The 72,089-nt window shown below is 44.6% G+C and overlaps 2 protein-coding genes and 1 long non-coding RNA gene across 6 annotated transcripts in view; 1 reads left to right on the forward strand and 2 right to left on the reverse strand.

The window, feature by feature from the left end:
* Positions 1-8,568: 8,568 nt before the first annotated feature.
* Positions 8,569-45,204, reverse strand: CD151 (CD151 molecule (Raph blood group)). 3 transcript variants are annotated; one of them, XM_085880824.1, is made up of 8 exons: positions 45,182-45,204; positions 35,353-35,453; positions 30,221-30,412; positions 22,285-22,359; positions 18,960-19,064; positions 18,606-18,761; positions 11,037-11,123; positions 8,569-10,357 (listed from the first exon to the last, which is right to left on the reverse strand). In XM_085880824.1, the coding sequence occupies exons 2-8, from the start codon at positions 35,443-35,445 to the stop codon at positions 10,298-10,300; spliced, it is 768 nt and encodes a 255-aa protein (XP_085736950.1). In that variant the 5' UTR covers positions 35,446-35,453; positions 45,182-45,204; the 3' UTR covers positions 8,569-10,297. The 3 variants fall into 3 exon arrangements, with proteins under 3 accessions (XP_085736950.1, XP_085736948.1, XP_085736949.1); XM_085880822.1 differs by lacking the exon at positions 45,182-45,204 and adding an exon at positions 38,515-38,665; XM_085880823.1 differs by lacking the exon at positions 45,182-45,204 and adding an exon at positions 37,023-37,101.
* A 9,857-nt stretch (positions 45,205-55,061) lies between these two features.
* On the reverse strand, positions 55,062-63,531 carry LOC147025918 (uncharacterized). The gene is made up of 3 exons (XR_015058055.1): positions 63,503-63,531; positions 56,411-56,498; positions 55,062-55,541 (listed from the first exon to the last, which is right to left on the reverse strand). It is a non-coding gene; the product is annotated as an uncharacterized LOC147025918 (long non-coding RNA).
* Positions 63,532-64,559: 1,028 nt separating this feature from the next.
* LOC147025919 (protein arginine N-methyltransferase 1-like) overlaps positions 64,560-72,089 on the forward strand; it is a 20,537-nt gene continuing 13,007 nt past the window's right edge. The window contains exons 1-3 of one of the 2 annotated variants that reach the window (XM_085880821.1): positions 64,560-64,830; positions 70,966-71,091; positions 71,809-71,964. In XM_085880821.1, coding sequence (XP_085736947.1) covers positions 64,816-64,830; positions 70,966-71,091; positions 71,809-71,964 — 297 coding nt within the window. In that variant the 5' untranslated portion in view covers positions 64,560-64,815. Of the gene's footprint in view, positions 64,831-70,959; positions 71,092-71,808; positions 71,965-72,089 lie in introns of both variants that reach the window. The other variant, XM_085880820.1, reaches the window with a different exon arrangement.

Here is a 72,089-nt window from a genome sequence, read left to right on the forward strand (position 1 = left end):
TTTTGGGTCATCTGGGTCTTTAAGGGTCTTCAAAGGTCGGAGGACTCTCAGCAGTCTAAAGGGTCAAAAGATACATCTTAAGAGTGCGTAATTAATTAATTAACAGATGTACGTAATTAACAGACACAAAAAGCATGCCTCATGCACACGTCATCCGTTTCTCGTGGAAGGGAACCTCGGGAGGTATACCGAATGTCACAATGATTGGGTGGATGAAGACTGAAGGACATCTCAACTCACAGAAGGCATTTCGTAAGGTACCATGCATAGGAGGTTGTGAGCCAAGGTGAGGGCTTGTGGAGTGTCTGGTCATTCAACTAACTGGATTGGTGATCGGAAGCAAAGAGTGGGTGTGAGTGGGAGGATGTCGAGCTGGCAGGATGTTAGTAGGACTAGGACCTCAAGTATCAATAAATCAGAGCATCATTATTCATAATCGACATCAATGATTTTCATTGTGGGTTTAAGAGTCAGCTTTCAAAATTTGTAGATAACACAAATCTTGGAGGTAAGGTACATAGCAGAGGAGGGTGGTGATCACACTTAGGAAGGTCGAGATACTTTTACAGATTGGGCAAAAGATTGGCTGATGTAGTTTAACATAAGCAGGTGTAAGATGCTGGGGATGGAGTAGAATAATGAAAATAGAGATTACAGGATACAAGGGGAAATTTTGGAGGGTGTCACACAGGAGAAGGATCTGGAGGTGGTAATAAATATGGGATGTAAGCAGGCAACACAATGTCAGGCAACTCTAGGAAAAGCAAATAGGGTTTTAGGCTGGATTCAGAGGGGGATCAATTATAAATCGAAAGAGGTGGTGTTAAAATTGTATAGGAATTTAGTGAGGGCCACATCTAGAATATCGCGTGCAGTTTTAGTCACCACAACTCAGAAAGACCATAGATGCCATGGAGAGGTTTCAGTGTCGAGGAAAGGAACCTGATTGATTCCAGGACGAGTTAGACGAAGCTATGAGGAACGTTTGAGGGAGACAGGAAAGGAGGTGATTACGTGGGGGTTCTAATTGAGATGTTTAAGACAATGAAGGATGTAGAACAAGATCGGTGAATGGAGTTTTTCAGCAGAATGGACAGTGTTCGGACCAGGTGCCATAGCTTGAGGGTAAAGAGGATGAGAGTTCTGACAGTATTAAGGTGGCGCGTTTCAGGAGGAGAGTGGTTAATACATGGAATTGTCTTCCCGGAAAGGGAGTGTCAGCGAAGAGGGCCGGTGGACAAGTTTAAATGGGAATTAGACAGGTACCTTGATGCATTTGGCCTCCTCCTGTGCCAAATTTCCTTTGTGTCTTGTTGAGACAAAACCCACAAATTTCTGGCTGCAGTCACACCCTGGAACAGTCACTGACATAACACACTCCATCATTACTCAACAGGATAAGGGAAGAATCAAACTTTATGTAAATAAATAGATAAATAAAGGTGCAAAATCTTTTTGTTTCTTCGTCAACCATTGCACACTGAACTCAGATGTCGTCTCCAGGTTTTGCACAAACTCAACAACCATGTGTCTCATCATCAATTGTTTTGGGGGGCATTGGCTTCCTGATCCAATGAATTATCGTGTGAAGCAATTGTGTCGACAGTGGAGCACTTTCCTTGATATGTTGTGTTTCAGTATTAAAAAACATGTTTATGAAGCACGTCCTGTCTAAAAGAAGAAAATCACACTAGACATGGACAAAATAATGTTCTTGTGATGGTGCCATCTTGTGCAGGGTTTGTCCAAGCAGCTATCGGATCGTCACGTACCGCAGACTTGGTGTGCCTGGAGTGTATTAGAAAGCAACAATAGATTAAAAGTTTGACACACACCGTCATACTGCCAGTTCCTTTTGAGAGCACAGTACCAGAGATAGACAACTACAATAAGTTATACCATGGAATATGTTTTGGCTCGCTTGTGGACCACTCTCCCATAAACTATAAAATTCCGCTTGTGCAAGAGGCTCTCCGATGGAAATAATCAGGTAAAGAGCACTTACAGGTATCTTCTTGGTTACTGAACTGATGACCACAGACCTCAAGGCAACAAATTCAAATCCTCATCAAAATCCTGCTTTCCTCCAAAGGTCGATGGCATGACACCTGTGGGATGCAGAATAGGCCGTCCAGTGTTTTCCTTTCTTTTTTGGTGCATATCGTCGAGGCTCATTGAAGAGATAGTACACTGAACGGACGTCACGGAGAAAACCAGGACGCAGAACACGCATGCATGGATTGGACAAGATGGATACAGAAGGAAGCTCCTAGGAGAGAAAACTGGAAAAAGGGAGGATTTGGGTGGGGTTAATGAGGGCAGAAAAGGTCATGGTTTTGAATCGGGGACGATGTGAGATCGTGGTGAACAGCTGCCTTGACGACCTGGAGGGAAAAATGAGATTGAAGAGAATGTGGTAGTTGATTCCACAGGTGGGGGGTGGGAGGAACAAATGAGTGGAGGGGAGCAGTGATCCTGGATTTAAGTAGTTGCACCAGAACGAGATTGATGGTGGGCCATGTGTGTCCTGCTGAAACCAATGGGGGGACACAGCATGGAAAGAGCAGAGGGTGCAAGACCAGAAATGAGGCAGTAGAAGACAGACCACTGACCTGTCTGCTATGGCGAAGTGATAGGCCCACAGACTCAGCTTCATCGCGAGAGATTGCAAGGGTATTGAAAGCCTTGTTTTCCACAGCATCGTTCTGAGCAGGATGGGAGGCAGGAGAGAGCAGTACTCCATCAAGCTGTGGATGAAGGCCTTGTAGGTGGATACAAGTTCAGATGTGCCAAGGACGGACTCAGCACGACGGAGGATTCCCAGTCGGCGACTGGCTTTGGAGGCCAACTTTCAAGTGTGGTTTGCCCAAGAAAGATCATGGCTGACAAGTGAGATCCAGGAGTTTGAATGACTGAACTTCCTCACGAGGATTGCTAAGAAAGTAAAAAGAAGGGTTTGCCAGACGGTCCTTTCGGACAGAGATAGTGAGAGTGTGAGATTTGTTTGGATTAAAAGACATATTCCAGGTGTTTGACCAGCTCGTGATTTTTTTTCTTTCAAGGTCTGAAGAAAGGACAGAGGCTGCAGCCTGCCTGTCTGAAGGATGAGGGATGTCAAGGCAGAGGGTGGAGTCATCAGGAAATAGGTAAAGGGGATTTACCAGAGAGTCAGAGACCATTTATGAAGATCAGGAATAAGACTGGGCCCAGAACACTGCCTTGGGGTACTCCAGCCTTGACAGGGAGAGAGGATGAAATGATACCATTGAGAGCCATACATTGGCTATGAGGGTCGAGGAAGTCAATAAGCCATGTGTGGAATTGGCCTTGACATAGGCAGAGAGCTTGGAGAGTAAAGCAGGATGCCAGACTGTATCAAAAGTATGAGATATGTCCAGAGAGATGGCCCTGATCCCATGTCCAACAATGAGGGCTTCCATGCATTGTTGGGTGAGTACAAGCAACATGTCCAAGGTGGAGTGACCTGGTCTGAAACCGAATTGGTGATCTGAGAAGAGGTTGTTGGAGAAAAGGAAGGATTTCATATCAAGTGCGATGATGGATTCCATGACCTTGCTGATGATTCAAAGTAAGCTGATAAGTCTGGAGTTGAGGGGATCCATTTTTTCACCTTCTTTAGGTCATGCCATGATGTTGGCAGATTTCCAAGCAGATGGAAGGACAGGGTGAAAAGGGTAGAGAGAGGATGTGCAATAACAGAAGAGCGAGTTTTTAGGACACGTAAACCGATGACGTCCAGTTGAGTCGCAGAGTCAGAGTCTAGGGTTGAAAGAACCTTCTTAAGTGCAAAATACAGAGTTCAGGAGCAGTTGGGAAGGATGGGTACCGAGAGTCAGGGATTGGGGAAACAAGATTTTGAAGGAAACACAGAATTGAGGCATTCAGCCCTCTCACGACCAGTCAACTGTGGTGCCATATGAAAAGAGGGAAGGAATGGAAGGGCAGCATACACCAGACATACTTAAGGTGCCACCAGGTTTTAGAGGAGGGAGACATGTTTGAATGTTCATTCTTGAGGTTGGATTTATGTCGTTTTTTTTGGCTCTCCCGAGAGTGGACACACACACACCACACTTGGGGACTTTTTGGAATGTACTGACATAACATTGCCTTTGGTTGGATTTGCTTTCCAGGAAGAGAAGGAAAGTTGTTTCAAAGCAACTAAATACCCGGTTGAAACATCTCCTTTTACCTGTTCCTATCCATTGCATAAAGGTGGGGTAGATGGCAGTAGCATGCAAAATAGAAAGGGGGCAACAAGGTTTGCAGTGGAAATTGAGAATTATTAAGCTACAGAAGAGTGGAAAGGGTATATAAAGGAAGGAAGTGATGACATAATTGTGATTGGTAAGGCCAGGCAGGAAAATAGAATTTCAGGAAGGGAAAAGTTAAACCTATTTTATACCAATGCCAGAAGTATTTAATAATAAGATGGAAGAGCCTGAAGCCAAAGTAGATAGTGAGGAGTACGATATAGTTGCAGTGAGTGAGACAAGATTTAAGGATGAGAGTAACTGGAGGACAGGATTAGAAGGCTACAAGGTGTATCGGTGTGATAGGAAGGAGAGAATAGGAGGAGGAACAGCAATCTGGGTAAAGGACAGCATTGCATCAAGAGAAAGGGGTGATATTAAGGAGGGAATTAATGTTAAGGATTCTGTTTGGGTAGAGATTAGAGATTGTAAAAACAGTAAGATACTGGTGGGATGCTTTTATGTGGCTCTGGGTGTGAAGGAAGAGGAGGAAGGAGGAGTACATGAAGAATCCAAAAGGGCATGTGGTAAGGGCAGAGTGTTTATTATGGAGGAGTTTAACTTGCCAGGGATAGATTGGGTCCAGGAACAGGGAAAGGGAAGAGCAGATGAGGATTTCCTGGATTTAGTCCAGAATTGCTTTTTAACTCAGTTTGTAAAGAAGCCCACTAGGGGGAGTGTAGTGTTAGACCTCCTTTTCAGTAATGATCCCGATATGGTGGAAGAGGTGGAAGTCGAGGAGCATTTCAGATCACGTGACCATAACATCGTGCGTGCAAAGACTTTGTTAAAGGTTAGAGTTCAGGACAGTGGAGTAAGGATATTAGATTTCAGGAAGGCAAACCTTGAGGGTATGAGGAGAGAGTTGGGTGATGTAGATTGGGAGAAGCTAACAACAGGACAATCAGCATCAGAAAAATGGGAAACCTTCAAGAACCAAATGTTTAGAGTGCAGAATAAGTCCATTCCAATGAGATGTAAAACTAGAGGTCATAAAAGGTCAGGGTGGTTGAGCAGTGAGATAAGGAATGCTATTATATTAAGGAGAAGCAGAAGACATTTATTTGGTATCAAATAACAGGACACAACTTCGAGTCATATCTGTTTACTCCTACTTGGCTAGTTAAAAAAGGCTAGTTAAAATGAATAGTCCCAAGTGGGACAGATGTTTGTCTCCTGATGGAGGGCAGTCATAGTTGGGCTGCATTTGGTGATAAGAGGGGGTTTTAGAGTTCTAAAGGGTCTTAAGGCTGCAATACCCTCTCCTCTGATGAGGGTAATTAAGGGGTTTAAAAGAGACACCGAAACATCTTGTGAGATGACGGAATCACATGATATATGGACGTACAAAAACATGGATTACATTTTGAGTTAATTGGCTAATTATCTCACCACCGAGATGGAAATAAAAAGGGCTCCATTCGTTTTTGCTCATCGACATCATGAATCATCATGCCGAGTTCCAAAACGATCCGTTGAGCCACCTCGGAGGAGTAGGGAAAATAAATAAATGTTAGTGGACCCACTTGGTTGACTGATGGGAGGAAAAAAAAGGATGGACTGAAGGACATTGTTATGGCTTTAACAGCTCTTCTCAACTCCATCGTAAAGGACATGGCATTCTTTAATTATATAAGGGGTAAAAAACAGGTGAGGACCAGTGTGGGTCCATTAAGGAAGAGCATCGGGAGTGTGGTTCGTGATGAAAGTGAGATGGCAGGCTTATTAAACAGGTATTTTTCTTCAAGTTTTACACAAGAACAGTCAGGAGAATTACCAAAAGCTGATAGTATCTATCAAGGAGGTAAGGAAGGGCTTTTTACAAAGGATCCAGGTTGGAGTGGAGGAGGTAAAGGAACAGCTTGGAAATCTAAGAGAAGATGAGGCTCCGGGTCCAGATAATATGCACCCGAGAGTATTGATGGAGGTGGCTGAGCAGGTAAGCGAGATGTTAACGGACACTTTCAATCACTCACTGGAGTGAGGACAGGTACCAGAGGATTGGAAAGTAGCAAACATAACACCATTATTTATGAAAAGGATCCAGAGAAGAATTGGGAAACTATAGACTTGTTAGTTTGACTTCAGTTGTGGATAAGGTGTTGGAGACATTAATTAGGGACCAGATGAGGAGCTATTTAAACAAATACAAACTAATTAAAGGTAGTCAGCATGGGTTTACCAAAGGGAGTTCCTGTCTAACAAATGTTTTAGAGTTCTATGAAGCACTATCTGATGGGGTGGAGGAGGGAATGGCAGTGGATATACTATATCAAGACTTTAAGAAAGCATTTGATAAGGCACCACATCGGAGGTTGTTAGCTAAAGTGGTGGCTTGTGGAGTGTCCCGTCAGGAAACTAACTGGTTTCCTGGTAGGAAGTAAAGAGTGGCTGTTAGTGGGAGGATGTCTTGCTGGGAGGATGTAAGTAGTGGGGTACCTTTGAGATCAGGACTCAGACCACGACTATTCATTATTCACATCAACGATTTGGATAGTGGGGTAAAGAGTAAGCTTTCCAAATTTGCAGATGACACAAAGCTCGGAGGTAAGGTGGATATCAGAGGGGTTGGTGATCAGATACAGGAAAGTATTGATACTTGCATAGATTGGGCAAAAGATTGGCAGATGGAATTTAACCTGAGCAAGTGTAAGGTGTTGGGGATGGGAAAGAATAATGAGAGATTACAGGATGCAAGGGGTAGTCTTGGAACATGTCACACAGGAGAAGGATCTGGGAGTGGTAATGGATGGGGAAGGAGGTAAGCAGACAGGACAGTGCCAGACAGTTATAGGTAAAGCTTACTCAATGGCATTTTAGGTTGTATTCGGAGGGGGATAAATTATAAATGAAAAGAGGTCGTGTTAACATTGTACAGGAATTTAGTGAGAGCCACATCTAGAATATTGTGTGCAATTTTGGTCACCACAACTCAGGAAGGACATAGCTGCCATAGAGAGGGTTCAGCGCAGGCGGACTAGATTGATTCTGGGTCGAGATAGACTCAGCTATGAGGAGCGGCTGAGGGAGACGGGGCTTTATACACGAGAAAGGAGGTGGGTACGAAGAGATATGATTGAGATGCTTAAGATAATGAAGGGTACAGACATAAGTACAAAAGAATTATTCAGCAAAATAGACAGTGATAGGACCAGGGGGCCATAGCCTGAGAGTAAAGAAGAGGAGAGTTAAGACGGTGGTAAGGTAGAGGTCTTTAAAAAAAAAAAAAAAAAAAAAAGAGTTAATGCATGTCCTCCCATTTTCATTTTACTTTGCCCCATTCTGCTCGCTCATCACACCTTATATTACTCATCCACAGAGAATCTGGCAGCACCTGCGGTTTAGCGGATCCTCAAGAGGGAAAGCTGGTTGCAGCCGTTATGTGCAGAGTCCTCAGTGGACCAAGAACCTGGATGTTGACCTCACAGCCATTTTTCCTTGGGAAATAAATCAAGGTGCTGTGCAGCAGCACACCTGCTACCTGTCTTGAGGATTTGGATTAAACAGTACACCCATAGGTTGAAGTCTTTAAGACAAATTTGTATCACAGCAAATCTACAACAGTAATGTTATTATATGCGATGGATACGATGTGCAAATTACATGATAGATGCCATCCATGCTGCATTTCTGGGTGTGAGGGCATTTATCTTCCCCATGGGCTCTTCGTGCAAATGCGGGATGACATTCCAGAGAGTTGCATTTTAAACCATGAGTAACCTGCCATTAGGGTGCATAATGGCCTCGAGGTATGCATACTCACCTCCAAGTTGTCCAGCCTGGGTTAAAATCTCAACTCAGCAAAAAACTCACAGGCAGGGTAATTCATCAGTGTGTGTGCCGTCCCTCAGGTGGACGTCAAATTAGTGTCCTGTCTTCCGGCATTAGTTGGTGGATGATAAAGATCCCACGGTGTCCTTTATTAAGATGAGACAAGCTATCGCCTGCACCCTGAATAAGTTACAAATTCCTGCTCCAACTGCTTCGTCGAACGTCAGACCACACCAGCCGGTTTGTGAAAGATTTGGGTCAAGCTTCCCTCGGCCAATTTCACAAGTGTGAATATTAGTGGCTGTTGAAGAAGAAGGATCATAAATGAGTGTGCCATCCTTCAGATGGACGTAAAACTGGGCGTCCCGGCCAGAAGAGTGGCACTTACAGACTGCACAATGCTACCTCTTTTGGTTAATCTCTAGTTACCCTTCACCATCATGAAATGACAAAATTATTTAGTTATTGTACAGCAGTTGTTACACTTCTGTAGTTTAATAAAAATTCACTTGGTTATGGTAAATAAAAAAAAAAACGTTTATTTTACGTGGAAAGTACAGTAGTAGTCATTCAGAACAACTTCCTGCAAAAGGCAAGGGAATAAGAGTCAACCACAATGAACAGATTAGCATCATGTGTAGAGCAGACCAAGTGGGGTAGAGCAGAAAGATGATCCCCAGTCCTGAAGGTCGTTAATGAGGCAGCTGGGCTTTTCAGACAATCCTCTCCTGAAACTTAATTCACTTCCTGAAGATTATAATCCAACTCCTTCAAACTGCTGCCATCAACTGGTTGTGAACCCACAACCTCAATGATCCCAGCAGTGTCCTAACCATTAGGCCACTGCTGTCCTCCGAAACATGCCCATCTGCACAATACACTTTGTAAAACCAGAGTGCACAGCAACAAGGCTGGAGCAGGCACGGAAACAATGAGGTTAACAGGGCAGTGCATTTGACACACACACACACACACACACACACACACACACACACACACACACACACACACACACACACACACACACACACACACACACACACACACACACACACACACACACACACACACACACACACACACAGCAAACCATGGCATCAGCATCAATCAAAAATGATTGGATCAATGACCACTGATGAGAATGGCTGGTATTTACTCATCTCATGAGTAGAGGAATACTTAAACCATAAAGTATAGGCCGAGCCAGGTGGTTCATGCGCCCTTAGAGAGAGATAACAAAGCAAGTGATGGGAGAAAAATTTGACAGACGATGGCTTCACATGCAGTTACATCACAACACGGATAAAGTACCTTGATGATGTGAAATGCACAGATCACGGGTGTACTCATGATCAAATTCGTGAAAGTACTAAAGCCATACTCGACTCATGTATCACGAAATACCAAGGACATATTTCGTGGAATAACAAAATCGCTTTATCCGGCCATCGACGCTACTCTTGGGTATGCGGAGTCTCTCCGCTTCACAAACGTGGTGTACACACCAATCCAGTAAAGATAACACAAAAAGTTTACAAATAATGGTGTTAAATACTCGCTGGAAGCAACTGTGCTGAGCTGTTCCAGGTGCGCATTTCAAAGCCAGAATGCAAGAGGTGTTGGCAAACATTGCAATGAACTTTGAACTGGTCAAAGTAATAAAAGAAATAGAATATTAATTAAAGCGCAGTTGTTGTTTTTTTTAAATCAGAATGACTGGATTCCAGTAACAGCTCCGACTGCCCAAAATAGAGTTGACCTTAACTTTGGGTTTAAAAGAGGAATCCCAAAAGCAGAAACAGCCACCAAATGAAAAACACGAAAAGGAAAAGGTGAAGCAATTGTACGGCAGTTTGATGCGAACGGGGAATTAACCGTAGCAGTGCAACTGTGGATGATAAATTTTGTTATGGCAGAAACACTGTTGTGAGAGCAGGAATAAAATGATAAATTGTAGTGACAGCAACAATAATGACCTATTTTGATGAATACATCAGACCAACTAATATATGCAAAGGAAATATAATGCATCTGAGATAATAATATACAGTATTGTAAGCTGTGCAGGGTCATGTGTTGTAACTTTGATCCAGTGTACACAAATGATGTTGCTCCCTCCAAAAAACAATCAAAGAAAACGTGGATCTCGTTCAAACAGGGTGCACCGACTTTGTCCTCTAGTCCGCATGAAGACCAACAGACAGACCCGCCAGGGCATGACGAATGAGGCAAAGACCGGGCACATAGCCGAATCAGTACGGATCGGACTTGATGCTGCGGTACAAGCAGCAGGTAAATATCATACCCATAACCTGGGGAAACAAAGGAAATTAAGCAAGAAGAAAGGATGGGAGGAAGACATCACAATCAGTCATCTGGAAGTTTTTTTTTATGTTGTTTAATACACTTTTGTGAAAAGACAAAAGTTCAAGGGTTCATCAATTATTAAAAGTGAAACTAACTCGGCCTTGGTTGAGGCCATTTATTCCTGATACGGGAAACACTTTGCAACCCATGCCGACAGAAAACACTTTGGAATGCCAGCCGCATTTTCCATCCAATCATCATGTAGTTTTGTTTTAAAACAAACAAAAAATTATCCATGGGTCGGTGCTCTTATGTTGAAAGTTTCTTCTCATTCACTCAAGTCGTTGCGAGAAAACAAATTTAAAAGTGAATAAAAGGTGAAAAAGTGAGGGCGGAAGAAAAAACAAAAAGTGAGTGCCTCGGCCGACGTTCCACAACATGGTCAAGGATGGTTGTGGACGCCAATTCGAATTTTTAACAACATTAAAAAAAAAAGTTTAATTTAAAGAAAATAGAGATGGGATGAAGATATACAACACTTCAATATTTATGCCTTCTTGTTAATTTTAGCATCTCACGTAAACCTGTTCAAAATCTTCTAACTGACAGCGTCTTACTTTTTTGTCCTTGCACAAAATGGGGGAGGGGGAGGGGAATTGTTTAATGCAACAAAAAGTGAAATACCTGCAGCAATGCCACCCCGATACCAATGACGCCAATGATGAACAGGTGTTCTGACAAGAAGTGTTCCAACTTAGTAATGCAGCCACCCTGAGCAGGCAGAGGAGCATAAGCATGATACAGGGAAATAAAAGAACCTTGAACACAGGAGGAGGCCATTTGACCCTTCATCAAGACCACATGAGAATGCGAGGATGAGTAACCATCTCGCTCACCCTGGCACATCAAACTGTCTCGGAGCACAAGCCTTACAAATATATATATATATATATATATATATATATATATATATATATATATATATATATATATATATATATATATATATATATATATATATATATATATATATATATATATATATATTTTTTGTAGATTTTCACCCGCCCGGTGTGCGGGCGACCGCCTTTAGATAAATTGCAGCCGCGTGAGCCCACCGAACGAGCGATCAAGTCGCAGCTTTCGGATCAACGCTGAAACCCAGCTGCAGATGTTTTTAGCACACCATAAACCAGCCAACTATTCTGTCCACGCGCTGCAGGGTCGATCACCGAATTATCGATGTACCTAATTATTCGCGCAGACAGAAATGCCGGGAGTTTATACCTCGACGGAGCCTGCACGAAAACGAGCCGCTTTAAGCAGCTCGTTCCGTTTGCGATTGCCGAGCGGTTTAATATTGCCAAGCCCCGTCGGACCAGATGTACGTTTTATCGGCTATTACTCAGCCAGCTAATTATTCCAAACACAATTATGCCAATCAATGGAGGAAGGGATGCAACGAGCAGGTGACATTCACAAATGGGGACATTTATTTCCACACAGGCATGCAAGCAATGCAATGAATGGGGGGGGGGGGGCGGAAATGAGGGAAAAAGACGCGAGCAAAAACCTACAGCCGATGTCTATTTATTATGTACATGCACTTAATCAGTTCTACTTGGTAGACAAGGCGCCACAGACTTTCATGCAAACCCCAAGAAAGAAAGGAAGAACCGGGCTCGTAAGCCTTTATAATTGCTCAGAGCCGGGATGACCGAGGGACTCCGAGAGACCGAGCGGGCTACCTGTCACCCTCTTGGTGACTCGCTGGGCGACCCTCGATGTCTCTGCCCGCACTCCAACCTCCGAACTCTCCAAGCTCTCTTCCCGACTCCACCACACCAGCGCAGCACGAACTTGAACGCTCTCTCCCAGCACTCTTCTCAAACCCGTTCGTGCCTTGTCGACGACCCGACGCCTCCTCAACCGCGCAAATGGACTCCAGGCTCCACTCTCTGGACTCCAACACTCAACTGGACTCACCAACTCGACAACGCTCTCGGCATTGAAACGCGCCTTTTCATAGCCCCAAGAGGAGGGGTCGCTCTGGGCTTACCACCCGAAATCAGCACCCTCCTTCCTTTCACCTTTGAACCTTCACCCCCGGCTGGCTCCGCCCCTTTTGCCCTTCTGATCCGATTCTGCCGTCAAACGCGGCTGTGGTTGAGATCACTTTCACAACGTGGCCGTGTTTGAGATCACTTTGCTGCTGTGGGAGAATGCCATAGTGTTTGTTTGTGGAGATGTTGTTTGTTGGGATGTTGTTGTTGGTGAAAAGATGGCGGTGTTGTGGAGATGCTGGTGAGGAGAAGTTAGTTTGTTTGTTGAGATGTTGTTGTTTGTGGAGATGATGGTGAGGAGAAGTTCGTTTGTTTGTGGAGATTGGTGTTGTTAAAATAAAGATAGAAAAGAATAACACTACCTCAAGAGTCACAGCCCGGCACACGAATAATTCCCGTTATACATTGGTGGGGAAATCTAACCTGGAACACACACTTATCGACATAACTGATCTTCAGGGAACCTGAATGGTGATCTGTGAATTTCCACAACCGTAACTATATATATATATATATATATATATATATATATATATATATATATATATATATATATATATATATATATATATATATATATATATATATATATATAACCGGTCAAAAGTTTTAGAACACCCCCATTTTTCAGTTTTTACTGAAATTTAAGAAGTTCAAGTCCAGTAAACAACCTGAAATGGTACAAAGCTAAGCGGTAAACTGCCAGAGGTTAAAAAAAAAGGTTTAGGTTACCAAAAATTGAACACCCCCATTTTTCAGTTTTTACTGAAATTTAAGCAGTTCAAGTCCAGTGAATAACCTGAAATGGTACAAAGCTAAGCAGTAAACTGCCAGAGGTAAAAAAAGAAGTTTAGGTTACCAAATACTGAAAAATAATGTAAATTTCAGAGTTGTTAAAAAGGCCCTTTTCAGGTAACAAGTTATGGGTAAGCAACTGCAGTTGTTCTGCAGCAATGGAAGTAAATTAAGCCTTGAACGTTGATGCAAACAATTCCTACAGGTGTCCCAACTTTTGCTGATTAGTTACAAACCCTCTGTCTGTGTAAAAGCAGTGTTGGAACAGACTGTGTTGCTCCACCCTCTGAAGATTTATTTGGACAATATTGCACTGCAGGAAGTCGTATATTGCTATCATAATGGTGAGAAAGACAATGAACAAAGGAAGATAGACAGACCATTATCTTTATCTTAATAAAAAACTCTCATCTTGTATAAATGTATGTATGTATGTATGTATGTTCCAGAAATACAGCCAAAACGGCACAGGATAGCACAAAAATTTTCGGCCCACCTTACTCACCATTCTCCTGCGTTGTGCAGTGTGAAGTTTTGTTAAAATCAGGCAATGAAAAAATTATTTCAAAAATCAATTCCCGATTCAGTGAAGTATTCTTCGGGAGAATTTGATCCGTGCAAACAACCTCCGCGGTATAGTTCACTGGGGCCATCTTGTTTGCATGCCTCCGCACCAAGGGTGCCGGAGGCATTACGTTTCCGGGTTGTCCGTCCGTCTGGATTTTCGTTTACGCGACAACTCAAGAAGCAGATTGTAAAATTTCATCAAACTTGGTAAAAAGATAAAGTAAGACAGGGCAATTAACTGATTAGATTTTGGGCCAGATGTGATAAAGGTCAAGGTCAAGCTCTGAAATTTTACTGTTTATGCCCTAACTCAAGAAATATTGGACAGAATTTCATCAAACTTGGTACAAAGGTAAAGTTAGACAGGGCAATTAACTGATTAGATTTTGGGCCAGATATGATAAAGGTCAAGGGTCAACTATGTCAATACTCAAGTGTTTGTGTGGGAGAGCGGAGGCATACCCGTCGACTGCGCGCAATCGAATTACTCTGAAATTTTAAAATAAATCATTTCAAGAAAAACTGAACATTTAGTATAGACAAAGAACGACTTATTTTTAAGCATAAAATAAACATCACCATTTTGATCTAATACTTCCGTGTTCATAAATAAATCAAATTGTGTTTAGAAGACTAGACACAATAATTTCTTCGACATTCTTTTCTCTGTTGTTTTTTTTTTTTTCCACATCGACACGCAATATCAAGTTTCGTTAAAATCGGGCAACAAAAAAAATTATTAAAAAATCAATTCCCGATTCAGTCAAGTACTCTTCGGGATTATTTGATCCGCGTGATTATTTGATCTCAATATATATATATATATATATATATATATATATATATATATATATATATATATATATATATATATATATATATATATATATGCAAACAATCTCAGCGGTATCGTTCGCTGGAGCTATCTTATTTTTTCTTTTGAAATGATTTTTTTTTTTCATCAACCGCTGTCACAACGGGAACCCAACGGGTTCACAGGTCGTCTAGTAACCCTTAATAGTGTAGGTCTTTCCTTTAGAGAAATTTCAAAGGAAGCCAACGTGTCAGTGAGTACAGTTTCCTCCAACATCAAAAGGCACTTGTCAACTGGAGGAAACTCTGACAGGAAGAGGTCTGGCAGACCAAAAGCCACAACACAATCAGAAGACAAGTTTCTGAGAGTCAACAGCTTGCATGATAAGCGGCTCACAGGAGAGCAGCTTCAAGCACAGCTTAACACTGGTCGAAGTAAGGAAGTTTCAGTTTCAACTGTGAAGAGAAAACTTCGAGCTGCAGGTTTGACAGGTTGAGTGGCAGTAAGAAAGCCATTGCTAAGATGGCAAAATAAGAAAAAGAGGCTTTCCTGGGCCATGAAGCACCGCCAGTGGGTGACTCAAAATTGGAAGAAGGTCTTATGGACCGATGAATCAAAATTTGATCTTCGGTTCATCACACAGGGTTTTCGTATGCCGTCGAGTCGGCGAAAGGATGGTTCCTCAGTGTGTGACACCAACTGTCAAACATGGAGGAGGAAGCGTGATGATCTGAGGCTCTTTTGCTGGATCCAGAGTCTGCGATTGGCACAGGGTGACCGAGACCCGGCCACCGTTTTGCACAGAGTGATCCAGTCGCCACCAAGACCCGGCCCCACAACAATATTACCTCTGTCACCGAAGGTGAATGAGGTAATGTTTTCACCCCTGTCTGTCTGTCTGTCTGTCTGTCTGTGTGCAGTATATCTCAAAAAATTGTTGAAGGATCCGGATGAAATTTTGTGGGACAGGATGAGTGTGTAATAAGGATGAACAGATTCGATTTTGGTGAACATCTGGATCTGGATCCGGCTACTAGAATTTTTAAAGTGATTATTCACCATTGAGAGATAGGGCCAAAAATGAAATATAGCATGATCTCAAAAAGTTGTGGATGGATTTGGATGAAACTTGGACACGTTGGGTGTAAGACTAGGAAGAATTGATTCAATTTTGGTGAAGATCTGAATCCAGATCAGGATTCAATAATTTTTGAAATTGGGCTAAACCGATATATATATTTTTAAGTGATTCTTCGCCATTGAGAGATAGGGCCAAAAACAATATTATATTGCATGATATTTCAAAAATGTAATGGGCCCGACATGTTCTTGTGGATCAGGCATTGCAGGGCAGATATATATATATATATATATATATATACATATACATATATATATACATATATATATATATATATATATATACATATATACATATACACATACATACAGGGGGCTGCAAAAGTAGGTATACAGTAAGGGTGTCCACACTCGACTGGTGGAGTGTGTGAATGCCAGGGGCAAACAGTTTGAACATTTGAGGGATTTGTATGTTTCTTATTGGTATGTTTATTATTGATATGTTTATTATTGGTATGTTATTATTGATATGCTTGTATAAGCAATAAAATATGTTTTGTGCGTATGTTTTGTTTTTCATTACTGTATACCTACTTTGGCAGCCCCCTGTGTGTATATATATATATATATATATATATATATATATATATATATATATATATATATATATATATATATATATATATATATATATATATATATATATATATATATATATATCAGGTCAGGTCAGGTCAGGTATTGGAACATGCACTTGATAAGCATGTCACTGCATCCACTTTCCACTGGTACTCCAGGAGCCTCCATATGGCCATCCCCCAGGCAGATGCCTAGCCCATCCGCATCTCTTTGAGATGCTGATGAAATTCGATATCACAATTTCTCAAAAAGTTGTGGATGGATTACAATGGTGGACAGGTTGGGTGTGACAAGGATGAATTTATTCAATTTTGGTGAAGATCTGCGAGATACAACAATTATTTAATTTTAAGTGATTCTTCGCCATTGAGAGATAGGGCCAAAAACAATATTATATTGCATGATATTTCAAAAATGTAATGGGCCCGACATGTTCTTGTGGATCAGGCATTGCAGGGCAGAGGTATGCACTCTGCCGAGTGCCCCTCGAGTGAAGTCTGTCTCTGGTGTATGCTTCTCTTCAATCCCCTCACTCTTTTCAAATAGCACCACAGCCCACTCCGCTCATGAGAAGGCTGAATGCCTCAATTTTGCGTTTGTTTCCAAATATCGTGTCCCCCAACCCCTAACTCTTGGTACCCATCCTTCCCTGTCACACCCAAACTGCTCCTGGACATGGTGTTTTGCACCTGAGAAGGTGGAAAAGGCTCTTTCAACCCTCGACTCTGACTCTGCCACTGGACCAGACGGCATCAGCTCACATGACCGAAAAACCTGCTTTTGCACATAACCTCTCTCTGCCCTCTTCACCCTGTCATTTACCATTGGTCACCTTCCATCTGCTTGGAAATCCACCAACATCACTGCACAACATATAAAAGGTGCAAAAACTCGCAGGAGATATGAAATCTTTCCTTTTCTCCAACAACCTCATATCACCAATTTGGTTTCAGACCAAGTCATTAAACCTGGGACATACTCTTGCAACAATGGATGGAGGCCCTCAATGTCAGAAGTGAGTTCAGGACCTTCTCTGTACATAGCTCATGCTTTCAATAGTCTGGTATCCTGCTTTACTCTCTACCTAAGGCATCCAAGGCTAACTTCACACATGGACTTACTCAACCCTCGTAGCCAATGTTTGGCACTCAACGGAATGCTTTAGTCTCAGCCTATCAAGGCTGGAGTGCCCAAGAGTATTCTGGGCTCAGTCCTGTAAATAAATAAAAATCAGAAGCAAGTCAAACACCTAGAATACATCTTTCAATCCTGAAAAATCTCACATTCTCACCATCTCTCTCTGAAACGACCATCTGGCAAACCTTCATATATACTTTCTTAACAATCCTCTTGAAGAAATTCAGTCATTCAAACTCCTGGATCTCACTATTAGTTATGATCTTTCTTGGGCAAACCACATTTCAAAGTTGGCGTCCAAAGCCAGCCACCGACTGTGTATCCTCCGTCATACAAGGTCCTTCCTTGGCACACCTGAACTCTTTACTAGAGCTTGGAGTACTGCTCTCCTCTCTGGGCAAGCTAGCTCCTTTGCCTCACATCTTGCTCAGCTTGACACCATGGAAATCAAGGCCTTCAAGATCATTGGAATCTCGCACAATGAAGCTGAGTCTATCGGTCTATCGCTTCGCCATCGGAGACAGGTTTGTGGTCTATGTTCTTAATAACTCTTTTATACCGTGTATGCGCTCTAATAGCACTAGGTAGCACACATGACTACGCCATTTGCAAAAACCCATGTGAGAAGCTTCAGATACAGTATAGCATGTGGAGCAGCCTTTTCAAGATTGCAATTCATGTTGAGGTGTGATGAAAGGACAACCGGAGCAACAAAGAAAAAAAAAAGACAGACATGAGGGTAAGGATGACAGAAGCTATGCAGACATCCAATTGTAGGTGATACTATTTGGGGTTTAAGAGCACTTCCCTAACACTCATTCAGGCATAACTGCTGAATAATGAACCCTTTAAGCCCAAGTCATTTTTGTAACATACATGGGTTCACGGTACAGGTGGCACACAACACTTTTCTACATGGATAATTCAAAACTCAAATACTCTCTCACTTCGGTCGTACTTAAGCAATAAAAAAGAGCATCATTAACAACTCTACATTTTGGCATCGTTTAAGACCTATGTGAACCTCATCAAGTGACTATCCCAATATGTTTACGCTGGCGTGTACTCGTATAGGCAGTATGAGAAATAGGAAAGAGGCAAAGAATGAATGGCAGGAATTTATCCATCAGGTCTCAAATTGTATCCATTTACTGATACCTCTCTGTAGATGTTTGAGGGATGTGTACGAATCCCACAGCGTTCCGTTTTGGTTTTGCAACAGCTATCAGGGACCTTACGTCCTTCTGCGCTGCTCGATTGTACATACAGACTTCTCTCCCAGTCCGTAGAGTTGACACTGCCACAGCAATGGAACTGGAAAAGGTGCAAATCAAATCAATGAACATTCCACATTGTCCAAAACTTAACCTTTGCCGTATTTATCATCCCCTCTTCCCCATCAGTGCACAGCCACTCTACAGCCTCTCCGTTCCCCCCACCATTTCCTCACCCCCAATTCCCTCCCCCTATCTGAATAAAGACCCAATGACCCAAGTCCTATACCAGAATTACCTCCTGCTGGAGTTTGTCCACAGACTGCGTGACGCTCTCCTGGCCTGGCTGATTGTAATTTTCCACCATGATATTATTGAGATGCCATTTCAGCTCATCACTCAACTGCACAAGAAGAGCAAAAATAAATGAATAAACAAGAATGGCACTCTTTGACATCACCAGATATCCCTCCGCCCACATTATTACATCATTACACATGCTTGTACCAAGTTTGATTTAAATCCCTTCAGCTGTTCTCAAATATCACATTTTTACCCGACATGACCTCTGACCTCTCAACCTAATCAGTTTCTGTATAAATCATGATGCATACTTGTACCAAGTTTGACTTCGATCCCTTCAGCAGTTCTTAGGTTATCGCGGCAATGAAAACCTATGACGGACGGACAGCCAACCTGAAAACATAATGTCTCCGGTGACTTCATCGGCAGCGGCATAAAAATTACAACAGGTTTGATTTCAGAGTTTAAACAAACTTCATTTTTCAGGTTAATCTATCAACATTCTTTCCTGTTTGTTTCTCCTCACCTGTGGAACCAACTTCAACATTCTCTTCAATGTCAACTTCCAGGTCAAGACATCGGTTCACCACCATCACAGATCATCCCCCCATCCAAAACCATGACCTTTTCTACCCTAGTTAACCCCCACCCCATCTCCACACACACCCCAATCCCTCCTTCCAAATTTTCAGTTTTCCCTCCTGAGAGTTTCCTTAATTTTGTATCCATCTTGTCCACCCGATGCATCCTCTCCTGCCCCCAATTCCTCCCCACACCCATTGTTTGTTTGCCTCCCTCTGTCTTGGCGTTTGGCTCTGCAGCAGACATTTTGTGGTGATACATCTAAACTGCAGCAGTAGCTTTATCACACGGGTTATTAGGAATTATTCAAAATATGGGCTGTTTCACAATGAGGGTACCAAGTTTGTCTCACAACCACTAAAAATTCAAACTCAATATTTTTATATTTTTATTTCTCCAAATCCAACATTGTTAATTACTATACTTGAATCCAAATTTTTGGAGCATCTGAATGAATATTTCTTATTAAAAATAATACCCCAACGATGTTAGGAGAGTATTTTTAAACTACAACAGTCATTAATACAATTCAACTATAACCACAAAATAACAACACTATCAAACTTCAGTGGTTTCCATATGTTCCACAAGTATTATTCCATTACTGGAATTATGATTCAGTATAGAAATGAAGTACATTTGTAGAAATATCAATAATAAAAGACTGAACTAAGTTTCAAATATCCAGAAAAAGATATGTTTTAATTACCACTGTCACAAATAGCACTGCATATGATGGAATTTAGCACAAAATTTTAAAACTATATGTACTTTTCTACATATTCTGAAAAAATTACTAATTTATCTCTGAAAATAAATGGTAAATGCTGCTTGGAGTTGCATCTTTAGCACTCGCACGAGAACGTGTACGACATGTCCAATTAAAATTGACTGTCAGAGTTTGTGACATTGTTTGTGCACAGCTGTTGTGATTACTTATTACTTGATCTGGATCTGTATCTGTAATAACAAGAGTTAGTTACGGTTTACTGCCATAATGATTCTTTACCAGTATTATAATCAAGCTATATCCTTACCACTATAGTTTGGGTATAATACTAAAGCAGTAACCACTATAGCAGTAAAATGCTACAACTACAGGAGAGTGAAGGGTTATTCTAACTGCCACCACTGTTTTCCACCACCAGCTGTTGATTACTCTGCAAGCAGAAAAGTAGAAAATCTACATAAAGCAATAGGCATACATACGTCAAATATTTTTGTCCTCTCTGGAAAGTAATATTAGGGGCTCTTTTATGGCTTGTATTGTACCAAATATCTGTATATTATTATTTGGGTGTAACTATATGTGATGACAGATGTAACTACATATTTATTTTTGCAAAAAGTGATCATACGGTGGGAATTATGTCATATTTCTTTCTCAGACAACTAAGCATGTTCCAGGAAGCCCAGGTTTAGCCTTCAAAAACTAGAGTAAATGTGTTAAAAGTAAATCAAATTCAGCATACTTTATAAACAATAGTCAATATTGTGCTGGATGAAGCAATAATTGTACAAAATTCAATGTCATTTCATGCGATTAATCTCCTGTTGAATGCCATTGAATAACTTTCCGGAGAGGACATTTTTGACATGGACATTCAATCAGTGTTGTAACAAGATAAATTACATAAATGTAAATACCTTTTACTGATAATGGATATTCATGACGATGTCAACCTTACAAAACATCAAAATTTATAGCCAGCAAGTAGTTTCCTTATAACTCGTGGCAGTTTAGGTGTTTCCGGAGAGGACACATTTTTGACGGACACATGTAAGGCAATCAGTGCAGGCCATGCAAATAGAAGGTTATTGGTTACACTCAAACTTTGTAGCATAATATCAGTGCAGGTATATACACACTTGGTAAAACACACAATAAACTTTTAAAAAGACCCTTTATTTATATAAAAAAAATTATTCTACAATATGCATTTCCGAAGAGGACATTTTTTGACGGACAAACGGTGGAACATATTTATTGAGGGTGAAATAAATATTCATAGTCTGAAATGAATAATATGTTGTGAACAAAGTACAGAAGAGGTATTAAATTGATGCAGCAATAAATAAAAGTCCTAATTTCTGCTTGTATTTGTTTATACACTGTGAATGCAGTGCACCTGGAGAAAATGAGACAGCTATTTGTCAAAAAAAAAAAGGCAATTTTTATGCCATTCTGCCAAAAATTGACATTTTTTGTCAAATAAAAAGTGGTCCAAGTTGTGCCATCACTAGTACCAACTACTGGCCCTAATGACAGAGATACTACAGCCTCTCATTTAGCTATTTAGCATGCAAGGGTACAAAATACCAGAAATGACCATGACTGTGAAACAGCCCATATTCAAAAATACATGACATTTTTTTCCAAAGACAAATAGTGAAGAGAACTGCCCTTTCAATTATCAAATCACAATGTCAGTTGCAAAGTAAGTGGCAAAAACACATGACTTATTATAGCAATGCATCATCCCCTGCCAGTGCCCAAACGAAAGGTGTTCACGTCAACGGTACCTGACACCGTACCCAAGGTCGAACAGGATTTTCTGTCCACTCTGTCATATTTGGTAGTTAAAGTGTGGTTAGGATCAACAACAATACTCGGTGAGAGCTGTAAGCTGTGTTTTTGTGCATCTTTCTGAGCGAAACAAAAATATTTTCCCAACATTACGAATCATTTTGGAGCATCGAGTGAGAGAGAAACCTTGAGCACGAAGGTCGAGACATACCTGCTGTTGGTAGATAAATGCCAGCACTCCCGCGATGGTCACCAGCAGAAATATGATGAGCAGCAACATGAAGTACTAAAACACATCAGAGAGAAGGGAGAAAGAAAAAGAAAGAATGTTTATGATAACAGCCCGAGTGCTAAAAACCCACTCAAAATATCATCAAATTAACTGCACCATCAGTTGGGCAGGTATGTTCTTCGACCAAACAATTTTGACCTGAAGGGCAAGTAAATAATTATTTAATGAGTTGGAATGAAGTTATTCAAACACTCAACAACTTGTTGGGTACACTCCAGTGATGTTCCCTTTCAGGTGCTCTTCTGACTTTTCAAGACCGTTTCATAGCACATTTTACCTGTCGAACATCGATGCTCATCAAGTTCCTTTTAAACTGAAAAAAAATCCGCCAATTCTTTCTCAGTACATCAATGGAAAACGGCGAGGATTTTAGCTGCAAATATACCACATCCGGGTTTGACCCACACTCTCTCATCTAGCCAGCTCCCACTAACAGACCTGCTTCCCCCCCCCCCCCCATTTCACTCTTGGTGCATAATTTATTCTTTTTTCCTTTTGTACAAGATTACTTCGACCAAAACATTCTAAGAAAAGAAACGAGAACTGCACTCTGAAGTGCATACCTCTGCCAGACTGAACAGTTTACGTTTCGTATCCCTCTGATAGGCCGAATCTGCATCCGGACCTGAACCAAAATCTAATCGGCTTGTTCTTTTCACCAACCCGACTCATCCACAACTTTTTGAAAAATCATGCTATCGTTTTTTGAGCCCCGTCTCTCAATGGTGACGCATCACTTACAGAATTAAAAAATAATTCTCGGATTTCTGGATCTTCACCAAAATCGAATCAATTGGTCATTGTGACACTCATATCAACCTGTCCACTAAGTTTCATCCGAATCCGTCCATAAAATTTAGAAATATCCTGCTCTCACCCAGACAGAGACAGACAGACAGATAGACAGACAGGAGTGAAAACAAAACCTCCATCCACCTAAGGTGGCAGAGGTAATAAGGGTTTGATTATATCAGTGGCAGGTACGCACAGCTTCAAAATCCTTTTTCAAAACACAGATGGTCAGGTAAAAATTCCAATAAAACCTTAGTTGTGACTCATTATTACTGTGACATTTTGCACAAAGGATGGCTGACCTAAGGAAGACAACCTGGCTCTGATGAGGTATCCTGGGCTTTGTCGAAATAGGACGTTCTTGTGAGTGAGCATCTGTTATGGTTACGCTTCCCATCACCTGCACACAACCTCAACCACAGATGGTGATCCCAGGACGTGATTCATGACCCATTCCTTCGTGTGGTATGATAGTCTTCCTTTCGTTGCACCTCCTGTTGCAGCTGTTAGCCAGAAGCTATCTCCCTTTTGGCATAACAACCCTACCATCCGATTGAGGTCCAGTTTCTAACCTGTGAAATCACGATGCAAGATATGAAATGGGTTGTTACCTCTCTTCAGCCAGAGATGGTGCAAAAGGTGAGGAACCTTCTCAAGGAGCCAACCAAGTAAGGACATCAAGACTCCCTCAAGGCAGAGCTCGCCCACGACACATCTGCTTCAGAGCAAAGGCCCTTTCATCAACTTCTTATTTCGGAAGAGATGGGGGAGGACCATAAGCCTTTTCAGCTGTTACAAATGATGCAACAACTGATTGGGTGGGAACAATCTAACGGATAATATAGTTTAAGGCCCTGTCACACCTTGACGATTTAGCCAACGTATGCCTGATGTATGCAAAATTGGGCTAAAACGCCGGCACACGTCAAATACGTTATGGGTAAGTTTGTATACGTTAAGAGCACGCTGGCATACGTTGTAGAACGCTGGCATACATCGTAGTACACTGGCAAACGTCGTAGTACGCCGAGCTGTTAGACAAATTTTCCATGCTTGAAATTTTTCGACGTATGCCAGCGTAAGACTCACACGTTCCACATAACGCTGGCCATAAGTTCTAGGCACGTTACGCGATCGTTGACACACGTTACTTGTAAGTTACTCACAAGTCGAAACACGTCAAGGTAATGGTTAGCATCAGTGTTCCAGACTCCCTGGTTTTTTTTTTCTTCAGTATGACAGTAATGTTAACACTTCGATTTCTCGTGCGGTTATAATATAATACGAGCCGAAACCCCATCACAGACGGATTCCGTTCCATCAGCCCAATATGACAACCAGTGGCGGTTCTTGTAAGAGCCGGATCCCAGTCGATGTACTCCATGGCCTTACCTAATGAGGCCTACAAAACGTCCTTGTACACATCATTTTTGGTGTACACTACTCCTTGTGAAGAAGTCCCCTGATTTATGCACGTGTCTACTTTGACATACAAACACAGTGTCAAAACTTCTCAGGTCACAATACCGAGAAAAACATGACGCAACCGCTAGGAGGAGCACAAAATTGGTCCTTCAGTATTAATATATAGATACAATGTTTCTTGTTACATTTTTTTGTGTCAAATTCACATTCTGAGGGAGTCAGCATGTGCAGAAGAGGGTTTTATATTGCAGACGCTATTTTCGAGGAGTGGAATTACACCTCTCAGCGGTGACGGTCTGTCGACGACAAACGTAATGACATCAGCGAATGACCGATGATGTCATGACGTCTTTACGCCTCTCAGCGGTGACGTCACACGTCGCCATGTAAACAAATGTGAAACGAAAAGTGTTTATTCTGCTTCAGAGTTGAAGGTTGACTATTGCCACTATGTGCGATGCACTCTTACAGGTACGAAGTTTCTTTCAGTCCAGGTCACAGTATCGAGAAAAACGTGACGCGACCGCTTGGAGGAGCACAAAATTGGTCCTTCAGTATTAATATATAGATAATTAATAGGCTGCCGCTCAACGATTCAAATCATAACCGCACTAGAAATCGAAGTGCTAAGATCACCGTCATACCGAAGAAAAAAAAAAAATAGGGAGGCTGGAACACTGACGCTAACCATTACATTGACGTGCTTCGACTTATGAGTAACGTACAAATAACGTGTGTCGATGTATGTCAACGATCGCATAGCATGCCTACAACTTATGCCAGCCTATGCGGAATGTGTGTCATACATCGAGTACGTCGAGAAATTTTCAACATGCTGAAAATTTCTCGACGTACTCGGCGTATGCCAGCGTACTACGACGTATGCCAGCGTGCTATTAACGTATACAAAACTTACCCATAATGTATTCGACGTGTGCCAGCTTGTTTCGGCAAATTTTTCATACGTCGGCATATGCTGGCTAAAACGTCAAGGTGTGACAGCGGCTTCACACTTCGATGTCTAGTGCGGTTAAGATTTGAATCATCGAGCCGCAGCCTATGAATAGCCTATGCCACGTGATCGTCGGTGATACGCTGCCGCGCTATGCATAAGTTAGACTATCGTTGGGCATAGGTTGTGAACGCCGACAACATGCTCAGCATTTGTTGGTATAAGTTATCTATATGTGATTAAAATGTTATGTTTACGTTACTAATACGTTATGCATACGTCCAACACGTTATTATATGCCAATTTTTTTTAAAAAAAACATCAATAGTTCAGCGTACGCCAGCGTTTTACATACATTTTCATATGTTGCCATACGCTGGCTAAAACGTCAATGTGTGACAGTGGCTTAAGCAGCTGTTTTGCCAACAATTGTAAACCAATGCTGAAGATATTTTGGTTTCAACCGGCAACTCGGTTAATGTCGAGCAATTCGCCAATATAGCTGACAAGATCATTGAGTCGCTAACGCAGTCACATCCTCCATCAGTAGTCATATCCTAGTCAGCGAATGCAATGTCTGTCCCAGATATGCCTGGCATGCAGAGACTGGAAACCCAAGTGGACTTGTTAACCACCAAAGTGCAGGCCCTTACACAACATTTTAAGGAGCTTGGCTGTGGTTGGAGCTGTAGCAAAGAGATAGGGCAGATACCACAACCCACAACCTCTGAGTCCTGGTGCACAGTGGCATGCAGGAGAATGGTGGTATAATTGGAGGTTTGGGAAGAGCACCCAAAATGTGTTCAGCCCTGCACTCATAAGACATATGTTATAGCCACTTAGTCATCTCAAGCTACTGCTATAGCGATACAAAGTCCTGCTACATATAATCCTACTGTTCCTGCTCGTTTGCAAACAGCACCAATTCCAACCCAATTAACTTATCAACTTATTCGCCAATGACAACTGCATCAGACGTGAGAAAAAATCATTCCGGCAGACATGTTCATTGGCCGAAGAGATTTGTGTGAACATTTTGGATTATGGCTGAAGCTTCTATTACCGATCATTTATCTGGAACCATCAATCTAGACTTGAGAGAAAAGCTGGATGTGGTGACTCATCATTTGTTTTACACATAACAGGTCCATCCAATATAATGGAGTGCAAGTGTATATGTCAAGCCACTAACGGCACCATTTATGAGGTAATAAATAAATAGCGTTTATCTGTGTTGTTGATCTTCCTGTTAAGAGTGTTAGAGCATAATAAAATAAACAGCATCCATGTTGGTAATATCCAGTGTCAGGTCATGGGCACAATCTCTCCCCCCCCCCACACCCATGAGGGGGGTGGGGGGGAGACAACTTGTGATTTTCGCTTGTACATGTACCACAGTGCAAGTGGTTTCCTGATTCCTGCTGCAGACAGTGGGGATTATTAGCCACCGTACAAAATATATTTGCTCCACCTCCCCGACTATCTCCCACCCCTCTCCCAGGCTGCTCCCAAAGGGAGCAGGTGTAATCATTCCCATATCACTCACATGACAATTGGCCAATCAGCAGGAGAGCTGAACCACAGCCTGTGTCTCTCTAGACATCCTGGTGAGTGTCAAGTAAAGTTAAGATGAGAATTTTTCCCCCCACATTATGTAATGCAGCCTATTTTAGCATTCTCGCTTTAATCCAATGTTGGTGCGTTGGCTTGTATTTAACATGATAGCGACTCACTGAGAGATGAAGATTTCACTTTTCTTGCCGAGTGGATTACGGTGCCACTGTCCAGGTTTTTTTCCCCTATCAGTACCATCTTGGCTCCTTGTTCAGATACAACCGAGTTGGACTCCATCAGGATCGGCTTTATTTTGAGCGGGAGATACTCTTGCCAAACTGTTTGAGTGACATTTTTGCACAAAGGACGTCTGACCAAAAGAAAACTCCTGGATCCGACGAGGCATCATAGGCCTCGTCATAATAGGACAATCTTGTGAGTAAATATTGTTCTGGTTACACTGACCATCACGTGGCCGTACGTGCAAAGCAAAAAAAAATAAAAAAAAACTTTCAAACAACTACACAGGCCGTTCCTTCGCTCTCGTAAACGACGACTGGATTGGGGCATTGTGTTTATCTATAAATGCGCATAAGAAATCGAGAAATTATTAGGATACATTGTCATCACTATCCGGAAGTAGTGCGTGCCCGTATGGAATGTTCACATGCATTCCACGAATTATCACTTGCATTGAAGTAACAACTGCTGTGATACTTACACACAGAGTTAATTAAAATCCAAATTAAAATCAAGATTACCACTTTGCCTTTGCTTGCCATGAGCGTTTTCTAAAACGGTGTCGAAGACAAAGGCTCTCGACTCCTAATGTGATTCAACAAGTAAAGTCTAGATTGTATACCATGTATGAATGATTTGAACGACTGCAGAAGGTTCCAAAAGGCAACATTTGAACTTTCTACCGGAGTTGAAGTTGTGGGTCGGTGTGTGTGTGTGTGTGTGTGTGTGTGTGTGTGTGTGTGTGTGTGTGTGTGTGTGTGTGTGTGTGTGTGTGTGTGTGTGTGTGTGTGTGTGTGTGTGTGTGTGTGTGTGTGTGTGTCCGCTGTTTCTCGACAACCACTGGTCCGATCTAATTGAAACTTGCCAGCTATATTGCTGGGACCTGAGTATGTGCCTTTTCAAAGATTGATATTAATCGGAGAAGTGGTTCCCAAGTTATGGCCATTTATTTACCAAACCAATGACAAGACACGTTGCTGCGTAGGCCGGTGCGCGGCCGGCCGACGATGATTTCACAGGCCGTGCCGGTTACGATGGGGAAAGGGCGCCTTAGTTACCGTGGCATAGGAGTGGCAATGGTCAATGGCAGCGAATGTCATGGCAAGCAAAGACAGGGAGGTAAACTTGATTTTAATTTGAATTTTAATTAACTGTGTGTGTGTAAGTATCACAGCAGTTGTTACTTCAATGCAAGCGATAATTCGTGGAATGCATGTGAACATTCCGTATGGGCACGCACCACTTCCAGATAGTGATGACTTACTGTATTGTAATAATTTCTCGATTTCTTATACGCATTTATAAACACAATGACCCAATCCAGTCTTCGTTTACGAGAGCGAAGGAACGGCCTGTGTGTTTGCTTGAAGGTTTTTTTATTTTTGGTTTGCACGTACGGCCACGCACGTATGGGCATGCAAGAGCGAAAGAAGGGCCTGTGTGGTTGTTTCTGGCATGCGGTTTGAAAGTTTTTTTATTTATTATTATTTTGATTTTTTGGGTTTGTACGTACGGCCACGCAGGTACGGGCACACGAGTGCGAAGGAACGGCCTGTGTGTTTGTTTGAAGGTTTTTTTATTTTTGGTTTGCACGTACGGCCACGCACGTATGGGCATGAAAGAGCGAAAGAAGGGCCTGTGTGGTTGTTTCTGGCATGCGGTTTGAAAGTTTTTTTATTTATTATTATTTTGATTTTTGGGGTTTGAACGTACGGCCACGCAGGTACGGGCACACGAGTGCGAAGGAACGGCCTGTGTGGGTGTTTCTGGCACGCGGTTTGAAAGTTGTTTTTTTTTGGTTTGCACGTATGGCCACGCACATACGGCCACGCGAGAGCAAAGGAACGGCCTGTGTGGTTGTTGTTTCTGGCTCGCGGTTGAAAGTTTTTTTTGCACGTACGGCCATGCACATACAGCCACGCACGTACGGGCATGTACTAGTTTAATAGAAAAAGAGGGAGCAGCAAGAAGTTTCAGGATAGGTGGTTAATGTAGATTTGGGTTCAGATGAGGAAGTGGAGGATGGTTAGTTTGGGTATCTGTGTAGAATGTGCAAAAATAAAACAAACAAGAAAAAGACATCTGCAAAGCACGATACTTGCAAAATCCACCCTTTCTCCAAAAGGTTGCCATATATACATCAAATTGTCAATTTCATCAAGATTAAAATTGACAATCTTAATCAAAGATCAGGTCAATCGGATAAAATGTGATCATTTTTCAGATTTAAATTGATGATTTTTGTAGTTTGACCTCGAGTTGACCTTTGCCCTTTTGACCTCAAAAAATAGTTCCTTTCCCATTTCAGTGATGGACTATGCAAATCCTGTTCAACCATCAAGTTCATACGATGTAAATTGATGATTTTAGAAGTTTGACCTCAAAAATAGTTTCCTGTTCAAATTTCAAGTCAATCGGATGAAAAGTGAGGATTTTAGAAATGTGACCTGAAGATGACCTTTGACCTCAAAATCAATAGGCTTCTCAGTTGAGACTACCTCCACAATCTGGTGAAGTTTCATGAAGATCGGTTTTAAATTGTGACCTGTAGGCGATTGACAGACAGACAGACAGAATAACAAAATCAACTGACCAATATACTTGAAAAACCTTTGATTTTGGAAGTGATAAAAGGATAGGTGCGCATTCATGTCTTGAAGGAGAAGCTTTATCCAGAATTTGGCTTCCCTTCAATCCTTCATGTTTTTTTCAGCTCATTCACTCACACCTCCATTCTCACACAAAGCAGTCTTCAAATTATTCATTTGTTTACTATTCCCCCTCATCCACGCCTTCCATTCTCAGTTAGTAAAAGAATCCACCTCAAACCAAACCAAAGCAGAACCGTCAGAATGAAACTGGGTTAGCTGGCACACCAACCAATAAACTCACCAGTCTCAGAAGTCCTTTGTGCTCTTTGTACACAGAGAAGCATCCTAAAATCGCTGTTGCCATGACAACAACGCCGGTGATGATGAGGATGATGGCAGTGGCAGCAAACGTGCTTGAAGCCAACAGGCTAAGGTAGTCTGCTTTCTGGACAAGGATCCAGATTCCAACCACAAAAACTCCACAGCCAGTCAACTGCAGCACGGGCACCCACAAAACACAAGGTGCCCACATCAGACATTACTTATAGCTACTTTAAATTAACAAATCACATTAAATTCCCATACAATTTTTCATCCATCATTCAGGAATTGAAAAACTGTCCAGGGCTTGAGGAGTTATTAAAGATTCCCAGCTGACCAGGCAAAGTGGTTCTGAGCTGGAGGGGACCATTTCCTTGGTGAATTTCCCAACTTACAACGACATTCTGCTGATTGGTACTTGCCAAGGACCAGGGCAATGCAACTTCATTTTGAGGAGGCCCCATCTTACTCTCACATATTGCTTTAAGGGTGTCTTCATAAAGCTAGAGGGTCGATAGATACCTGTGTGTGGAGCTCAGTCCTGTGCTAAGGGCAACCAATTTCACAGGAATCGGAATGCACTACACCACACGATGCGAGAATAGGTGTGTTCCTATCCACAGCAGATATCCAAAGGCGTGTTCAAGGCTCCGATTGCCCGGTGAAGTTTTCTATGATTACAATCCAAACTGGTTGAAGAAACTTAATTGGACAATCTCCTCTGTATTTTTACAATTTTCGAATGTATGGCCTGGTGTTTGTGTTGAACTCACCGGGACAAAACAAATTTTTGAATCATACCACAAATAAACCTAGAAACACCCAAGAGCGATTGTACCTGTGGAAGATCAAATGACGAGCCACTGTCTTGTGAGCTGGAGTGAGCTCCTGCGTGAGCTGGAGCAATGTTCCACTGGCTTACTTTTGTGCCTTCAAAAAGTATTCACACCCTTTGACTTTTGTCACATATTGCTGCGTGACAGCATGAATTTAAAAGAAATTAAATTTAAATTTGTTGTCACCAATCTACACAAAATACCCCATAATGACAAAGTGAAAACATGTTTTCAGAATTTTTTTTACAGATTTATTGAAAATGAAAAGTGAAATGTTTCGCATTAATAAGTATTCAACCGTTAGCTATCCATCCATCCATCCAATGGGACCATACTATGTGCAGAGAGTTGGTGCTGCCTCGGCAGTCTCCTTGGCTATTGGACACAATCCTGGATGGGTCGCCACTCCGACGCAGGATACCAGCATGCTGGCACTCATTTTGCCGACCTCAGAAGGATAACAGGCAGAGTCAACCCCACCTGATATCAATTCAACAGCCGAGTGGGATTTGAACTCAGGATCCTAGGATCCCAAGCCCAGCACCCTAACCATAAAGCCAACACCAGGCATACCCTTAGCTATGACACTCCAAATTGAGCTCAGGTGCATCCAATTCCCTTTGATCATCTTTGAGATGTCTCTACCACTTGATTGGAGTCCACATGTGGCGAAATCAATCGATTGGACATGATTTAGAAAGAAACATACCTTCCTATACAAGGTCCCACAGTTGGCAGTGCATGTCAGAGCAGAAACTCTACCATGAAATCCAAGGAACTGTCTGTAGAAGTCCAAGATCTCTGCAGCACTTCACAGATCGAGGCTTTATTGGAGAGTGGCCAGACGGAAGCCACTCCTGAGAAAGACACATGACAGCATGCCTGGAGTTTGCAAAAAGGCACGCGAAAGACTCTGAGAGCATGAGGCAAAAGATTCTGTGGTCTGACGAGACGAAAATTGAACTCTTTGGCCTGAATGCAAAGTACTATTTCAGTTGGAAACCGAACACAGCTCATCACCAATCTAACACCATCCCTACCGTGAAGCATGGTGGCGGCAGCATCATGCTGTGGGGATGCTTTTCAGTGGCAGGGACTGGGAGACTTGTAAGGATAGAGGGAACAATTAATGGAGCTAAATACAGGCAAATCATTGAGGAGAACCTGCTTCAGAGTGCAAAAGACTTTAGACTGTGGCAAAGATTTACATTCCAACAGGACAATGACCCCAAGCATACAGCCAAAGCAACACTGGAATGGCTTCAGAACAAGAATGTGAAAGTCCTTGAGTGGCCCTGCCAAAGCCCAGACTTGAATCCCATTGAGAATCTGTGGAAAGACTTGAAGATTGCTGTTCACCGACACTCCCCATCCAACTTGACAGAGCTTGAGCAAATCCGCAAGGAAGAATGGGAGAAAATCCACAAATTCAGATGTGCAAAGCTGATACAGACATACCCAAGAAGACTCGAAGCTGTAATCGCTGTCACAGGCACTTCTACAAAGTATTGACGCAAGACATTTCAGATTTTCATTTTTAAATAATTTGTAAAAAAATTCTAAAAACGTGTTTTTACTTTGTCATTTTGGGGTATTTTGTGTAGATTGGTGACAATTTTTTTTTTTATTTAATCCATTTTAAATTCAGGTTGTAACATCACAAAATGTGACAAAAGTCAAGGGGTGTGAATACTTTCTGAAGGCACAAAATTTCATCTTTCTAGCCCACCTACAAAGAGTGCTGAACATTTATATAGTGAGTGGTTAGAAAGAGCTTTACATATAGTTATGTGGGAAGGGGGGGGGGAGGAGGTGGGATTCCATAGCTCGACTGCGGTATCTGGGTTATTCTCGACATCTTTGTTCATTGTTCCTTTCACATTTCTTTCTACTTTTCATTCTAATTCTTGCCTTTTCTTTTATTTTGACTTCCACCACCCAAGGTGAAAGAGGTGATGTTTTCACCCCTTTCTGTCTGTTTGTCTATTTGGTTGTGTACAGGATAGCTCACACACTTGCACACAGATCCGAATGAAATTTGGTGGGTTGGTTGGGTGTGTGACAAGGACAAACTGATTATCTTTTGGTGATGATCCGGATCTGGATCCGACTGCTGGAATTTTAAAGTGATTCTTCATTGAGAGATAGGGCCAAAAATTATATGTAGCACGATGTCTCAAAAAGTGGTTCAGATTCGGACAAAACCTGGTAGACACGTTGGGTGTGTGACATGGAAGAATTTATTCGATTTATTGTGAAGATCCGTATCCGGATCTGGATACGAGAATTATTTAATATTCAAAGCGATTCTTCACCGTTGAGAGATAGGGCCAAAAACGATATTTCAAAAATGCATTGGGCCTGATATGTTCTCGTGGATCAGTCATTACATGGCGGAGGTATTCACTCTACTGATTGCCCTTCTCGTTCTTGCTGTTTCTGTTCTTTTATCTATTTTACTCTTTATTTCTGTCTCTGTCTTTATGTATCTCTCTCGAAGTGAATTATTGCAGAAAGTTTTCTGAAAGGCTCACTTGGCTGTGCCTGGATGGGTCTGAGAGTCATGGAGTAATGGCTGAAACCCGAATTCTATCCAGGTTCCTCCTCCTGGTGTTGTTGTTGTTGTTATTATGTAGCCCTGGACACTTCTCACGAACAAGCCTGCGGCACAGAAACAGCCGATCGATCTCCCAGGAGCATCACAGAGATCCACCAGGTCCAGCACCCCCCTCCCTTTCGTTCACAAAGTCAGGGCCACGAGAGAGAAGAGAGAAACAGAGACAGAGATAAGAGGGAAAGGGCTGGCCTATAGGGACCAATCGGCACTCTGACCGTGACTGCGCTGTCCTGACTAATCCGGGCAGCAGGAAAGAATGGTGAAAATTTGGCCCCTGGGTTGCGTTGGAAGTGTGGGGGGGGGGTTAAACCACTGCAAAGAGGCATCCTCGATAGTTACGGTTCCTTCTGATGACTCCATTGCAGCATCTGGTCTTCCGTTTGAGTAGATACAACATGGACCGTGTGTTTTGAGTAGGTTACATTGGCATGTATCAGAGATGTGACAGCAGAGCATGTCGTCTTGTTACACGTGACGCTGAGGAGGCAGCATATGCAATTTATAGACAGTATAGCTCGGGGACAATTGTATGCATAAAAACCTTGTGAACGGATGGGGTCAGGTGAAGACTTTTGACAACAAGGCACAATGGAAGCGCTTCACACTTCAAAAGAACCGATCGCAATCTGTTTGGCTGGAGCACCAAAAGCCATGGAGGAGATATTCGTTGTTGGGCCTGGAAGAGCGGATAAAGACATTATTTGAGCCACCCCATGGGGGCAGTCTATACCGGAATATGGCACCTCCCACAAGAAGCTGGAGCAAATGAAGGGACCTGCCTCAGATGAAGGCGGAACCAGGGCATGGATGGCGTGCCAGAAGTCCCACCATGGAGAAGTTCTATAGTAAAATACAGAGTCTACAAGGGCCGAGTCTGCAAATGCAAAGAGACGGGAGTGCAACCTTTGGAGAGAAGATCGTTGGAGCTCTGGCTCGGTTGGCTCCATATTGCTGGCTCGGTCTCTCTTCGTCTTCTGTTGTGCTTCATCGGAATAGGGAGGACGTGGACTCTGGAAATGTGGACTCCACCTAACAATCCCTCACCTCCACAGCATTGCTCCTGCACCCTTCTTGTTCCAAAGCTGCACAACACTCATCGCGCCATTAGGAAGTCCTTGCCTGCTTACCCCATCGTTTCATAAGAGTGTGGTCTGTGGCACCTCGTGGGGTTAGGGTTATTTATTCATCCTTATGTACAGGTTTGCGTGTCCCCACATCCATCTTTGTTTGTTCCGTTTTGCACATCCTGTACAACTTTCTCCCCGTACTCCTTGTAAACGTAAGAAACGTTTTCCATCTTTCTGCCTCCCCTGCATGCCACCACCAAATTCGGTTAATTTGTGTGACCTTGCGGAACAGGAAAGTTGGAGGTTAATTCCACTGAAAGCAGTAGTTACAGACCTTTCGGCCATTCGTGGGATAAAAGATCCTGGCGCAGGTGACTCGTGTTAGCGGAGGCTGACGCAACAATGAAATATTAGATGATTCAAGGCTGATGAAGAAGGAGAAAAAACAAAAACAAAATAAAGACGTTCTTTATGATTTGAACTTTTTATCCAGGAATCAGGAGGAACAAGCTCAGATGGCAACACCAAATAAACCAACTTGAAAATACACTTCCACCACACTTCACTCGCACTCAGCATCTACAGAACTTACAATGAAGATGAAGTTGAAGACACAGAGCAGGTATTTGAGGCAAACCATTCCACAAGTGTCTTTCTCCTCATTAAAGGGTTTTGAGTCAGACATGTTGAGATCTGGATGAGACAACAAAATGTTGAAACTCTTTACAAAAATCCAGTTTTCAGAAAAGGGAAAACAAATACTTTTTTTTTTGGAAAAATGACATTGAAATGAGAAGACTTCAGAAAAAAAACCAAGAAGCTAAAAAGCAAAATGTCAAGGGGTCATCTACTTATTACACATGAGGGAGGAAGGGAGGGAGGGATGCGAGTGGCTAAATTAACGAGATGAACATTGAGAAAGGAGGAGAATGAAGGATCGTGGCAAGAGGAAAAAAAAAAAAAAGAGGAAGTGAAGATAGTGAAGGAAAGGAAGTGAGGGTAGTTTACGGGTAGTGTGGAGAGAAGAGAATGGAGTTTGGGTGGAGATCGGTGTCAGAAGCACACGTTTGAGCATATGAATGGATGGTGGATGTGAGGTTATTGTCGAGTAATGTTTGAGTTTACAATTCAGCAAATAATTAACTTCAGTGACCATCCATCATGCCGTGACTCTCAGGTATGTTGCACATTTCCTGCATTGTGGAACCGCCAAATGTCACGGTCATTTGAGCACGAGTCATGGAATCTCACACAAGCTGGAAAAATGTTGATTTAAGAACAACTCTTTGGCTTTCTGATCATGCACAATTCAGACAAAGCATACTGTACGTACACACACACACACACACACACACACACACACACACACACACACACACACACACACACACACACACACACACACACACACACACACACACACACAACAGGTCATTTTACGCAAACCCTTCTACTGTACAAGGCCACCTTTAGTACAGAGAACACTCTTGGCTCCGCTAATAGCGGAGTGAACATTAGAAGCAAACAAAGGGCCGTTAGGATACAAATAACCGGCAGTTTATATGGCATTTACTCATGCCAGTGAGGATGGTCTTTCGAGTGTAACATTCTCAATATGATATTTGGTCTCTTCGTGTAATGGACTCCAATCGAACAAAAAGCAAAAGTACACCTGCAAAGGAAAAGAAAAACAGGTTCCGCATCCACATTCAGGCCGCCAAACCCATGGGATGGGCCGGGATTTGGGACGGCGATGGAATGCTCATCTGGGAACACATCGGTGGTCTCCAGGGATACCACATACCGAGCTTATCAAAAGGGCCAAAAACAAGCAGGAAAGGAGGCACAGTAGCCTGTGTACAAATGCTTGGGTTGGTTTCTCTGGATGGTGGCCAGGTCTCCTCCAGCACTGTACCAGCGGTGTTTACGCCATTGCCGTTTCTGGACGTGTCGTAAAGATTCTACAGTCCTGTACCACCATACCAGTCAAGTTTATACAGTCATGCAGTGACATGGTTCACAATTTCCAAGGATACCTCAGCTCGTCACGATGAGTCAATCGTTCGAATCGTTCTTTTCATAAAGCTTACAACTTGGTAGTGTGCTCGGCCATTCCAGAAAGCATTGAAGAGTGAAACACACCGAGTCAATCACCAATGGGGCCAGATAAAGGTGTGGCAGGCAGGTTCGTCACTCCCTAGATGTTAGTAGTGAGGCAGGTGGGTTTTTAACTGATAATCTGTTAACTACAGCAACCCTGACCTGAACCCGAATGTAATCCCACCCTGACACGTTCAATTCTCTGGCACAAGCTCTTTCCCAATGCTTGCAACAGAAAACCCTGATACACAAACAAGAAGATTCGTTCAGTCAATAAAACCAGAGAGTTGGTGTCAAAGCCACCCAATGCTCGCCTGTTTATACATTTATCGTTTTCAAAAGACTAGTCTAATAATATTTTTTATAAAGCATTGCAGTGAAGTCTGATCCAAATAATTCTAGAGCAATATATGTATTTGTATATTGTAATCAGTAAACTAGTACACATATTAAATGAATGGCAAGCTTCTAAATAACTTGCACCAAAAACTTTAACGTTGATGTGCTACAAAAAAGTTAAGTTCAAAACAGGTCAAAAAATTTAAAACATTTGAAATTATTTTTTCATTTCAACTTCACGACATCAATAATTTACCCCAAAGGAACCTCCATGCCAAATATCAGCATTCGTGTACACATATTAAATGAATGGCAAGCTTCTAAATAAGTTGCACCAAAAATTTTAACATTTTTACGCTCACGCTCACGCTCACGCCAGGGGTATCGCTTTTGCTCTCTGTTCTTCGAACAGGGGAGCTAAAAATCAATTCAAAAAGATTATCTGGAAAATCTTATTGTATGCATTTCCATGGCAGCCGAATACATTAGTGTACACAGTTAAAAGTCAGCTATCATTGGGTTTTCATTCACTTTCTTGGAGTACCTGTATTCAAAAGCATCTTAGAGGATAATTGAACAGGTGCTCGGTCACTTACAGGGTAAAACGTGCTCTTACCATCTGAGACAGGTTATCATAGGAGTACTTCAACGCAGGAAGAAGTCATGAGGTCCAAAGACAAAGCTATTATTACCAACCTATGATTGTTTGTGTTTGTCCATGTTCTATCCTTTTTTAAAGGCTGAACGTCAAGCAAGGAAGAGCAGCACATTCCATTTTTGAAGTCTTTGCAATGACCGTGGTCTGAACCACTGATGTCCCAGACTCGGAGTCAGGCACTCGAGCCATGACCCCCAACCGAATGTGGTCAAACACGTTGTAGAAACAAAATCTCACACATAATCAACTCAAAGGCCTTATCCGTGAATCGTGGCTGTTCATAATATGTAGACCTGAAAATTGGGATATGCTCACAAACATGAAAAGTGATCTGCAGAGATTTGGAGCGACGTGCAATTTCACGAGCAAACGGTAAGACTCGCGGAATTCCAACGAGAGCACCTTGTGGAGGAGGCGGGGCAAGGGTGGACCATCCTCCCCGGGTCCATTGACAGAAACGTATCATGTACAGTCGCACAGTAGTCATATTTCCATACCCAGGTGTCTACGTCACAATGGCACCGCGACGCTCTTCATGAAACGCACCGTATGATGGCGTCTCATGGTTAGAAGTAAATCTAATCCATACAGCCATGGCCGAAAAACTGTTTGTTAAAGAAACAGCCATGAAGGAAACGGCAATGACACGTAACGTACCAGCGATACAGTCGGAGATAACGGAGAAAACGATTTGTGCCTCCACATCCACAAAGCAACTGGAATCCTGAACAAGCCCCCTCGAGAATGTACACGCCCACCACAAATAAACACGCCCATCACACGTTGTCACGCCCACCTCGGGAAAACCAAGATGCTGTCCGAGAAGAAATACAAGTGAACGGAAAGTAAAGGAGCTTTGACGCAGGAGGTGGCCATTTGGCCCGTCGTGTCTGCACTCCATAAACACCACGATCCATTGTTGTTGTTTTTTTTTCTTCAGTTTAGACTCATTTTCTCTGGGGAGGGGGAGGAGAACTATGTCGGAGGTTTGACTGAGTGGTCCCAGAGTGTATTGTTACGGATTTGGAAACCTTTTGCACACAAACAACCAGAGTCCCCGTAGTTCAGTTATTTCGATAAGTATGTGTTTATAGTTAGAATCCATCCCCGATGTCTAATGGGAATTTTGTGTGCGCTGTGAGTTATTTTATAGTCAGGCTTAATACATCTACGACTACAACAACAACAACAACAGCGGCACCATCCCTCACTCAACCCGGTCGCCATTGCCCACGTGTTTTTGGCTGAAGGCGTGGGCGGAGCCTCCATCACCTCAGATCGAGGCTCCCCCCAAGGAAGGGCATGGAACGTTTCCTCCAGCCAATGAGCGAAGGGCGAGCATCACACGCGCACTCCAGCCAATGCCTCGACACCCCCCCCCCCCAAGACGTCTCGTCCAATCAGGAGGCTGACCACCTCAGGGGCGGCCCCGTCCAGCCTGATGGGATGTTCGCCCCTCGTCCAATCCAGAGGCGAGTCCAGCGGAGCGGTTCCCTCGACCCACGGGGGAGGGGAAGGATAAGTGTAGGTGGTGAGTCGTCGAAAAGGAAGAAGGAAAAAGAGAAGAAGCCTCGTCTTGCCTGCTGGCGTTCTCGTCTACCCGCGGGTGCTCGTCTCGTCTGGTCCATTCCCATGCTGGCTGGCGTCCGTTGCATCGTTCCCGGTCCCTGGTGCTTGGTGCTGCGTTGTTGGTGGTGGGTTCAAGTCCCGCCATCGGACAAGCTCGACTAGACCGCACGAAGCGGACAGGTGCAAGAATAGGCCCCTGCTCTCAGCTCGCCTTTCCCTCTCGAGCTGAAGGGCCAAATAAAGGCTACGGCCACCATTTGTGTGTGTTGTGTGTGTTGTGTGTGTGTGTGTGTGTGTGTGTGTGTGTGTGTGTGTGTGTGTGTGTGTGTGTGTGGCGCCAGTCTTTTAAGTAGAACTGTTAAGTGCTTTTCGCTAACACTACATTGCTTGCATTTCTTTTATTCGGATAACTCTGCTCTTTGTGTGCTCCCTCCCTGATTATTGTTTATAAATAAACCCCCGTGTTAAATGTTCCAGTTCGTCATCCGTGTTTTCTTTCATTGGCCTAGCATGGTTCGGGCTTGAGAAATAGTAAGGCCGTTAGTGCCGTAAGTTGTCATTGGGACCAGCGCGGCTCTGGTAACTCTGCTCGTTTACGCCGGATCCGAGTCGGTACCTGCGACTCGGTTCGGACAGAGTCGGCAGAGGGTGTGATTTCCCCGGTAATTTGACGACGTGGGTACTAAGATATATTGAAATTTTGCTATTGACCCTACCCCACGCCGTCAGAGAATTGGCGATCACGGTCCTTTAAGTGGCCCGTCGACTCCGGAGTTATCCGGGGTGACGACCTTTTAATTCCGGGTGTTCGGTGGGAGACGGCTCTACTGCTCCACTGCTCTTATTAATTATGTAACACACCAGGACACAAACATCACACAAAACTACACAAACACCGCACAAAATAAGTTCTTGCGAGGGTCGACAATCTCTGATTGCTCTTTCTAGTAAATTAATGTTTTCCCTCGAACTGAAAGAATAATTTTTTTTCATATTGATGTGACTGAATTATTTGTATAACTAAATTATCGGAGCATACGAGTAGTTTTATGCAAATAAAATAATTATTCCTTTGCATAAATTATTCATGTTTCCGATGTGGATTCATCTTCCCAAGGCCGTAACACCGATCTATAACGTCACTCAACAGACACTAAACAATGCGATTGATTGTCCATTTATTCCGCAGCACGTAACGTTCACATCAATCAGGTTCCGTTAAGATGGCGTCTCCTTCACGTTGCACATGCCCCTCCCCCTTCGATCATTATCTTCCTCGTAATCTCGAAACATCTGGCAATTGAACAAAAACAACAACAACAACAACAACAACAACATAATTGGAAAGAATATAACTCCTAAGAAAGAACACAACATTTTTCCCTCCTCTCCCACCAAGTTCAGGTATGGAATGACGTCACGAAATTCTAAAAATGACGAGGATGCTGGTGGACTCTCTGAGGTCGTTGCGGTGACCCCACAGGTTTGAGCCCTCTTTCCATATCAGCCATGTCACCTGTATTGGTGGAGCACATACAAATTCCCAGCTAGCTGGATGTATTCGAAGGCTGAGTTATGGTGGCCACCACTTTCCGGAGTCTGCTGACATGCCACCGAGACCCTTCCTGAAGCTGATAAGTCACTGGTCCAAGGGAAGCCTGGTGTTGGCTCAGTGGTTAGGGTGGCTGGCTTTGGATCTTCGCATCCTGAGTTCGAGCTCAGGGGAAATCAAGGGGAACCTGGAGTTTGATCGCTGAATTAACACCAAGTGGGGTTGTTTCAGCCTGTCGTTCTTCCGAGGTCGGTAAAATGAGTACGACTGTACTGGTATACGGGCACAGCATCAGTGGCATAGTCGCGCCCCAATAAAATGATAGCGACCCGGCAGCCAAGCTGCCTGACGCAAGAAAAAGAAGAAGAAGACTGAGGCAAGCCGTTGGCAAACACGAAGTGAGGAGGACCAGACTGTATCTTGTTTTTTCCGATGAATATACTTAATTTGGACCCAGTCATGGACCTGTATCACAGGTGGCCTTGATCTGTGTTCATTTGTGTGGCAATGCGGGCAGCTGGTGAGGAAGAGCAAGTCCCTGTGGGTCGAAACCTGTGCATTGGCAGCAGTAGCTCCTGTCCTGTCATCAATGTTGCTGGTGAGGCACCTGTGGTGGTGTGCTCAATTGCCCTGCAGTTCATGAGGGTCTGCAGTAGGGCTTTTTGAAATGTACAACCTTGAGCTAGGTATGCTCGAACTCCATTATTGAGGGTTGTGCTAAACCTTTCCACCCTCCATTGGCCTGTCGGTGGTCGACTGTTGTGTCATATGTTTAATTCCATTGACGCTGAGATAAGTGGTGAACTCAGATAAAATGGACTGCAGGCCATTACCCATGTTAATGACCTGTGGCACCCCCCAACGAGCTATCAGTGTGTCCAGAATGTGAATAATGGTCTGGGAGGTGACTGATCCCATGGAAACAACCTCAGGCCACTTGGAATGTAAATATTATGCCACCACCAGATAGCGTTGATGGTGAGAGGCTCCCCAAATTTATCCACAAATGTCCAGTTTCAGGTGCCCCCAGAAGTGAGATGGCCAGAGAACTGTCTGCAATGGAGGCAATACAGGCTGTCCAGCTTTGCCACTGATCAAACAAGCTGTGCAATCCTTTACCAATGTCTCAATGTCATGGTCAATACCGAGCCACCACATCAGGTCACAGCAACGTTATGTGACCTTGACCAAGCGACCCTGAGCCATATTTAACACCCGTGTGTGCAGCACACTTGTCACCACTGTGCGTTGTCCTCGTGCTCCACAAAAAATCATTCCAATAGGACAGCTCATCTTTGACCCTGGAAAACAGTATCAGTTCCTCCGTGACTCGGGCTGGCCAGCCCTCTGTAATGTATGAACACAGGGTACAGAGAAGAGAGTCCTCCTTAGATGTCTGCCGGAGCTCCAAGAGGGAGCCACATCATGGAGGGGTCCATGCAACAGTTGGATTAGATCCAGCTGTGTCCTCTGGTTCAAAACTGGTGTCAGCAGCCATAACTGATCTGGATAGGTAGTCTGAAATGGTATTGTGACACCCAGGGGTGAACTGAAGCTGGGAATTGCACTGCTGTAGCCGATCTGACCACCTGTACAATTGGAGTGGCTTGTGTCCAGTGCCTGATGTGGACATCAAAGCCATGAGTGCCTGGTGATCTGTTCTGAGGGTAAAGGCCTGACCATACAGGTACAGATGCCGGTGTTCACATGCCAATGTCTGTCTCTGTCTCTGTCCCTCTCTCTCGGAATATTTCTGCTCTGTGGGACTCAAAGCACAATATGCAAAAGCTATGGCTTTCTGCACGCCATCCTGCACCTGGGACAGAACAGCCCCCAACGCCATGGCCGAGGCATCACAGGTGATCAATGTACCACTGCTGATGTCAAAATGAGCCAGAAAAGGGGCTGTAGTGAGCTGAGTTTTCAATATGGGTACAGCTGCTTTTCAGGCTGGGGTCCAATTCTAAGAGGCTTTCTTCTGAAGAAGCTGATGTAATGGGGCAGTGATAGCTAAGTCCTATGGCAAGAACCATTTGTAGTAGGCCACCATGCCCAGGAAAGAGGTAAGCTGAGAAGCAGACTGAGGCTCAGGGATGCGGTGAATCGCTTCCTCATTGAACTAGAGAGGAGAAATCCCTTGAGGTGACAGCTTAAATCCCACAAATTCTATTTCAGGCACTGCAAAAATGCATTTGCTGCCATTCAGTGTTAAGTTGTGCTGGGCGAGTTTCTGGAACACTTGGACCAAGTGTTCATCATGTACTGAGGTGTTGGGATCATGTACCACTATGTCATCTAAGTGCAAGGAAACAACTGGGATGCCAGCGAATATGGATGACATAATCTTTTGAAAACAGCTGGGTGTGGAGCTTAATCCAAATGGCATACAGATGTAACAAAAAACTCCGGTACGAGTAATGAAAGCCATAAGGTCCCTGGTGTCTGAATCATGGAGAACCTGGAGGTAACCTTGGCACCGGTCCAACTTACTAAAGACAGGAGAGCCATAGAAACAGGTAGTAAGCTCTTCAGCTATTGGAAGCAGGTATTTGTCGGGAATAATTGCCTTGTTCACAGCATGCAAGTCCCTGCAAACTCGGAGTCCTTGGACTTCCTCTTCGCGGTTACAAGGTTGGAGATCCAGGGAGATGCATTGATAGGCTGTAAAATGCCAGCTTCGAGCAGGAGGTTCAATTCTGTTGCTACCTGGTCCCTCAAGGCAAGGGGAATGCACCGCATTCAATGTGGTGTAGTGGCTGAATGACTGGAGCCACAGTAGGATTTACCTTGGGTTGATGAACAAATGCAGAGAGGGTGCCCAAACCGTCAAAGTGTGCAGGCCATCATTTCTGCCAGAGGGAGAGACTTGCAATATGTTTGTGCCACTATAGTCCATCAAGGAAAACATAAGGTGAATGAACAAATCGAGGCCAATTAAATTAGCAGCTGTTTTTGTAATGTAGAGTGTAAATCTAGGAAGAGACTGGGCACCATAACGTACTGACAGCTGTAACGTACCCATCACATCAATCTGGCATGTCCGTAACCAGTGAGGCTGGTAGAGGAGCATTGCAGGGTCAAGTCAGAAAAACACGTTTCACGTTTCACGTGTGTACGTTTCAAACTTCAGGATCACCTTGGCACCAGTGTCCAGGAGCAGAGGAATGCACATGTCATCGAGAAAGAAAACACATGTTTTAAAATTTGATAAAGTCGACAGAACAGTATGGACGTTGGCAGGTGGAGTGTGTGATGTCTGTGGCTGAGTGGTTGCTTGTATTGAGGAGGAGCAACACCACCTGGTAAAGTGCTTAAATTTTCCGCAACTTCTGCACTATTGGCCCCGGGCAGGGCAATTCACAGCTCTGGACTCGTGCCTGGTGGACCCACAGTTGCTGCAATGCAGTGTAGATAGTGCAGGGTGCTGCTGTGTATGTTGTACTATGAGCTCTGTACCCATTGGTGTGAGAGTTTGCCGAATTCTCTGACCTGTAGAGTCTATAGCTGTAACAGGTGAGAATGTTCCAGTAAGTTTTTGTGCACTGTGGTAAGCTGCTTCCACTTGACTAGCTATCTTTATGGCTTGAGGCAAGCCAAGTCATCAGATTTTAGTAAAAGTCTCTCCCTCACTTGTGTACTTGATGTTTTCTCAATCAGTTGATGTCTACTCATCTCGTCATGCAGTGTTCCAAACTTACAAGGTCGTGCTAATTCTCTCAATGTAGACACATATTGGGGAACTGACTCACCGGGTCGCTGGCTCTGTTGTCGGAATTACAACCGTCCAATGAAGGCGCTCTGGGTGACTCCGAAATGTGAAGCAAACACGGCAGTGGCAAGATAATGCATTGACCTTCCGTAGTCCAGGTGGTTGACTTCCTTTCATACCTACCTGCTTGCAATGAATCATACACTGGATGAGCAAAGCACGTCTCTGTGAATCGGCCGCATTTTGCAGATTCATTGCAAGCAGGTAGGTATGAAAGGAAGTCAACCACCTGGACCACGGAACGGATAAAGCCAAAAAGGGTAAAGCAAAAAAGCCAGCCAAAAAAAGTGGAGGTAAAGCCAAAAAGGGGGCCAGTGAGGTAATCGAAAATTCCGTAATCCCATCTTTGTCGCCAATTTTTATGTCGCTCAACAGACGCTATAAACAATGCAATTGATTGCAAGGCACAAGTCCATTTATTCCACAGCACGTACCGTTCACATCTCTTCGACTCCGTTAAGATGGCGTCTCCCTCATGTTCCACATGCCCTTCCCCCTTCGATCATCATCATCGTCTTCTTCGCAATCTCTAAACATCTGGAAATTCAACAACAACAACAAAATTGGAAAGAATATAACACTGAAGAAAGAACACAACACCATCGGCTCAAACTCTTTTTAACTGTCACTTTAGTATTTTTACAATGAAAGGAACACATATATAGGGAGTGCATAGCGATTGTGAATATGAAGGCTCAGAGGAATCTTTGTCTTCACACAGCAGTGAGCACCAATATGGCGGCTGTAAGACTGAAATCTCTCTTCAAACCACCTTACCACCCAAATTCCTCAACCACACAAAATGCCCTCCTCTCCCTTTTTCCCCCATTCTTCAAAGCAAAAGGGCAAATTGTTATATCTCCATTACATATTTATTAATTACCTCATTAAAATAGTGGAATATTTAGCTCTTCATGCCATTAACTCCAATTCACGGAAAACGTGACGTAAACAGGAAGTGGATGTCTGACGGGTCATGCTTTATAATGATGGGTCATTTGTCTTTCTGTGTAATTTTTCAATAAGTGATTATGAGTGATTATGTATACCCCGGTTAAAATAGGTGTACCAGATCCTTGTGTCGTAAGAGGCGACCAGGGTTGCGTCAGGAAGGGCATCAAGTGTAAAACATGTGCCAAATCACTATGCGGATCATATGGATTATCCGCTGTGGCGACCCCTAACGGGAGCAGCCGAAAGAAGAAGAAGAAGATTATGAGTGGCCCAATTGTGTTAATAAACTTGTGTTAATAAATGATTGTGCATTAATTAATTTTTTGTGAAGCATCTTAAATACAGTGCATCAAAGTTACAATTGTGGGTAGAGTCAGGGCAGCTGTCCAACCAATATGTGGGAAGGATTGTTACAGACAAACACACACGCACGCACACACGCACACATGAACAAGCATATTATTTTATACTAGCAAATACAACCCATCGCTTTGCTGATGGGGTTATTAAGGGTGGGTGGGGGAGTAAAAAGGAGAAGAGGGAGACAGAAGAGAAAGAGGAGGGAGAGGGGAGGGAAGGGGATCGAGGAGGATTGGAGGGGCGAGGAAGGAGGGGAGTGAGGAGGGGTGGGGATTGAGGAAGGAGGGGGTAGCGAGGATGGGTACATAAAGCGAAGGCAGTGTGAGGGGAGGGCAAGGAAAGGCAGCATGAGGGGAGGGCAAGGGAAGGCAGTGTGAGGGGATGGTCCATCCGGACATAACCACCGTCGACACATGTCCGGAGATAACCACCATCCAGATACGTCAAGGAAAGGCAGCGTGAGGGAAGGGTCCATCCAGACATAACCACCGCCCAGATAAATCAAGAGAAGGCAGTGTGAGGAGAGGGTCTGTCCAGACATAACCACCGTCTGGACACTTCCGGAGATAACCACCATCTAGATACATTAAGGGAAGGTAGCTTGAGGGGGGGGGGGCAAGGTAAGGCAGTGAGGGGAGAGTCCGTCCAAACATAACCACCGTCCAGACACGTCCGGAGATACCCACCATCCGGGCACGTGTGAAGATAACCACCGTCTGGACAATGGGTTTACTAAAGAGTGGGGGGAAGAGGGTAGGAGAGAGAGAGAGGGGTGGACGAGCGAAGAGGTAGGGAGACCAAGGAGGGGTGGGGGAGCAAATGAGCAGGGGGGAGTGAGGAAAGGGGGGGGAGTGAAGAGGGGTGGGGGAGTAAGGGGTGGGGGAAGGGAAAGTAGCATGAAGGGAGGGAAGGGGAAGGCAGCATGAGGGGAGGGCAAGGAAAGGCAGTGTGAGAGGAAGGTCCCTCTGGACATAACCACTGTCTGGACATGTCCGGAAATAATCACCATCCAGACACGTGTGGAGATAACCACCATCGGGATATAACCACTGTCGAGATACGTGGAGAGAAAGAGAGAGAAAGAGGGAGAAAGAGAGAGAAAGAGAGAGAAAGAGAGAGAAAGAGAGAGAAAGAGAGAGAAAGAGAGAGAAAGAGAGAGAAAGAGAGAGAAAGAGAGAGAAATAAAAGAGAGAGGTGTTTTGAGTATGCTGCACTGCATTATGAAGGGGTGGAGTGAGGATGGGACAGAGAAGTGTGTGGTTAGTGGGGGTAGGGGAGTTAGCAGAGAATACATTATGCTTTATGAACACACACACACACACACACACACACACACACACACACACACACACACACACACACACACACACACACACACACACACACACACACACACACACACACACACACACACACAAAAAAAATTGGCTCTGTCATTGAGAAAACACGTTAATACGGCGAACGGCTTGGAAGTCGGGTGTAATCAAATGTCTTTTGCTTTGACTCACAAAGAGAAACCATATAACCTTTGTAAAGCACTGCACCGAGCCATATAAAATAACCAATTGCTTTAGAAAGTCACAAGGACAAAAGAAAATGTGATCGCTCATACACTGTTGAGGTTAAAAGTTAAAACCTCCAAGATACGATATGAAGCTTTGCCACCACAGCGCCCGTAACCAAGCATGCAGGCATACATACACACACCCGTGGAGAGCCCCTAAATTACAGATCCAAATATACCCATATATGTACGTCTACCTTGGCTTAAGCACTCAAATTAAATGGTTGGCAAGCGATAGATTTCTTCGAATGTCCGAACTATGTCCGAATTAGACAAATTAATACTTTTCTAGGAGTCGGAACTGCTTGTAAGTTCAAATCTGGAGCTTAAATTTTGTAGTTCGGCTTAGTTTAAGAGATTCTCGAGATTATGGCATGTGCAGAAATGAAATAAAGGCACGAGTGCTAGTGTCTCCAGGCGTTTTTCAGCATTGCAATGTAACCAGCGATTCGGAGCTATGATGAACAGGTATTGGATAATATGAGTGACAAAAGTGAAAAAAAATCTTTATCGTTCAGAAATCATTGCGGCCTGTCCCAAGTCAAGGCATGGTTAAGCAGGCCAAAAAAACATGGTGGCTTCAGACCCCAGCGAAGTAACCCAGGATATACTTTAAGACCACAGAGAGTGAGGTGGCTGAGGACGTGCCTGATGAAGGATATAATTAAATACGGCCGTCAATTATCTTCAAAAGGGGTGTTAACCCAAAACCCAATTTTCACTCCTGCAGTTCCGTGGAGTTTTCTTAGTATGCATGCAAAGTTTCATGGTTTTGGAGTTATAGAGGTGAAAAACACATACACACACACACACACACACACACACACACACACACACACACACACACACACACACACACACACACACACACAACCTGTTGCTTCGCCGACGGGAATATTAAATGGAGGGGGGAGAAAGAGGATGGGAGAGAGAGAGGAGGGAGGGTAGGGAGAGAGAGGAGGGATAGGATGGTGGGGAGAAAAGGGAGAAGAGGGTGAGGAGAGGAGGGAGAAGAGGGTGAGGAGAGAGAGAGAGAGGAGAGAGAGGGAGGAGAAAGAGGTAGGAGAGAGAGGAGAAAGAGGTGGGAGAGAGAGAGGGAGAAAGAGGTGGGAGAGAGAGAGAGAGGGAGAAAGGGGTGGGAGAGAGAGAGAGGGAGAAAGAGGTGGGAGAGAGAGAGGGAGAAAGAGGTGGGAGAGAGAGAGGGAGAAAGAGGTGGGAGAGAGAGAGAGAGAGAGAGAGAGAGAGAGAGAGAGAGAGAGAGAGAGAGAGAGAGAGAGAGAGAGAGAGAGAGAGAGAGAGAGAGAGAGAGAGAGAGAGAGAGAGAGAGAGAGAGAGAGAGAGAGAGAGAGAGAGAGAGAGAGAGAGAGAGAGAGAGAGAGAGAGAGAGAGAGAGAGAGAGAGAGAGAGAGAGAGAGAGAGAGAGAGAGAGAGAGAGAGAGAGAGAGAGAGAGAGAGAGAGAGAGAGAGAGAGAGAGAGAGAGAGAGAGAGAGAGAGAGAGAGAGAGAGAGAGAGAGAGAGAGAGAGAGAGAGAGAGAGAGAGAGAGAGAGAGAGAGAGAGAGAGAGAGAGAGAGAGAGAGAGAGAGAGAGAGAGAGAGAGAGAGAGAGAGAGAGAGAGAGAGAGAGAGAGAGAGAGAGAGAGAGAGAGAGAGAGAGAGAGAGAGAGAGAGAGAGAGAGAGAGAGAGAGAGAGAGAGAGAGAGAGAGAGAGAGAGGTGGGAGAGGGAGAGAGGGAGAGAGAGAGAGAGAGAGAGAGAGAGAGAGAGAGAGAGAGAGAGAGAGAGAGAGAGAGAGAGAGAGAGAGAGAGAGAGAGAGAGAGAGAGAGAGAGAGAGAGAGAGAGAGAGAGAGGAGAGGAGAGGAAGGGAGAGAGAGAGGAGGAAGAGAGACAGAGACAGAGACAGAGACAGAGACAGAGACAGAGACAGAGAGATGGAAGGAGCGGAGAGGTGAGAGGGGAGGGAGAGAAGAGGGAGGGGTGAGAGAAAAGAGGGAGGGGTGAGAGAGAAGAGGGAGGGAGTGAGAGAGAAGAGGGAGGGGGTGAGAGAGAAGAGGGAGGGGTGAGAGAGAAGAGGGAGGGGTGAGAGGAGAGGGAGAGAGGAGGGATAGGTGAGAAGGGTTGGAAGAGGAGCTTGGAAAGGGGGGGAGAGAGAGGAAGTGGGGGGGGTTGCGAGAGCAATGCCTCACTAAACATTGCTGTACACTCCAGGAGGGGGTGTGGTGGGGTGGGAGGATGGGGAAGAGGGAAGAGGGAAGGGTGGAAGTGCGGAATGGGTTTTGGAGGATGGGAGCATGAGGGGAGAGAGTTCTGCAATTGCATTTGGTTGGGGGACTTTTGGAGAAGGGGGTGGGGGGTTGTACAGGATTGGACAAAATGGGGTCCGTTAAAACAGCATGCTAATACAGCATGAGACTGCCCGGAGATGTCCACGGTGGGTGCAGAAGGGAGGGGGTTTGGGATGGGTAAGCATGAGGGGAGGGGGAAGGAAGGTTGCATGATGGGAAGGGGATGCAGCATGAGGGGAAGGGGAGGCAGTGTGAAGGGTGATAAAATGTGCCCAAACAGCAACATTTCCTTTTTAACCGCCACGTTCTACATAAAACCGTGTGGAAGCATTTAAAACCCACGCAATCTACCTTGCAAAGGCCTACCTGCATGCATGCACGCTTGCACATGTATCGACCTTTGCACCCCTCCGGTCGGCTCACTCTGAATGCGATTCATACATGCTACACTCTGGGGAAGCTGTTTGACATTCCAAACGATACTGTTAGTCATCAACAGTCTCCTTCACAGAGGAGGGTGGGTGATGAGAGGGAGGGGAATTGGTGTGAGAGAGGATGGAGTGGGGGGGAGAGAGAAAGAGAGGAGGGAGGAGGAGAGGGGAAAGGGGGGAGGGGTGTGTCGAAGAATACTCAATTCCTCTTGTACAGTTGAACCATTTATTTAATACATATGGCATATGGAGAATCAGAAGAGATCCAAAAACACAAGCAAGTAACATGTCTTATCCTCTGATCCGAATAGAACATGGATCTTGAGTTCCTTATATCACTCATAGCCCATTTGCAGCAGCCACTCAGAGGTCAGCTTGAATTCAAAGGGCTTGGAGTACAATTTGCGATGTGAATTTGATAGTTCAAACAGAGATCTGGACTTTGCACGCACGCGCGCACACACACACACACACACACACACACACACACACACACACACACACACACACACACACACACACACACACACACACACACACACACACACACACACACACACACACACACACACACACACACACACTCCATTGAAGCTCGACTCCAGCTTCCAGGCAGACTTTCAGATGCCAATATATAATTATTTATGCATGAGAATCCCTTAATATTAATAAGCTAAATAGAATAATAGATAGTTCTATTCTCCTGAATAAAGATTAAAGAATATTTGGAAGGCCAGTCTGTTTTGGGAAAGAAGGGTGTTTTACTTGGCAGACTGGTCACCTTCCAATACAGTGGAGATACAAGACCATTTAAAATGCAAAATAGATTCAGGTTGAAGCACATAAATGTTCTTATCATGTTGTATTCGAAAACATTTCCCATTAAAGGGTTGTAACAACACATTGCGCTATATGCTTAAAAAAAAAAAACACGTTCATTTTCAAGTTAATTCTCAATTAAGCTTTATTGGCTCCATTTTCCTTTTATCACACTTCAACTCTTAATGCTAATTTTGGAGAAATTTGCATTTACAGGTGGGAGAGAGGGGGAAGGGAGGGGGAAGGGAGAAGAGGGAGTAGGGAGGAAGAAGGGAGAGTGAGGTTGGGTGGGGAAGCTGGGTGTGGATGAGGAAGGGTGGAGCTTGGAAGAGGTAAAGAGCGAAGAAGGGGGAGGTGGGGAGGTGGGGAGGTGGGGAGGGTGACGCCTCATTAAATGTTGCGATACACTCTGGGGACGTGGGGTGGGGGATGGGAGCAAGGAGGATGGGGGAGAGCAGAGAGGGGAAAAAAAACTTTATCATTAAGAAATCGTTGCAGCCTGTTCCAAGCCAAGGCATGGTTGAGCAGGCCAAAAACAAGGCCGGGTTAAAACTTTTGCAAGCTGTCAGAGGGCTGACCAAGATGGTGTGCCACCATCTTTGTCAGGCATATTTTGGTTTTTCCTGATGGGGTCAGGTCAGATCAGGTATGGGAGCATGCGCTGGAGCAGCGCGTCGCTGCGTCCACTCTTCGCCGGTACTCCAGTGGCCTCCGTCTGGCCATCGCTCAGGCAGATGCCTGGCCAATCCCCATCTCCTAAAGATGCTGATCAACCTGCTGCAACCACAAGGCACATGGTCGGCCCATTGGCCTCCTCCACTCACGATGCTCCCTCGCTGAGAGAATCTGGTGAGCAGGATCAGCATCAGGAAAATGAGGCACATGTCCATACAGCCGTAGCTGACGCTGATGGACTATGCAGGTCACAAATCTCATTTGAGTCTCTCTCAGCAACCGCTCATTGGGAAAAAGTCTGACCAGCAATAGCCAAGGATTCTCCGAAGAGACCTGGTACCAAAGGAATTAAGTCTCCATCTCAGATGGAGACCGATGAGCAACCCCTAAATTATCCTCAAAAGAGGGGTTTAAATTCACCCAAACCCAATTTTCATTCCTCTACACCCTTGGAGTTCCTGTAGTATGCATGCAAAGTTTGGGGCCGCTATGTTTTATAGTTTTAGAGTTACGAAAGAGACAGTTGGACTGATGGATGGACACACAGACAGACACACACTGACATTTATTATTGTCATGTCCGGGGTGGTTAAGACCGACCTGGACAGATAGCCCAACTGTTCTACCTTGGAGGCCAACATGTGATCCTTGGAGATTATAGCATGCGTGGTACGGGAGGGCAGCAATTGCGTGCACCAGAGGCGTTCACCAGGATGGAGGACAAGGGTTTAGACTTGAACCCACAACAAATAGGCAGACACAAGCCATCTTAATAAATAGGGGTTTAATGAACATAAACCATGCATTCATGAGGAGTATATCAAAGTGTAATAATGAGAATACGTCAATGCATAAGGTAACTTACAGCCTAAAGTCGAGGCACCTCTACACACAGTTACATATTGTGACAAGGGGAAAAATAAAACAAAAGGAAATCCCTCCTTTTATTCTGGCAGTTAGCTTCATCCAGAGATGATCCTTTTTTGACCTGGCGTCATCGAAACCACACCCGAAAATGGTGCCAAGCCGCTCTCTGGGCGGGAAACGTACGTGTGGAAGCCATGGCTCAGAAACTGCCATGCAGCTTCTTTTCACGATCAAACTTGCCGACCGTTCCTCTCTTGCACCAGGTCCATTCACAACAATCGCCTACCTTCCTCCTCGACCATACGACGAGACGATTTCTGAGACCCCATGATAAGGCCACGGGGCATGCTCTTCTTCCACGGGGCACACTTTACGACTCAGCCGAACAGTCGATGGCTAAAGTTTTGCTCCAGCGTGTGAACAAATTTGCCTCAGCACGAACATGAGAATCGTGCAGCCTTCTTCACCATGTCAAGGGGAAGCCAGCAAGCTAGATTCTTTTGCCTCCAATCTTGTACCTCACACACTCTCCTCATCCCCAAACCTTCCGACGTCATACCCATCCATCATCCATCCCATGTACGTAGTTTGCTAGTTGTCATTCCTGGAGGCAGGGTTTATGCCTGCTTGGAACGTTCGGCTCGGTTGTTGTTGTTTTCAGGAGGTGATTCATATTTAATCGCCGGTCTTGTAAATGCAAAAACATAGGAAAAGGTCAAAGGGGGCAATAACATACTGAGAGAAATTCTCCATAAACCCTACCTAATTAACACAGCACCCTTCCCCCCCCCCCCATGCGGTGACATGTAACGACTTAAGCTGACAGTTTCCCGATGTAAATTACATCAAGAAGTCTCCTGCTCGTCCATGGACCATGCTACTCGATACAATCCTACCTTTACAATGAAGTTCCTCCATCTACCCCACAAACATAACATTATTTTAGAAGACATACATGTTTATCTCGGGTGTTTATTTTCAAAAGGGCGTAAATGTAGTCATACCAAGGAACTGATTTTATATGCCAGTGAGGCAGTGGGATACTTGTACCGGTGGCGGTCGTTGGTACTTGGGTGACTCTTGTTCCTATGAAACCTCTCAGACTCTCTTCTGCGTTTGTCTATGACTCATCTCTCCACCTGATCACGATTACGTCAGCCTTCAGAATCTGTGGCAATCCTTCATTGATGAACATGACCTCGCAACCTCCACTAGTCACTTCCTGTTTCACCCGGTTCCGAAAACTCGAGACAAAGCATATTTACACATTACCACATGAAAGGCAAAATGATTCCGCTACAGTTACGCCCCTCCGAGCTTCTCTTTGGCGAAAACTGCTGCAGTGTATACCTCCGAGGGTGGTTAGATCAGTTTGGTTAACCAATCATCTCTCGGTATTCTCGACCGAACTATTTGCCGTCTCTCTGGCTCTTGAATGGATAATTGAGTTTAACACTGCAGGATGGTGGTAGATATGACCTGGTTCTTGAAGTTATCCACTTGGTTAACATTGAGATTTGGTGGGGGTCGGTGATCGACCTGTGCTGGATTCCCGCTCATGTGCGCATTGGCGGGACCGAGGCCTGTGATCCTGGCGGCAAAGCACTTAAAATTGATAATGTCACCCAAATCCCTCTGGGCCCATCAGAAATTGAGAGTTCAGTCAAGGACCCAATTGTGAAAAAAACATGGCAATTTCAGTGGGACACCAGCACGAAGAGAAGATTCTGTAACAAGCTGTACCGGGACGTACCTCCAGAATCGGAGACTGTCGCCTAAATTCATACCTTTGCAGATTAGAGTGTTACTCCATGGGGAACTGTGAACATTGCAGGAATCCCAAAGATTTGATTCACATATTTTAAAAATTCCCGCTTAATGAGTGATGCAGACGGCTTCTTATCCAGACGATTAGATTGGTATGTGAACCAATTTTTCAATAGAGATCAATATAGCTGTAAAAGGTATCATTGGAAAGGGCTTGAAAAAAAAAGACATTAAAACGATATATAAATCCTTGTTTTTAGGGATAATAATAAGGAAGGTATCAATGTTTTAAAAATGGGAAAAACGGACCATTTTTGGGCCTTTGTTTCACATGGAGTAAGATGGGAAGGCTTGTGACCCAAATCCAGCTGTTTAGAATTTCAAAGTGTATCAACTTCCTTCATACCTGACATATTTAAATAAAACTTTCAGTGAAAAAAGCCAATGGGATATACTTTTTATTCACTCAAGTTATACTGTTACGAATTTGGAAACCTATCGCACACAACATTCAGGTCCTATAGATTAGTTATATCGGTATGTGTTTTATAGATAGCTTCCTTCCCTTGTCTAGTGGGTGAATCAATGTAAATGCGCTGTGATATATTTTAATAGTTCGGAGTTTCAGAAGGAAAACCTCATCTTCTGCAACGACAGCAACAAAATGACCGTTGGTTGCGGACACATGCTGCAGAGGAGAAAACCCTCAGCTCCCGGCGTCCTCCACGCACTTACTAGGGGAAAGGTCAAGCCCCACCCACCGATGCGCTGGGCAGCGCGCCGAGAGGTCAAGCCGCGCACAGAGCGCATTAGAGGGGAGTCAGTTGATCGGACAGCGCTCTCCTGTTGTGGTCGTCGTTTTCGTCGTCGTAGAGAGATTGGGCTGATCCTGTCGCCGGCGTCTGCGCTCATCGGATCCCGACGCTCGCTGGTCATCTCTGGACATCTCGGTCACGGGTCGCAGCTCGACGACGCTGGGCTGGTCTCGTTCTTGTTTGCTCGTCTCGCTTGAAGACCGCATGAGGCGGAGAGGTCCAAAATAGACCCTGGTCTGCAGCTCCACTATCCTCTGAGCTGAAGGCCGAAACAAAGGCGTCAGCCACTACTTCTTGTGTGTATGCGTGTGCGTGTGTGTGTGTGTGTGTGTGTGTGTGTGTGTGTGTGTGTGTGTGTGTGTGTGTGTGTGTGTGTGTGTGTGTGTGTGTCGGTAGGCCCGTCTCTAAGTAGTAATTGTTTAAGTGCTTGTGCTGTATAAAATTGAAATTCTTAATATTCGGTTTTGCTTTGCCCTTACGTGCTTCCCTCATTCCCCACCTATTGCATTATAAACTAGAGGAGGAGCACTTGGTAGAGTGCAAAACCTCTGCCGCCAATACTGCTGGGTCACTTAAGTGAACCTGATATCCTATTCATTGTAGGTCAAAACAGATCAGACTCTACTGAACCACGATTGAATAAACTAAACTCGATCGACGCGCATGAAGAAATGCCCAAAAAAATAAAATAAAATTTCGAAATTTTTTTGAACAAAAAAAGTTGCAAAATTTGTTGTTTTTTTTTCTAACAAATTTTTTTTGGGGGGGTGGGGTTGGAAATCACTTAAAACATGTAGAAATGCAAAAAAAAATTCAAATATTTTTCAAATAAAATCGAATTTTTTTTGAAAAAAAAGTTGCAAATTTTTTTTTTTCCTCCAACAAATTTTTGTTTTTTTTGGTTGGAAATCTCATAAAACATGCAGAAATGCAAAAAACAAAAATTCAAATATTTTTTTTAACACGGCCACCATAGTGGCCAGATTGGACTTTGGACCAAGTTCAAATTCTAATGGCATGATCCTTGGACCATACCTAATCCCCCCACCAAGTTTCGTCGAAATCCGTCCAGGAGTTTTTCCGCAATACTGTTCACAAACAAACAAGCAGTCATAGACTGGTACTTACGAAATCGTCAACTTGACCTCTGACCTTGTCTTATTAAAGCTGTCTCTCGAGAAGGTAGCGACGCAAACCAGAAGTTTCTACGATGATTCTGTAACAAACCATCAAAAATCGTAATGTCGACTGAAGCAAAAATCTCCATTTCTCCACGCAATTATTTAATATTATTTTATCAAAGTCACAAAACCGTAATATTCGGCCATCCACCAACAATCTTTGCATAATCCGACGGCTTAGCGAGTCAGGCATGCGACGATAACCTTTATTGGGATAAAAAAATGACTTTTAAACACCATCTTTATCGAAAACACCATAAGCGCGCAGACGCAAAACCATTACATGACTCAACGCCGCCTCTGCTTGAGCGCGCTGCACCACATGATGACCTGTGACGCGGCGAGTGAAATATTTTTTATACAATCTTAAAACGTCTCCAAAACATCCGATTTTTACCAGAATTTCGACAACCGACTGTTAAGCGACCTAACCGATCGCAAAAACCGAAGACAAAATTAAAATCGAAGTTAAAACGAACTCGTAACTTCGACCGAAGCAAAAATACTCCATTTCTCCACATGAATTTACAGAATTATGTTTGACCTCACTGTGACCTTGACCTTTGACCGACCGATTTTGACCAAAATCGAATCAGCGCTGGCCATCACCCTCCTGAATCACGTGGTGTAATTTGACATTGGTAGCTTCTTCCGTTCTCGAGTTATCGTGCCTACAAACAAACACACAAACAAACAAAGAGGATGGAAGTCCTCAATATACTTACGAAATCTTAGATTTCGTAAGTAACAAGCAGTCATAGACTGGTACTTACGAAATCGTCAACTTGACCTCTCACCTTGTCTAATAAAAGCTGTCTTTGGAGAAGGTAGCGACGCAAACCAGAAGTTTATACGATGATTCTGTACCAAACCATCAAAAATCGAATGTTTGACCTCACTGTGACCTTGACCTTTGACCGATTTCGACCAAAATCTAATCAGCACTTGCCATCACCCTTCTGAATCACATGGTGTAATTTGACATTGGTAGCTTCTTCCGTTCTCGAGTTATCGTGCCTACAAACAAACAAACATACAGAAACAGAAGTCATCAATATACTTACGAAATCTTTAGATTTCGTAAGTAAAACACACACACACACACACACACACACACACACACACACACACACACACACAGACACACACACACACACACACACACACACACACACACACACACACACACACACACACACACACACACACACACACACACACACACACACACACCGGAAGTCATCAATATACTTACGAAATATTTAGATTTCGTAGGTAACAAACAGACAGGGGTGAAAGCAGTAACTTCCGTCCATCTTCGATGGCGGAGGTTAATAAACCCCGATTGTTAAATGTTTCAGTTCGTTCACGTCCCTTCTTTCATTGACTGAGTGTGTTGCGTGCTGGGGAAAATTAGCAAAGCCATTGTGCCGCCGTAAGGGGACATCTGGACCAACGGTTCTTGGTGAGTAAACCGCTCGGAATCGCACACGGAACGAGCGCGCTAAGCGGCTCGTTTTCGTACGAGTTCCGTCGAGGGTGTGAAGACTTGGTAGATCGCCACGTGGTCTCTAGGTATTGTGAAGATTTGGCAAATAACCCTGTACCACGAGGTGGAAATATTGACAAAATATTTTTGTCAATATTGCCTCACGGTCCAAAACCAAGGACCCGTATTCTCCGGAGAAGTACGATCTGAATTCCGGGCGATCGGTCAAGCCGACTCGCGGCTCCATCTGGCGGTCGTGCTCGCGGTCGACGTCCGGCCCCACAACAATACTTCATAATCATGCAATTAACATTTTAATTTTGGATATTAATTACTTCAATTAGTGATATTAATTATTCATTCATAAATCAACTGCATGAAGAAAAGCATCTCCTCTGCATAACTTAGTTCACAGACATAGTGTTGTGGGGCCGGGTATCGGTGGCGAGAACGACCGCAAGAGGGAGCAGTAGAGTCGGCTCCACCGGACACCCGTAATTTATGTCGTCACCCGGATAACTCCGGAGCCGACGGGTCACTTAAAGGACTGTGGTCGCCAATACTTCGACGGCGTGGGGTGGGGTTAATTGCCTAATTTCAATATACCTAAATACCCACGCAGTCCAACTACCAGGGAACCACACCCTCAGCCGACTCTGTCTGATCCGAGTCGCAGGTAACGACTCGGATCCGGCGTAACCGAGCGGAGTTACCAGAGCCGCGCCGGACCAAATGAACAATTTACCCTCGCTATCTCTCAATACAGTAATCCCATGTTTCTCGCGGGGGTTACGTTCCAAACCTCCCCGCGCTAAGTGAAAATCCGCGATGAATGGACGCCTCCCCCCCAAAAAAATCGACTCGTCTGGTCTGGTCGGTTTGGCAGTGATTGGGTTTGAGGTGCCTGAGATCGACTAGTCTGGTCTGGTCGGTTTGGCAGTGATTGGGTTTGAGGTGCCGGAGATCGACTAGTCTGGTCTGGTCGGTTTGGCAGTGATTGGGTTTGAGGTGCCGGAGATCGACTCGTCTGGTCTGGTCGGTTTGGCAGTGATTGGGTTTGAGGTGCCGGAGATCGACTCGTCTGGTCTGGTCGGTTTGGCAGTGATTGGGTTTGAGGTGCCGGAGATCGACTAGTCTGGTCTGGTGGGTTTTGAGGTGCTGGGTGTGAGCACCGCTCGTCCAACGGCGGAAAACCTTTTTCCTTCCCGAAGCATATATCGAGCACCTTTACTTAACCTTCTCCTGGAGCGTCCCAGGACCTTCCTCTGGCGCTTCGGTTCCTTGCCAGAAGCCTTAGAAGGTGCAGGGCGTTTGGGCGGCATCGTGGGGCTTGGAGAAAAAACGTAGAAAATATTCGAAGTTTACAAGCGAAATTTTGTCTCGTGCGTTGTGTGACTGGTCGAGCACCACGCGTTATCATTTATTGCTTAAATAATTTATATTTTATATATTATTACCGCGATGTACCAGGGGGAATCCGCAGAAAAAATTAGTTAGGTTCCAAGGGAAAACCCGCGATGAACCGGGGGCGCGATAGGTGAACCGCGATGAAGCGGGGGTTGACTGTACACCGCGTGCCAAGCCAATGGAAGAAACACAGAAACGAGCTGGAACGTTAAACAGGGGATTTATCTATAATCGGGAAGGGAGACACAGAGCTGAGTTACAACCGAATGAAAGCAATGCAACCAATGTACAATGAAAAAAACACAATCAATCTTACTTCAAGACGGGCCCACGGACACACACACACACACACACACACACACACACACACACACACACACACACACACACACACACACACACACACACACACTGGACCCCGTGGGTCTATTCGGTAGAGCCGGGCCGGGGTACCTGTCTCGTCTCGTGCGGTCACACCGACTCGAACCACCACGGTGGGACTCGAACTTACGACCCGAAGTCCATGACCACGACCGTCTGCAGAGCCCTCGTCGACAACCACCCACTGGCTTTGGATGCCAAGTTGGAAATGTCTGAATTGAAATGTCCTTTCCCACAAGAAATGTCTCACACACGATGCCAGGCTGCTCGGCAAACGCCACGATCTCCGTCTGCCGAACGCTGGTCCCGACAACGACTCTCCTCCTCTTTAGGAGGGAGGGGCTTCTTCTCCCCGCCACTCGCCTCCTGATTGGACGGTGGGTTGTCAGGCGACTCGTGGCGGCCTCCCGATTGGCTGAGGCGTGCATGTGGTGCTCGCCCTCCGCTCATTGGCTGGAGGAAATGCTCTGCCTCTCCGCGGAGCGGAGCTTCGACCCGAGGCGACGAAGGCTCCGCCCACGTCCTCAGCCAAAAACACATGCGGAATGGCGACCGGGTCGAGTGCGGGAAGGTGGCGTTGTTGTAGTGAATGTAGTAGTAGTAGCTGTAGTTGTCGTGGATGTAGTAGTAGTAGTAGTAGTAGTAGTAGCTGTGGTTGTAGTGGATGTAAAAATCCTAACTATGAAATAACTCAGCGCACGTACAATTAATCACCCATTAAACATAGGACGGGGCCCTACCCAGAAACACATACCGACATAACTGATATCTATAGGACCTGTCTGCTGTGTGCTCATGGCTGCCAGATTCGTAACAACAGTATCGAAGGAAGAAAACCCATCTCGACAAGTTAAATCATGTTTAATTAGTATTTCATTATGTAAGAGCTTGCAAACCATTAACTCTTTCAGGACAAAAGGGATTTTTCATCACACATCCGAACCCATCATGTGGGTACTCAAAATGAAGCTCTGAAGTCCCACGTCATAAAAAAAACTTACATCACTTTCAGTCATCGTCGTCATCAAGGTCGTGATACAGTCCAGTCACACACGTTGAAGCCTATGTGTGCCTTGACAACAGGTAACTTTAGCCATTGAAATAACATGTAATGTTGTTGTTGTTTCATCATATAAAAGTTGAACGACTGGTTCAAATAATCTCACAACCAATATTCCTATCAACTGTAAATGGATGAGGTGTGTGTGTGTGTGTGTGTGTGTGTGTGTGTGTGTGTGTGTGTGTATGTGTGTGTATGTGTGTGTGCATATGTGTGTGTGTGTGTGTGTGTGTGTGTGTGTGTGTGTGTGTGTGTGTGTGTGTGTGTGTGTATATATATATATATATATATATATATATATATATATATATATATATATATATATATATATATATATATATATATATATTGTTGCGGATTTCGCGCCCGCCGGCGTGCTGACGGCCACGTAACTCGAATCGCGGCACGTCGCCCACCGGACGGACAATCCAGTCGTGACCCTCTCGGACTAACGCCGGGAACCAGTCACGGGTGGACCTTTCGGTCTCACCGCGATCGAGCCAATCAGCCCCCGCGTGGGATAGGGTTGCTCGCCAAATTCGACCTACCTAAGTACCCACGCGGAGGGTAGACCGGGCGATCGCACCTCGCCGCAGGTCGACTTCGGACACGGGCCACTTAAGCGACCCGTTCCGTACTATCAGAATAACCGAGCGGTGTTATCGTCGACCTCGACGGTTCGATTATTATCGGGCGTATTCAGCCCACTACCAACCCTTTACGTGAAGCAAGATGAGGATTCAATGGGAGAAATGACGAAGCGAAGCGGGAAACAGTTCAACACAAAAGCACATTTATTCGCGGCACACGGGAAGCACACATATACAATTCCACCAAATGCACACAGAAAAGACACAATGCAATTTACACAAAAAGCAAATGTAAAAGCGAAAACACAATGCAGAGCTAATACCGACTACCGAGCACACGGCAACACTTATACAATTCTACCTCACAGACGGCGCCGACAACACATACCCAAAACCAAGGAAAAGAATACCCCCAAGAATGAGGCGGGCCTGAGGCCGAGACCGGGTCGCGCCTACCCGTCTGGTGATGAGACGCGGAGCGGCGATGGCGCCCCAACCCCGCGGGCCTCGCGGGCAGTGTCTGGTAGGGGGTGGGAAAGGGGCCCCCTTGGTCGCACTATCTCAGCGCGGGGGGAAACAGGAGGGGGTTGCTGATGCTCGGGGTATAGAGGATCTTTATTATCCCTGGTGTGCGTCTCCACCTCGGCCAGGTCGCGCTGTCGGCCTCCCTCGGGTGCAGCTCCCTGCACGACGCGAGCACCCCCTCGTCTGGTGTCGCCGCCTTTCCACAGCTCGTCCCCTCCGTTCCGACTCCAACGCACACGACGAGCAGCTCCACCGCCCGCGAAGTCTTGACCCTCTGCTTCCGACTCTCCTACTCTCCGCCTCTGGACTCTCCGACTCTCCACTCTCCGCCTCTGGACTCTCCGACTCTCCTACTCTCCTACTCTCCGCCTCTCGACTCTCGACTCTCGACTCTCGACTCTTCACTCTGGACTCTCCGACTCTCCTGACTGACGAACACGGTCCTTTTATCCCCCCGTAGCTTCGCCTTTGACCCCCTCCCTTTGACCTTTCACCTCGCTCCCCATTGGCCCGAGAAAAAGTGGGCGTGAAGGCTTTTTGATCCATAAATTTGCATATATCGATCGTCCTGGAGGCGGGGCCAAATCGCCCCTCGCTCACCGATTGGACGGCAAAAAGTGGGCGTGTGTCGTTTTTGATCCGTTTTTGAAGCACAAAATCCGTGATTTTGTACACGCTGTTCGACGCGCGCCCTGCACGAGTCCAACACCGGTACCCACAGCGGGGCAAGAACGGTGGCGATGCTACGGTTGCGAGGTGTGACGTGAAGGTCGTGGCGGTTGTGGTGAAGCGGCGTTGTGGTTGGTGGTTGATGTTGTGGTTATGGTGGTAATCATGGCGGTTGGTCCAAAATAAAGATAGTAAAAGAAAAACGGCTATCCTGAAGAGTCGCAGCACGCATAAATGACATGTATTCCCACTAGACAACGGGTTTGGGCCTAACTACACATATACTTGCCGAGATACCTCACCTAAGGGACCTGAATGGTGGTTTGCGAATCTGGTAACCACAACAATATATATATATATATATATATATATATATATATATATATATATATATATATATATATATGTATATGTGTGTGTGTGTGTGTGTGTGTGTGTGTGTGTGTGTGTGTGTGTGTGTATGTGTGTGTGTGTGTGTGTGTGTGTGTGTGTGTGTGTGTGTGTGTGTGTGTGTGTGTGTGTGTGTGTGTGTGTGTGTGTATTGTGTGTGTGTATTGTGTGTGTGTGTGTGTTTTATGTGTGTATTGTGTTTGTGTGTGTTGTGTGTGTGTGTGTGTGTGTGTGTGTATGTGTGTTTTGTGTGTTTGTGTGTGTGTGTGTGTTTGTGTAAGTGTTGTGTGTGTGTGTGTGTTTGTGTGTGGATGTGGATGTGTGTTTGTGTGTGTGTGTAATGCATTTTGTGTCTATTATTTACGTACTATTGGAATGTGCTTTCTGACCCTTTTGACCTCATTTATCCATGTTATGAAGGCATCATTTTACTAAAATACCAATCAATAAGAATTAAAACTTTCTAAACTTCCATTCCAATGCCATATTTCCGAAAAAAGCGATTATTGTGTTTTTAGAAGGCAGTACCATGGAATACGGGCGTTCATCGGATGCGTCATTACCGGATGTGATGTTTTTTTTTTCATTACCGGATGTGATGTTTTTTTTCATTACCGGATGTGATGTTTTTGTTCATTACCGGATGTGATGTTTTTTCATTACCGGATGTGATGTTTTTTCATTACCGGATGTGATGTTTTTTTTCATTACCGGATGTGATGGTTTTTTTCATTACCGGATGTGGTTTTTTTCATTACCGGATGTGATTTTTTTCATTACCGGATGTGGTTTTTTTCATTACCCGATGTGATGTTTTTTCATTACCGGATGTGATGTTTTTTTTCATTACCGGATGTGATGTTTATTTCATTACCGGCTGGCATATTCCATTTTACGGATGAGAATATATATATATATATATATATATATATATATATATATATATATATATATATATATATATATATGTATGTATATATGTATATGTGTATATGTATGAGAATCATTCAATTGTCACCAGATTTGACAAATATGAAGAAAAATATGTAAATTTCAACTTCTATAAGTTTCAAAATTGATGTTCACTTTGACGACGCTAAACTTTGAACGAAACATTTTCCAACTTCCTGCGATCGTGCAGAATTTTTTTTTTTATAACGCGGTTCAAGCGGTGGATTATGGAATTATTACTAGCTTAGGGGGTCTCAAAGGCCGAGCCAGATGATTGAAAAGGACTGAAGCGTGTGTGCGTAATTTACCTTTAATTCACATATCTATACCAGAGAGCTGGGGATTCAAAGTGTCGGATGTGCCGGGAATCATTCGTATGTTGGTGCAGAAGCACCGCCGACTCTGTCAAGCGGGATTAATATTCTTAAAAGAGAGCAGGAAATAATAATTTTTGGGGGGGAAACCGAAGAACTCCTTGGGTATGAGGTCCAACTTTTATTGGGTGGCGTATGTAGAGCCTCGTAGATCTGAAAGCGCCAAGAAACCCCAAAAAGAAGAAAAACAACAACAACAACGCCTCTTCAACACGGTGGGGCTTCAATTGTGGTTCTGCGAAGCCATGACACGCCAATAAAAGTTGTGTGCTGAAGTGGGAGATAAATCACACACTCAACCCCAGACCTCCCTTTGAAAAATGCGAAGCTTGACACTGTGCGAACACGAATAATGAATGAATGAATGAATGAAAAGATTTTCTGAAGATTCACGGAAGAGGAAGATTCCTCTAAAGTTCGATTGGCTCGGTGCTTGATTGCTTTGGTCTGACGAACGTCAACTCCTGCTCGATTTGGCTTTTCTTCCTCAAGAGTCGGATCCCACGTGGGAAGAAAATGGCTGCGAACGTGGTGAGCGTGATTTACCGGGTCCCTTACCATTCTCACCGCACTGCTTATCTTATTTTAGATATTATTAAATAATTATCGCCATTGCGCTGACATTGATCTTCACAATCTCATCGAAATGTTCTCTTTTCGCCTTATTTCAAAGCTTCCATCATCCTCCTCAGATAGTTTATTCGTCCAACACGCGATGTCCCTCCGGCTTTTACTTTCCTGAAAATATATTCCTGTTATTCAAAGTCTTTTTTCCTTGCCGAGTAATTAAAATTTTTTGATTTTATAAACCTCTGTCAGAACCCCACCCTTCTTCAACTTCTCCCCCCCCTCCACCCTTCTTCATCTTCTCCCCCCACCCTTCTTCAATTTCTTCCCCCACCACCCTTCTTCACCTTTCCCTCCCCTTCTTCACCTTTCCCCTCCCCCTTCTTCACCTTTCCCTCCCCCTTCTTCACCTTTCCCCTCCCCCTTCTTCACCTTTCCCCTCCCCCTTCTTCACCTTTTCCCTCCCCCTTCTTCACCTTTCCTCCCCTTCTTCACCTTTCCCTCCCCCTTCTTCACCTTTCCCCTCCCCTTCTTCACCTTTCCCTCCCCCTTCTTCACCTTTTCCCCCTCCCCCTTCTTCACCTTTCCCTCCCCTTCTTCACCTTTCCTCCCCCTTCTTCACCTTTCCCTCCCCCTTCTTCACCTTTCCCCTCCCCTTCTTCACCTTTCCCTCCCCCTTCTTCACCTTTCCCCTCCCCCTTCTTCACCTTTTCCCCTCCCCTTCTTCACCTTTTCCCTCCCCCTTCTTCACCTTTCCCTCCCCTTCTTCACCTTTCCCTCCCCCTTCTTCACCTTTCCCCTCCCCTGCTTCACCTACCTCCCTCCCCATATTCACCCCTTGTTCACCCACTCCCCTGCTGCCACCTCCCCACTCCCCCACCTTCGCTCCCACCTCCTCCCCATTCTCTCGCCTCCTCCCCACCCCCACCTCCGCCCCCGCCTCCTTCCCACTCCCCGCCTTCGCCACCTCCTCCCCACCCCTGCCTCCTCCCCTCTCCCCTGCCTCGCCCCCGCCTCCTCCTCACTCCCCGCCTCGCCCCCGCCTCCTTCGCCGCCCCCGCCTCCTCCCCACTTCCCGCCCCCGCCTCCTCCCCACTTCCCGCCTTGCCCCCCGCCTCCTCCCCACTCCCCCACCTTCGCTGCCCCCACCTCCTCCCCCGCCTCCTCTCCACTCCCCGCCACCTCCTCCCCACTCCCCGTCTTCACTCCCCCGCCACCTCCTCTCCACTCCCCCGCCACCTCCTCCCCACTCCCCCGCCACCTCCTCCCCATTCATATAAAAGGAAAACATCGACATACGGTATTTTTTCAAAGTATTCCCGATTCCCCTAATGATAAGAACGGATATTTTACTTCCAACTTTAACTTCAACTTCCATTAAATACTATTTTGTTTTAAAGCGAGATCAGTGTTGATAATCAACACTGGTCGGGATCCATCACTATCGCCGTAGCGGTACAACTCACGGTATGCTGTACCGGTAAAATTATACTTTCACTCGTATAAAAGCCTGTCAAACATGACAAATTGGAATTATTTTATTCGAAATGTTCAGAAACTGGAAGATATAACTTTGTAGCAAGAAAAAGTGTTATTTTAAAACACTACATGCACAAATGTTACCCTGTTTTCTTCATCTTCTGGGACCTTTCATTTCGAGGGTACAGCCTCATAAGCATGTCAAAGCCTGAAGCCTCGGCCAAGTGTCACGTGCGTTTATATCTTAATTTATTAGATATCGCACTTATGTAAACGAGTGCGTGGCCGTATGTGCAAGAAAAAAAAACAACAAAAAAAAACGTTCAAACCGCATGCCAGAAACAAACACACAGGCCATTCCTTCGCTCTCGTGTGCCCGTACGTGCGTGGCCGTACGTGCAAACCCCAAAAAAAACTTTCAAACAACCGCACAAGCCGTTCCTTCGCTCTCGGAAACGACGACTGGATTGGGGCATTGTGTTTATCTATAAATGCACATAAGAAATCGAGAAATTATTAGGATACATTGTCATCACTATCCGGAAGTGGTGCTTACCCGTACGGAATGTTCACATGCATTCCACGAATTATCGCTTGCATTGAAGTAACAACTGCTGTGATACTTACACACAGAGTTAATTAAAATCCAAATTAAAATAAAGTTTACCTCCCTGTCTTTGCTTGCCATGACATTCGCTGCCATTGACCATTGCCACTCCTACGCCACGGTAATTAAATTGCACCCTTTCTCCATCGGTCACGCCTACGCAGCAACGTGTCTTGTCATTGGTTTGGTAAATAAATGGCCATAACTTGGGAAGCACTTGTCTGATTAATATCAAACCTTGAAAAGGCACATACTCAGGTCCCCAGCAATATACCTGGCAAGTTTCAATTAGATCAGGTGAGTGGTTGTCGAGAAACAGCGGACGCACACACACACACACACACACACACACACACACACACACACACACACACACACACACACACACACACACACACACACACACACACACACACACACACACACACACACACACACACACACACACACACACACACACACACACACACACACCTGGAATTATAGATGGATGAACACTCGTTTACGTGTGTTGCACATCACGTGCAGCGAATTTCATCTCCCTGTGTTTTGTATTTATTGTTTAAAAAAAACAAAAACGCTTCTGTACACCACCATTGAGGTCTGGTTGCAAGTCACCGTCCACATTTCCAAAAAAAGAGACGTACTTCCCCTTTAATGGAAATGTGAGTTTTTTTTTTGTTATCCTGAAAAAATAGACCGAAGTGAACACACAGTCGTGTTCAAAGAGTGGCCTTTCAACCCTTCTTAAATCATCCTTTTGAAGAGGGATAGACATCACACAAGCACACATTGTGTTTTATATTGTAGATACTGGTATCACAATCGTACTGGTATCACAATCGCAGATCATCGTGTCGGTAATCAGCACAGGGTTTCTAAAGCACACACACACACACACACACACACACACACACACACACACACACACACACACACACACACACACACACACACACACACACACACACACACACACACACACACACTTCATATCAATAATATAATTATTGGCAATCGTTTTAAGAACAGCCACGAAGGCAAAGACAAGCGCGATGGCTCACACGGTGCTCAGGGTTAAGAGTTAAAACCCACTGTACTTACTTCCTGGTACGTCTTGACGTCATACCGTTCCACTGTTCCAGGTGTTGCCGAGTCCATCAAAGCTTTTTAAATCGTGAGGTCCTTGTTCGGTATTTAAAGATTGAAAACGCCTTTCTTCCTTTCTTGGTCTCGCAACTCGCTGTATCTCCTGATTTTTATTTTTTTTGTCGGTATACCCATATAATGGGTTTATTTAAAATTCCACCCTAGTGGCGAGCAGCTGTTGTTTTGACGACAATTGTAGCGTTTATTGGGGAGTTTTGCAGGAAATGATTTAAGAAAATAAATTAATCTATAATTCCAGCTGTGTGTGTGTGTGTGTGTGTGTGTGTGTGTGTGTGTGTGTGTGTGTGTGTGTGTGTGTGTGTGTGTGTGTGTGTGTGTGTGTGTGTGTGTGTGTGTGTGTGTGTGACCGCTGTTTCTCGACAACCACTGGTCCGATCTAATTGAAACTTACCAGGTATATTGCTGGGGACCTGAGTATGTGCCTTTTCAAGGTTTGATATTAATCGGACAAGTGGTTCCCAAGTTATGGCCATTTATTTATCAAACTAATGACAGGACACGTTGCTGCGAAGGCGTGGCCGTTGGGGAAGAGATCCTCAGCCGCGTTCCCCATTGCAGGTTACAACGTACGGACTTCCGGATTGTGATGACTTGGTGTATTCTAATAATTTCTCGATTTCTTATGTGCATTTATTGATAAACACAATGCCCCAATCCAGTCGTCGTTTACGAGAGCGAAGGAACGCGGCCTGTGTAGTTGTTTGAAAGTTTTTTGGGTTTTTTTGCACATATGGCCACGCGAGAGCGAAGGAACGGCCTGTGTAGTTGTTTCTGGCACGCGGTTTGAAATTTTTTTTTTCCACGCATGTACGGGCACGCACTAGTTTATTTAATTCCACGATGATGTGCACACGCTGAGGGATCCATTTTTATATTATAGCCTTCCAGGTAATGAGTTAATGGGGAACTTTGGGTCACTGTACTGAGTGAATTGAGCTAATTGGGTAATTATTATTTGTGAGGGGGGGGGTGGTTTCAGATGAGGAATGAACAAGGGGGTGTGAAGTTTGGGTTGCGAGGTTGAAGTACAGTGAGAGGGGTTTGAGATGGAGGAGTGAACGCGTGAATTCAGGTGAGGGAAGTTTACCTTCGGAATGACTCGGTTTGAACGGCAAAAAAGGGTAAGATCGTGAGGACTGAGGAGTTGGTTTGTTACTTGATAGAAGATTAAAGATGGATTTTTCGACTAAAAAGACAAAAGTTGGAGAGTCGAGACTCGCGGGACCAGGGACATCCTTCAGGGAATGAAACGCGCTAAACTTTGACACCATTTCCCTCCCCCATCCCTCGAAATAACGGGTGGGAACTGGAAGTCTATTCTCTGTGCAGATTGAAGACGTATCTTATTGTGGGAACGGGTACTAGTTCATTGATAATTCCGGTGTTGCCATCATGCATTACTGACTCCGCACAGGCTTTCTAAGCACACCCGATTCATATAACTAACCAATTGGCAATTGCTTTAAAAGCAGCCATAAGGGTAAAGAAAAACGCGATTTATTGTACGGAGCTGATGAGCTCGGATGCTGAGTTTAAAAGTTAAAACATATGATTCTTACTTCCTGGTACGTCTTGACGTCATACGTTTCACTGTTCCTGTTCTGCGTTCAGCCGAGTGCATCAAAGCTTTTAAAATTGGATGCGGTATTTAAAGATTGGAAATACCTTTCTTCGATATATTGGTGATGTACCTGTTAATTTGTTTTTTTCATACTGTTTTTTTTTCTTTCTGATACACTTACATTCAAAATTCCAATGCTGGTATATTGATATATTGACAGACCCCACTGCCTTCCAACTCCCCCCGACTTGGCCCACCGCCTTCCCACTCCCCCCGACTTGGCCCACCACCTTCCCACTCCCCCGACTTGGCCCGCCGCCTTCCCACTCCCCCGACTTGGCCCACCGCCTTCCCACTCCCCCGACTTGGCCCACCGCCTTCCCACTCCCCCGACTTGGCCCGCCGCCTTCCCTCTCCCTTGGCCCACCACCTTCCCTCTCCCCGACTTGGCCCGCCGCCTTCCCACTCCCCGACTTGGCCCACCGCCTTCCCACTCCCCCGACTTGGCCCGCCGCCTTCCCACTCCCCGACTTGGCCCGCCGCCTTCCCACTCCCCGACTTGGCCCGCCGCCGTCCCACTCCCCGATTTGGCCCGCCGCCTTCCCACTCCCCGATTTGGCCCGCCGCCTTCCCACTCCCCCCCCCTGGCCCGCCGCCTTCCCACTCCCCGATTTGGCCCGCCGCCTTCCCACTCCCCCGATTTGGCCCACCGCCTTCCCTCTCCCTTGGCCCGCCACCTTCCCTCTCCCCGACTTGGCCCGCCGCCTTCCCACTCCCCCGACTTGGCCCGCCGCCTTCCCACTCCCCGATTTGGCCCGCCGCCTTCCCACTCCCCCGATTTGGACCGCCGCCTTCCCACTCCCCCGATTTGGCCCATTGCCTTCCCACTCCCCCGACTTGGCCCCCTCTCTTACCCTCCTCCACACCTCCTCTTGACTACCTCTTTCAACCTCCCCCTTTTTAACCTACCCCATCTTAATGCTCTTTTTCACCCCCTCTTTCTTGACCCTCCACCTTACTTGTCCTCTCATCCGCACTCTTCTTCTTTTGACATTCCTGTTCTCATCAGTCCCATTGACATTTCCTTTCACCTTGTGCTCTTCTCTTGCCCATTTATTCTCCCAAACATTCGATTATAATGTTATTATTCATGAAAGGTCACAGTAAATAATTATTTGAATAAACACTAATTGACAGTTCCAGTGCACCTTAGTGGGTAAGAACATTAGTCTGATTTGTACCTCTTCAAGTAACGTCATTTTGTCCTTGTTTTGAGCGGAAGATTCCGATGCCCATGATCGAGGAGGCTCAAGCTTCAGGCTCAGAAGCTGGAGAGAAGGGCTCTGCCGATGACATGACCTCGAGGGACTACTACTTTGACTCTTATGCACATTTTGGTATCCACGAGGTATGGATCAAGTTTATGTGTAAACTCGCTGAAGTCTTCCTCGTTTCCTTCATCTCGGGAGCGCATGTGAATGTTGTTTGGGCTTCGAGAAGGGGATTAAAGCGGATGTTTTCCGATTGTTTAAAACATTGGGACGCAGCACCCTGCATTTTTATCGCCCAGCCATTTTGATTGGATTATGCGAGGGCAAAAGGGCACCATACTGACAGTGGGATAGGTAGATGCAAGACGCAAGGCAATATGAGATGAGGAGGAGGAGGAGGAGGATGAGGATGATGATTAATTGGGGGAAGAGGCCTGGGTGGGATGTGTTGAAAATATTGCGGGTTGTGACCTGAGATGAATTGGTCTTCTATTGGGATGATGTCCGACCATTTGTTTAAATATGTGGGACGGTCAAAGTTTTCAGAACGAGATACTGCAGTCCAAAAAACTGAAAATTTTAATTTTATTTTTGAATACCCATTAGAGATATCTATATATATATATATATATATATATATATATATATATATATATATATATATATATATATATATATATATATATATATAATTTTTTTTTGACAAGAAAAGAAATTGAAGGATGAATGAGTGAAGTATCTTGATCTGTTGTTCGTATCTTGTCCCAAGAAGCTTTTGGGCACCCTCGTAAGATTCCACCGGATTATGGAGTTTACATTCTCACAATTGGTTCCCATTTTGTCCACGTTGGCAGGAAATGCTCAAGGACGAGGTGAGAACTCGTACCTACCGCAATGCGATGTACCACAACCGCCACCTGTTCAGAGATAAGGTTGTCCTGGACGTTGGCAGCGGGACGGGCATCCTCTGTATGTTTGCTGCCAAGGCCGGTGCACGCTGTGTCTTTGGGGTAAGGCGGTGGATTTCCTCTCATTTCCTAACAAAGGTACCAAAGCATATATGATGCTTCATTTAATTTGAGAGAATCGTTCCCCATTCTTCCTTCCAGCACAGACTCCACGACCGAGATGCCGC

The sequence above is a fragment of the Eptatretus burgeri genome, chromosome 5, assembly GCF_056783735.1.
Source record: "Eptatretus burgeri isolate ZD-2024b chromosome 5, Ebu_testis_v1, whole genome shotgun sequence".
Lineage (NCBI taxonomy): Eukaryota > Metazoa > Chordata > Myxini > Myxiniformes > Myxinidae > Eptatretus > Eptatretus burgeri.

Excerpts from the sequence above, each read along its gene's own strand:
- CD151 (XM_085880824.1), bottom strand. The coding sequence starts at position 35,445 with ATGTCTGACTCAAAACCCTTTAATGAGGAGAAAGACACTTGTGGAATG. Across the intron at positions 19,065-22,284 it reads CATTTATCTACCAACAGCAG|TTGAGTGATGAGCTGAAATG; the intron begins GTATGTCTCGAC and ends CTTCTTGTGCAG. Across the intron at positions 11,124-18,605 it reads CCTCAAACATCTACAGAGAG|GGTGGCTGCATTACTAAGTT; the intron begins GTATCAGTAAAT and ends CTGCCTGCTCAG.